The 60,948-nt window shown below is 33.5% G+C and overlaps 1 protein-coding gene across 4 annotated transcripts; it reads left to right on the top strand.

Annotated features, from left to right (window-relative positions):
• The first annotated feature begins 18,245 nt into the window (after positions 1-18,245).
• Positions 18,246-52,679, top strand: LOC124364004 (L-lactate dehydrogenase). Of its 4 annotated transcripts, XM_046819254.1 has the most exons (9): positions 18,246-18,419; positions 25,779-25,889; positions 33,603-33,734; positions 37,159-37,276; positions 39,421-39,594; positions 43,686-43,859; positions 45,661-45,778; positions 47,480-47,603; positions 50,614-52,679. In XM_046819254.1, exons 1-9 carry the CDS (start codon positions 18,369-18,371, stop codon positions 50,776-50,778), a joined length of 1,167 nt encoding a protein of 388 aa, XP_046675210.1. In that variant the 5' UTR covers positions 18,246-18,368; the 3' UTR covers positions 50,779-52,679. The 4 variants fall into 4 exon arrangements, with proteins under 4 accessions (XP_046675210.1, XP_046675211.1, XP_046675212.1 ...); XM_046819255.1 differs by lacking the exon at positions 25,779-25,889; XM_046819256.1 differs by lacking the exons at positions 18,246-18,419; positions 25,779-25,889 and adding an exon at positions 27,501-27,644.
• Positions 52,680-60,948: the final 8,269 nt, after the last annotated feature.

The following is a 60,948-nucleotide window of genomic DNA, read 5'->3' as shown; positions in this document are numbered from 1 at the left end:
AAAAAAAACTTAATCATTCTCGTATTGTAAAAAATATTATCATAAGGATACATTTTGAGTATAAATAAATGTATTCCTACAAATCTTATCTTTTGTTGTATCGAAATTCATTAAAACAAAACTAAAGCCAAGATTGCCTCCTCTGAAAATCATTACTGGATCCTTGCTAGTCTACCAATGGTTTCGGATTTGCACTGTTTCAACTTCATTATTACAATTAAATATACATATTTCGACGGTATGAGACAATAAACTCGTTCTACCAAATTCAACACGACTTCTTCCATTAAGAGCAGGCTCAAGTAAAATGACCTTGAGGTTTTCTCCTTAAGAACAGTGTTAAACCTCATACAGTTTTACGCTCTTATTTTTATCACAACATTATGGTAGATGTCTTATTAAAAAAAGGTTTAATACGCAACCAAAATTATTGAATTTTTTTTTGTAAAGCATACACTTTTACTCGTTTCGCTATAAATAGAGTTCAAGGTCAAATTTTTTTTGTGAGGAAGTAACAGTTTTAATTCGCTAAATTTCGTCTCGAAGGGAGGTTGGCAGACGTTCGAGCATTAGATTTTCTAGTGATCTTAAGTTTTACTAGTGTATAGGACATTATTGGTAATTATTTCAAATAATAATTTAAGTAATAAAAAAAAACTACTAATGAAAACTTGAACAAATCTTTGTGAAAAAAAAAAACAGTTAGCATGTAGCCTTATTAATTAATTCACGGAAGCTGAGATATCATAGTCCAGCTGTTGGTAATCGCATTTCTATAGCCAAGCAAAACTTATATAACGGTCTATTATTAGCTACTACTCTGATAGTTTTACAATCCACTGTAAGAGCGCAGCAATAGCTGATTAACAAGAAGGCTGCTTAGTTCTAACGAAGACTCATAGGTGCCAGCACGTTACTTATTACAGATTCAACACGGTATTTTCTCAAATATCAAACGTTATATTCGCAGTTTTTTGGGGTTTACTCTTCAAATTTAGTAAGAATCACATAAGCTGTCTTAGAGTGAGTGTAGACAATACAGCTAACGGTATAGTTAAGGTAACTTTATAACTCTCCGATCATATAAGAAGAATACAAATAACTGTTGAAAAGAATGGTGTACTCATACTAATGTAAAATCAGGGTCAGAATTTTCATATAAACACTGAGTCATAGAGTAATAAGAAAATAGCCTAAACAGCAGTTTAAAAATGACATTAATGTAGGTGACTATTATGACCCCCCCATCTTATTCAAACGAGAGGGTCCCGGACCCCCCCAACATTTTTATTACTTTTTTAGTATACGATTATTATTATTTATATAATTCAGTAATAATGACATGTACTGGTGAAAGATCGTTCTCAACAAAGGGATGGGTCAAGACCAAATGAGGCCTTACCTCTGTCCACTGCGGGCAAACATCAGCTGTCTAACTAAAAAAATCTCCCAAAAAACTTTTTCTGGCTACGTTTTTGACTGCAAGAATGTATTTATAAATCCTCCAGTGTGCTATCTTGCATGTGTGATAACAGAATCACTACAATTCACCTGAATCGTGTTGGTTCTGTTGGTTATCTAAGAATCAGTATGTTATATGAATTCTTAGAATTCCGAATGTTAAAATTTTAGAAATATTGCTTGCCAGATTACCGTATTATTGCTCATAGTGGTAGAGTGAAAAAAGTACAAAAACCCACTGTGTGTATAAAATTGCTCAATAGAAGTGAAAATTTCAAAACCCGATGATACACAGCTGATTATTGGTGCACGCACAAGGTGGCAAGTACTGGGGAATGGCAACATTTTAAATTTCATCTTTTACATCAGCAGTATTCCTGTAAAATATTTACAAAGCATTAAAATAATTATAATAAATCACGTTGTATTATTGATGAACTATGCCATTACCAGCTTGTGTGATTGAGGGCGACGGCAGGGGCGCGGCGTGCAATTACGTAGACTACATACCGTACAGGTTGTAGGTTGTGTGTGTTATATACACAGATATTGTGCTAAAGGAAATCCGCTGCCACCACCTTCCGCTCTACTACTCTCTGATCAGAAAGTATAGAACAGTACATCCGTTTTTGAACATATTGTACTACCCGTCTAAACCACGAACAAACTAGAACAGATGCAATGATTATATTTCTTGGCCACTTGTCTTGACATATTTAGACAAACAAAACTGAGTTGTATCAAAAATGTAGACTAGGCAGGATCAGCAGCTGGAAATGTTTGAAGGATGGCATTTCTCTCTCTGCTTGAGTCTCTGAAAATCAAATGTGCGATTATTCGAATCGCTTGTTTTTGGAATCTAAACACTTTTGTCAACTGGTCGTTTGCACAGGCACCCCATAGTAGGCTACCGTAGGAAAAGTGGGGGTAAATCGAGCCATAATACTTCGTCATCAGTACCTGAGTAGGGCAATATTTGTCTAGGTTCTTCAAAACATAAATGCCTCAGGATATGTTTGCACAAACATAGTCAACGAGATCACTCCATGTAAACCCTCGATCAAGGAATTTCGAATTGTAGATTTCTTCTAGTACGAGTCTGCCAACATGGCGGAGTCCGCAGGCCGAAGAGTAAAGTTGATGCCATTGGTATTTTATGTGTTCGTTTTGAGGTTATAGCTTTTGAAGTGTTGAACGCAATTAATTGTTGATTTCAACAAAAGATTGTTCCTCTAGGAGAAATTTGATTTTTCGCTGAAAAAGAGAGTCGTTTCATCAGCATACTGTACGATCCTTCCGAACAGAAGTTCATATTTGGACAACTTGAGTTATGTCGCTTAGAAATAGTCTAAGCCACAAATGTGACACGCCTCGGATGCCGTGTTTCCAATTTGTCAAGCAGATTGTTGTGGTCAACACAATCGAATGCCTTCGATAGGTCGAGAAACACATCTAAGGTGGCATTTCTATTTTCGAATCCCTCAAGAACCATGTCGACTAGATTCGCAACAGCGTTTATAGTCGATTTTCCTTTCTTGAACCCGAATTAGTCTTGAGAAAGTTGGTTGTTTTATTTAAAAACTACAACATTCTTAATAAAAACGCTTTTTCAACAATTTTGTTCAAAACTGGTATTTCCATGGTTAATTACGCAAAACTTTAGATTTAACAACGGATTATTGAGGAAATGTCATTTAATTAATTTATAGAAAACAACGAAGTACAAAATATCTTAATAACTTATATGTATGTTGTTAAATTATAGTTTGGCCCCTTATGTTTGGGTGTAAATAAATACATAAGTTACTGCGGGACTTGCTGATGGATGATGGTAGGGGAGGAGACCAACTGATGGCACAAGGACGCGCAATTAATAAATACGGGCATGCTGACAATATAAATGTTGCTAGAAAGATGCTGAAACGACCCACGCAAAAGAGTAACCCAAATACACGTTTTCGCTTCCAATATTAAATAACAACGCCGCACGAATTTATACAACTGACTTTTGAACAAGGCGTTATAAGACAATAAGACATCCCCAATATAAATTGAAACTCCATCCAGATAGCTTTTTTCATACAAATAACAAAAGTAAACATTACCTACACAACTTTGAATTTAGCACGCGTCACTATTGAAATTTTAGAAGGATCTAAAATTACTTGTAATGTTACATAAAACAAAAACACACAAAAAACTTATATCTATATCAGTAGCCTATACATACTAAGAAGCCACATCTCATGTTATGGTTTAACGTTATTTTACATTACTTTTAACACTGCAGTAAACTATTTGTTGAAAATTACGTCTTTGTACCCCTACTAAAACCTAACAAGCAGAAATTAAAAACAATTGTAAACGAGTACTACACCCTTCTAATTAGTTACAAATTTATTTTATCGTATACCAAACTTTCATAACATTGTTTTCTGTAACTTTAACACTTCAGACCAGCATCTACTGGTACGTACTCTGTTCTGTCCTCACATGTCTCGGTGGTATCTATAAATAGCTCAGTTTCTGCGTGAACGACCTAAGAAAGTTCCGCACGTTCGTAAACCAGGTTGAGTTATATTTATCTGCTGGAATTCACGTAAAAAGTCCCTTTTAAGAATCTCTTGAATAATTTACTGCCCCTCATAAGCGTAGTCACTAAAAATATACACTTTGATGGCATTATAAATATCAGAGTCTTTTATTTGACAAATAAAGCTGGTATAGTTCCTTGATTATAAATAACCATATGCATTGTTATTGTTTAGTTGACAGCAACAAATGTAGAAAAATTACGCCTCTTTCGATGATTAGAATTAAAAAAACAAAACACATTACAATGGGTATTTTTATTTAAAAGTAGTTGTAAAGTTAAGGATTTTTCATTCATAGATATTATTTTTCCAAACAGTGAAAGGGTATAAGTTTTTTTTAACTGTCCAGTTGAAATTTTGATCAATATATCTATAAAACGAATGAAGATAATTTAAATGTTCTTTCCTTTTCAGAGAAGCACCACCAAAGGGGAAGGATATTGTTTCTAAAGGTGGTAGGTAAATGTAGCAACGATCTCTTACAACGTTTACACATTTTTATGAACCTAAATATTAAGATCCACTGGACCAATTTTCAGAGAAGCACCACCAAAGGGGAAGGATATTGTTTCTAAAGGTGGTAGGTAAATGTAGCAAGAACTCAACGATTTCTTACAACGTTTACACATTTTTATTGAACCTAAATATTAAGATCCACTGGACCAATTTTCAGAGAAGCACCACCAAAGGGGAAGGATATTGTTTCTAAAGGTGGTAGGTAAATGTATCAACGATTTCTTACAACGTTTACACATTTTTTATGAACCTAAATATTAAGATCCACTGACCAATTTTCAGAGAAGCACCACCAAAGGGGAAGGATATTGTTTCTAAAGGTGGTAGGTAAATGTATCAACGATTTCTTACAACGTTTACACATCTTTATGAACCTAAATATTAAGATCCACTGGACCAATTTTCAGAGAAGCACCACCAAAGGGGAAGGATATTGTTTCTAAAGGTGGTAGGTAAATGTATCAACGATTTTCTTACAACGTTTACACATTTTATGAACCTAAATATTAAGATCCACTGGACCAATTTTTCAGAGAAACACCACCAAAGGGGAAGGATATTGTTTCTAAAGGTGGTAGGTAAATGTATCAACGATCTCTTACAACGTTTACACATTTTTATGAACCTAAATATTAAGATCCACTGGACCAATTTCAGAGAAGCACCAACCAAAGGGGAAGGATATTGTTTCTAAAGGTGGTAGGTAAATGTATCAACGATTTCTTACAACGTTTACACATTTTTATGAACCTAAATATTAAGATCCACTGGACCAAATTTTCAGAGAAGCACCACCAAAGGGGAAGGATATTGTTTCTAAAGGTGGTAGGTAAATGTAGCAACGATTTCTACAACGTTTACACATCTTTATGAACCTAAATATTAAAGATCCACTGGAACCAATTTTCAGAGAAGCACCACCAAAGGGGAAGGATATTGTTTCTAAAGGTGGAAAGGTGGTAGGTAAATGTAGCAACGATTTCTACAACGTTTACACATTTTTATGACCTAAATATTAAAGATCCACTGGACCAATTTTCAGAGAAGCACCACCAAAGGGGGAAGGATATTGTTTCTAAAGGTGGAAGGTGGTAGGTAAATGTAGCAAACGATTTCTACAACGTTTACACATTTTTATGAACCTAAATATTAAGATCCACTGGACCAATTTTCAGAGAAGCACCACCAAAGGGGAAGGATATTGTTTCTAAAGGTGGAAGGTGGGTAGGTAAATGTAGCAAACGATTTCTACAACGTTTACACATTTTTATGAACCTAAATATTAAGATCCATGGGGACCAATTTTCAGAGAAGCACCACCAAAGGGGAAGGATATTGTTTCTAAAGGTGGAAGGTGGTAGGTAAATGTAGCAACGATTTTCTACAACGTTTACACATCTTTATGAACCTAAATATTAAGATCCACTGGACCAATTTTACAAGTTAACCCCCCACTGGAAATATTTTGCTGCGCAATCCTACCAAAAAGTATCAAATTTAAATGGCATATAATGAAATAATGAAGAAAAGTAATGTTTTCCATAATATATAACCTACATATATACTCCAGTAGACAGCTGAATACTAAGTGTCAGTCAGTGTCACGAGGTCAAAGCGGTTACCGTACATCAATACTTGCAACTCACGTGGTATTGTGACACGAGGTATATAGCTGGTCCGAGTGGATGCAATTGTCTCTGCATGGCGAGCGTAGAAACTGGTCATTTTTTATTTACCTTAGAATTTATATCTGAAAAATACAGCAGAAAAAGTGTATGGCATTAAAATGTTTGTTTCCAGCTGTTCTTTTACTTGCCAAACAAATGCCATATTAATTAACCAGCTTAACTCGCCAGTTCCTGAGATATAGTAGCATTGATAGATAGTCCGGCATTTTGCATTTACGTACATGATATATCTTTACGATTTCAAAGCATTAGATCTAGTTTAAAACTGTGAAAGTATGTACTATTAGTTTAAAGCTTTGATTGAGTAACACTCTAACGAAGATTTTTCATTACAATGCTAATCAATTCGTTGTCACTTGAAAAACATTGTAGTTGTGCGCTATCTTGCGTCAAATGAAATGTACAGTGATAAACAAATAGGCTACATTACAGGTATGGTATTAAATATGTTATGTTCATTAATCTATAATAATAAGAAAAAACTGTTTAGTAGTCTATGGTAGAGTAGAATAGAATAGAACGAATAGAATAATACTTTTATTTATATATATTCTATGATATTATGGATATCATATTTCGTAAATTATTTCGTTAATATGTTACATACCACTTACAAGAACTTTAATCTCTTAAATGGTGAAATTCATCCAAAGTCTATACTAGTCGGTCCGCAAACCAGTTTTTAGTTGTTCTTCAGAGTATTGCTAGTCAGTATCCATAGATGCTGCTAATATTAGTCGGGATTCTTTTCAAATACTGTCAATCGGCGTTGTGGATTGCAAAATTAGGATCCATGTCTTGTATGGTATCTATGGATGTGTTATTTATTTGTAGACTTTTGTTATCTGCATTTGAGATTAATCTCTTTAAAAAAAGTGTCATGATCCTTTACTCTATGATGGGCATTATCGACATGTTTCTATTTGTTATCTAAAATTGGCTGCACAGAACTAGCTTCAGCACATAAACTTTTTGTCATACAATCATTATTTGGTTACCAACTTTATTCTCGATTAGTATAGAAGAACTTGTAATCTATGTGGTTGGAGTTCTAAAAAAGTGTGTTGTAAATATTGCTCCTAGGATAACGCGGGCTTTAATGACTATCATCTAGGTTTTACCGGTTCACACGTTGAAACTTTGTACCAACAGTTAACCCCTTGTAATATTCGGCCTCGCTGTGGAGAGCCATGTTTAGTCAAAAGATGTTTAACCGAAATAGTTTCGGTTTGTTTCCATGCAGCGCGAAACAAGAAAATATATTACTATGACTAAAAAAATAGTAAAATCAATTATGTTCCTCAAATAATTTTTTAAATTTAATTATATGATTTTTGTAGCTTCCTTAATAATATTAAGTTATTTTAAATCGAAAAGAAGTATCATTCTTTCGTGATTTATTATTCGCTGAAGGTCTGCAGCAGTTTGCACGGTGTAGTAATCTGCACAACATCGTGACGTCAGACACATCGCGATTCCTCGCACCGGAAACATCAATGTTTAGCGGATGATGTAATGTTGTTGCCGTTTGTTTGTTCATCAGTCGTCTCCACGAAAAATACGAAGCAGGAAAGAGAAATTAAGTGGTACAATTACAGCAAGCTCTTTGTTTGAAGTTTGTTTTTTGACGATGGGAGGATTTTGACGACGAAGGAAAACAGGTTCGCCATGCATTAGTTTAGTCATTTACCTGAAGAAGAGATCAGATTGCAGATCTCGAAACGTCAGTGATTCATGTTACAACGATTTATTACACGCAGAAGGACTGCAGCAGTCAGCGGACTTACAAGCAATCTGCACAACATCGTGACGTCAGACACATCGCGACGTCTCTCATCGGAAACAGCAATGTTTAGCGCCTGATGTAATGTTGCTGCCGTTTGTCATGAATCGTCTCACGAAAAAGACGAAGCAGAAAAGAGAAATTAAGAGGTACAATTAGCAAGATCTTTGTTTGAAGTTTGTTTTTGACGATGGGACGATTGTGAAGGAAACAGGTTCGCCATGCATTAGTTAGAAAAAGAGAGTCGTTTCATCAGCATACTGTACGATCCTTCCGAACAGAAGTTCAATATTTGGACAACTTGAGTTATGTCGCTTAGAAATAGTCTAAGCCACAAATGTGACACGCCTCGGATGCCGTGTTTTCCAATTTGTCAAGCAGATTGTTGTGGTCAACACAATCGAATGCCTTCGATAGGTCGAGAAACACATCTAAGGTGGCATTTCTATTTTCGAATCCCTCAAGAACCATGTCGACTAGATTCGCAACAGCGTTTATAGTCGATTTTCCTTTCTTGAACCCGAATTAGTCGTGAGAAAGTTGGTTGTTTTATTTAAAAACTACAACATTCTTAATAAAAACGCTTTTTCAACAATTTTGTTCAAAACTGGTATTTCCATGGTTAATTACGCAAACTTTAGATTTAACAACGGATTATTGAGGAAAATGTCATTTAATTAATTTACAGAAAACAACGAAGTACAAAATATCTTATATGTATGTTGTTAAATTATAGTTTGGCCCCTTATGTTTGGGTGTAAATAAATACATAAGTTACTGCGGGACTTGCTGATGGATGATGGTAGGGGAGGAGACCAACTGATGGCACAAGGACGCGCAATTAATAAATACGGGCATGCTGACAATATAAATGTTGCTAGAAAGATGCTGAAACGACCCACGCAAAAGAGTAACCCAAATACACGTTTTCGCTTCCAATATTAAATAACAACGCCGCACGAATTTATACAACTGACTTTTGAACAAGGCGTTATAAGACAATAAGACATCCCCAATATAAATTGAAACTCCATCCAGATAGCTTTTTTTCATACAAATAACAATAGTAAAACATTACCTACCACAACTTTGAATTTAGCACGCGTCACTATTGACATTAGAAGGAGCTAAATTACTTGTAATGTTACATAAAACAAAAACACACAAAAAAACTTATATCTATATCAGTATACATACTAAGAAGCCACATCTCATGTTATGGTTTAACGTTATTTTACATTACTTTTAACACTGCAGTAAACTATTTGTTGAAAATTACGTCTTTGTACCCCTACTAAAACCTAACAAGCAGAAATTAAAAACAATTGTAAACGAGTACTACACCCTTCTAATTAGTTACAAATTTATTTTATCGTATACCAAACTTTCATAACATTGTTTTCTGTAACTTTAACACTTCAGACCAGCATCTACTGGTACGTACTCTGTTCTGTCCTCACATGTCTCGGTGGTATCTATAAATAGCTCAGTTTCTGCGTGAACGACCTAAGAAAGTTCCGCACGTTCGTAAACCAGGTTGAGTTATATTTATCAGCTGGAATTCACGTAAAAAGTCCCTTTTAAGAATCTCTTGAATAATTTACTGCCCCTCATAAGCGTAGTCACTAAAAAATATACACTTTGATGGCATTATAAATATCAGAGTCTTTTATTTGACAATAAAGCTGGTATAGTTCCTTGATTATAAATAACCATATGCATTGTTATTCTTTATTCTTTAGTTGACAGCAACAAATGTAGAAAAATTACGCCTCTTTCGATGATTAGAATTAAAAAACAAAACACATTACAATGGGTATTTTATTTAAAAGTAGTTGTAAAGTTAAGGATTTTTCATTCATAGATATTATTTTTCCAAACAGTGAAAGGGTGTAAGTTTTTTTTAACTGTCCAGTTGAAATTTTGATCAATATATCTATAAAACGAATGAAGATGATTTAAATGTTCTTTCCTTTTCAGAAGAAGCACACCAAAGGGGAAGGATATTGTTTCTAAGGTGGGAGGTAAATGTAGCAACACGATCTCTTACAACGGTTTACACATTTTTATTGAACCTAAATTATTAAGATCCACTGGACCAATTTTCAGAGAAGCACCACCAAAGGGGAAGGATATTGTTTCTAAAGGTGGTAGGTAGGTAATGTAGCAACGATCTCTTACAAACGTTTACACATTTTTATGAACCTAAATATTAAGATCCACTGGACCAATTTTCAGAGAAGCACCACCAAAGGGGAAGGATATTGTTTCTAAAGGTGGTAGGTAAATGTTATCAACGATTTCTTACAACGTTTACACATTTTTATGAACCTAAATATTAAGATCCACTGGACCAATTTTCAGAGAAGCACCACCAAAGGGGAAGGATATTGTTTCTAAAGGTGGTAGGTAAATGTATCAACGATTTCTTACAACGTTTACACATTTTTATGAACCTAAATATTAAGATCCACTGGACCAATTTTCAGAGAAGCACCACCAAAGGGGAAGGATATTGTTTCTAAAGGTGGTAGGTAAATGTATCAACGATTTCTTACAACGTTTACACATTTTTATGAACCTAAATATTAAGATCCACTGGACCAATTTTCAGAGAAGCACCACCAAAGGGGAAGGATATTGTTTCTAAAGGTGGTAGGTAAATGTATCAACGATTTCTTACAACGTTTACACATTTTTATGAACCTAAATATTAAGATCCACTGGACCAATTTTCAGAGAAGCACCACCAAAGGGGAAGGATATTGTTTCTAAAGGTGGTAGGTAAATGTATCAACGATCTCTTACAACGTTTACACATTTTTATGAACCTAAATATTAAGATCCACTGGACCAATTTTCAGAGAAGCACCACCAAAGGGGAAGGATATTGTTTCTAAAGGTGGTAGGTAAATGTATCAACGATTTCTTACAACGTTTACACATTTTTATGAACCTAAATATTAAGATCCACTGGACCAATTTTCAGAGAAGCACCACCAAAGGGGAAGGATATTGTTTCTAAAGGTGGTAGGTAAATGTATCAACGATTTCTTACAACGTTTACACATTTTTATGAACCTAAATATTAAGATCCACTGGACCAATTTTCAGAGAAGCACCACCAAAGGGGAAGGATATTGTTTCTAAAGGTGGTAGGTAAATGTATCAACGATTTCTTACAACGTTTACACATTTTTATGAACCTAAATATTAAGATCCACTGGACCAATTTTCAGAGAAGCACCACCAAAGGGGAAGGATATTGTTTCTAAAGGTGGAAGGTGGTAGGTAAATGTATCAACGATTTCTTACAACGTTTACACATTTTTATGAACCTAAATATTAAGATCCACTGGACCAATTTTCAGAGAAGCACCACCAAAGGGGAAGGATATTGTTTCTAAAGGTGGTAGGTAAATGTATCAACGATTTCTTACAACGTTTACACATTTTTATGAACCTAAATATTAAGATCCACTGGACCAATTTTACAAGTTAACCCCCCACTGGAAATATTTTGCTGCGCAATCATACCAAAAAAGTATCAAATTTAAATGGCATATAATGAAATAATGAAGAAAAGTAATGTTTTCCATAATATATAACCTACATACTGTATATACTCCAGTAGACAGCTGAATACTAAGTGTCAGTCAGTGTCACGAGGTCAAAGCGGTTACCGTACATCAATACTTGCAACTCACGTGGTATTGTGACACGAGGTATAAAGCTGGTCCGAGTGGATGCAATTGTCTCTGCATGGCGAGCGTAGAAACTGGTCATTTTTATTTACCTTAGAATTTATATCTGAAAAATACAGCAGAAAAGTGTATGGCATTAAAATGTTTGTTTCCAGCTGTTGTTTTACTTGCCAAACAAATGCCATTATAATTAACCAGCTTAACTCGCCAGTTCCAGAGATATAGTAGCATTGATAGATAGTCCGGCATTTTGCATTTACGTACATGATATCTTTACGATTTCAAAGAATTAGATCTAGTTTAAAACTGTGAAAGTATGTGATATTAGTTTAAAGCTTTGATTGAGTAACACTCTAACGAAGATATTTCATACAATGCTAATCAATTCGTTGTCACTTGAAACATTGTAGTTGTGCGCTATCTTGCGTCAAATGAAATGTACAGTGATAACAAATAGGCTACATTACAGGTATGTATTAAATATGTTATGTTCATTAATCTATAATAATAAGAAAAAACTGTTTAGTAGTCTATGGTAGAGTAGAATAGAATAGAACGAATAGAATAATACTTTTATTTATATATTCTATGATATTATGATATCATATTTCGTTAATTATTTCGTTAATATGTTACATACCACTTACAAGAACTTTAATCTCTTAAATGGTGAAATTCATCCAAAGTCTATACTAGTCGGTCCGCAAACCAGTTTTTAGTTGTTCTTCAGAGTATTGCTAGTCAGTATCCATAGATGCTGCTAATATAGTCGGGATTCTTTTCAAATACTGTCAATCGGCGTTGTGGATTGCAAATTAGGATCCATGTCTTGTATGGTATCTATGGATGTGTTATTTATTTGTAGACTTTTGTTATCTGCATTTGAGATTAAATCTCTTTAAAAAAAGTGTCATGATCCTTTACTCTATGATGGCATATCGACATGTTTCTATTTGTTATCTAAAATTGGCTGCACAGAACTAGCTTCAGCACATAAACTTTTTGTCATACAATCATTATTTGGTTACCAACTTTATTCTCGATTAGTATAGAAGAACTTATAATCTATGTGGTTGGAGTTCTAAAAAAGTGTGTTGTAAATATTGCTCCTAGGATAACGCGGGCTTTAATGACTATCATCTAGGTTTTACCGGTTCACACGTTGAAACTTTGTACCAACAGTTAACCCCTTGTAATATTCGGCCTCGCTGTGGAGAGCCATGTTTAGTCAAAAGATGTTTAACCGAAATAGTTTCGGTTTGTTTCCATGCAGCGCGAACAAGAAAATATATACTATGACTAAAGAAATAGTAAAATCAATTATGTTCCTCAAATAATTTTTTAAATTTAATTATATGATTTTTGTAGCTTCCTTAATAATATTAAGTTATTTAAATCGAAAAGAACGATTCATCTTTCGTGATTTATTATTCGCAGAAGGTCTGCAGCAGTTTGCACGGTGTAGTAATCTGCACAACATCGTGACGTCAGACACATCGCGATTCCTCGCACCGGAAACATCAATGTTTAGCGGATGATGTAATGTTGTTGCCGTTTGTTTGTTCATCAGTCGTCTCCACGAAAAATACGAAGCAGGAAAGAGAAATTAAGTGGTACAATTACAGCAAGCTCTTTGTTTGAAGTTTGTTTTTTGACGATGGGAGGATTTTGACGACGAAGGAAACAGGTTCGCCATGCATTAGTTTAGTCATTTACCTGAAGAAGAGATCAGATTGCAGATCTCGAAACGTCAGTGATTCATGTTACACGATTTATTACACGCAGAAGGACTGCAGCAGTCAGCGGACTTACAAGCAATCTGCACAACATCGTGACGTCAGACACATCGCGACGTCTCTCATCGGAAACAGCAATGTTTAGCGCCTGATGTAATGTTGCTGCCGTTTGTCATGAATCGTCTCCACGAAAAAGACGAAGCAGAAAAGAGAAATTAAGAGGTACAATTAGCAAGATCTTTGTTTGAAGTTTGTTTTTGACGATGGGACGATTGTGAAGGAAACAGGTTCGCCATGCATTAGTTTAGTCATTTACCTGAAGAAGAGATCAGATTGTAGATCTCGAAACGTAGTGTTTCTGATTGTGTTGTATCACTGAACGATGGCAAATGTTCGGGAAAATCCTGTTTCCTATACAAGCTATTTTACTATTAACATATCTTATAAATCACGTATCTATCCTATTTCAATCAAGTTATGTAACGATACAGAAACGGGTTTGGTTCTAGCCCACAGATACTGAACACAGTTTTATGAAGGACCATAAAGGACGAATTCTATTTGGGGCCAAAACATAAACGTGCAGTCCGTCCGTCCGCGTATCTTCCTTCTGCGATAACTTTTTCTTTACTTTCTACCGGGTCCTTTCTATACCCCGTTGTATCGGTGTAAATGTAGTAAAATCGTCTATGAATTATTTTTTTTGGTGTGATTGTTGATAAAATAAAAAATACTAAACCACGAAAATTAATCAATATTTCAATTTCTACTTCCTCCCTTGCGAGACATGTCAGATCCTACCACAATCAAGATGGATTTTTAAGAAAAGTTCAACTATCGACAAAGGTAAGAAAATGTTGTTTTGAAGTGGTGGCGCTTCCTAGTTTCATTGAAATTATCATCGCGCAGAAATAGAGAGCACAAATCCACGTTAATGAATTAAATAAACATACGAGTGGGACTCTAAAACAATTGTGCGGCAGGAGGGGATGTATGAATGATTATCTGATTAACGTTATCCGGAAAGTTATCAATGATGATTTCTTCGTTCGACGTAAAAAGTACGTTCTCTATCTTTCAAAGACGTGGCCAGTTACTTATAAAATGTCGTTAAGCATTTCACTTAGCAGATCGGATTGGTCATTAAGTAGATTTATAATTATATAAAAAAGTACAATATCATCAATTCATCACTAGTGTTTACGTGGAGAGTACAAGTAGCCTATATTGTAGCTCCTCTACTCAATATGCTTGTATACATTTCCAAACTTCAACAAGCGTCAGTGTTTTCCTTTGCATTGCTATTATTTATTTAATACATTTGCAATCCGGTAAAGAAGGTCGTATCCAACAATTAGTTATCACACCAGTTTGATTGAGTGTGCTTCTTCTCTTCTCTCCCTCGATGATTAACGCAAAATATAGGCCTACAGACACGCCCTGGTAAAAAAGTACAACAGACTCACATTGCCACTCCTATGACGCAAGGATGTGCAAGAATGACTCACTTGTCTGTGCTGGCGGGTGTGCGTGCGGGAGACCAGGTGTGCCTCCTGGTAGCATGTGGACCAGAACCAGAACAGCTGCACGGTATACGAGTAGCCCCGCACGTCGCGTCACATTGTCTCTCTAGTCTCTATACCGCTCTTTGAGCTACAGCTGTCCCGTGCTCTGCTGTACTCATGATTGTCTGGATGTCTCCTGCAAGCGAGGATATATCCACTGAACTAATAATGCATTCTCATAAGTTGCATGACGTATTACAAATACTTTCGTATTAACACCTCCAGTCCAACATGCACAAGATAAATTATACACATAGCACCACTGTTGAAAGGTTATAATTTGTTTACAGTATGTGAATAAAACACATCATTCATCAAAACAATTTTTCGTTGACAATATTGTATTCAAAATATTCCATTTACTTGAATTCTGAGGAATTTTTTTTTATTAATTAGAACATATCACTCCCTGAAGTCATATAATTCATATACATACTGTAAACAATCATATTTTTACCTTCAGACTTTTTTATTTGGGTCTCATACCAAAATATCCTATCAATTCTACATTAATCTCCTATAATTCCAAGGAATCTAAAGGGTTGTGACTTGGAAAGCTAAAACAATGTGCTTACGAAAAATTGATTGCACACCCTATACGCAATGTTTACTATTCATGGTAGGGGAGGAGATCCTTGAACTTATTTAGAAAAAAAAAGAACATTTAGTTATCAACTTCAAAAGTAGGAGTAAAAAAATTCCAATCTCTCGGTATAGCAATTGCGTGACCATGGTCGTTTTATATTCATGATGGTTGAAATTTCAATCCATTGCTTTATTGTGTTAGAGAGGAATAATTAAAATTAAGATTATTTGATTTGTTTATTTTGGATTTTCAGTTAGATTTTAGGGACTGACACAATAAAAAGTCTTTTTTCTATCTGTCACTGGTATATTCAAACCATTTAACGTATTTAAAGTGTATTTCGCTTCAATACTCCGCGCAACAAAACAGCACGAAAATACCTCACATTGTTTAGAATTTTACATGATTACGCAATAATATAATGTTCTATACGATACTGATGATTAAATCTATAAATAAGCCAGACAAAACCATTTTACTATTTTCAGTAAGTATGATGAAAGTTCATGTACCTGTTGTAAAGAATATCTTCTAAGAATGGGTGCGGATCCCTAATAATAGACTCTTATTACAATCATCGTTGAGGCTGGGAGATTAGAGTCTCAGAGTTAGGGCCTGCAAAGAAAGCAAAACGCTATAAATTAAACTTGTCATCATGGCGTAGCCTAAGTGGACCTTATCAACTCTTTTTCAGTTCTATGCCATTTCTGACAGTTATACCAGTTTCCAAAAAGTTCAGCTGACCACTGACAATGGTATCTTGGTATTATCGCTGATGCTGAGATTCTTCTAGCGTGTTTCTGAACCTAGCTTGGAGATCTGAAATTTCAGGAACGATTTGAATTTTGAGTTTTTGAACTAAGGTGGTGATAATTAGAATCAAATTTTGTTAGGACTAATTGTTAGAGCTGTAGCCTCAAAAAGTGTTTGATGAAATTATATACAATAATAAACCTCTGAACACTTTTGATAATTTTTTTTATTTCGTAAGATGTACATTTCAAATTCTATGAATTCATCTTCAGGTACATGAACATAGATGAATTCATAGAATTTGAAATGTACATCGTACGAAATAAAAAAGTTATCAAAAGTGTTCTTAGGTTTATTATATTATATAATGACTAAATTATTGGTTTGTATGGAACCTTGTATAAAGGTTACCAAGTTCATCATTCATGTATTGCCAGTGGATGAAAGCATTAGAAATTGGCTTTCTGTGATCCATTATTCGTCTAAGATAGGATTAATTCAGATTCCACGTAACGCTGCTTTAGTTATACTTGAGCTATTAGTGAATAATATTTGCTGGGGAACAGTTAGTCTAAGCTAATAACAAGGATACATACACATTCATATGTGTATATGTGATATGTATGCAGCTTGTCTTCATAAGAGGTTACTATTGTATTTAAAAAATTGCAAGATAAGAGCAATTTTTGCTCGAAGAGGTCAAAGGGGGATCTACCCCTCACTGGATTCACTCATGTACTCCTTTGTCACCGTTACATTTATTCGAACGCATTTGTATTTGGGTGTTGGCACCTACCTGAGAATTGATAATTGTTTAGACAGTTGTACAATGACGTACTGAAAATAAGTGAATGAAAGACATCTCACATCTGCTTGTACTAAATAGTCCCCCACCTTCCGTCATATACATACGGTATTGTCAAATAACGGTCACAGAATAATGAGTTTGTAGTAGACGTGTTTAATAAATAATATTATATTAAATACGCCACAATCTTTGACAATTATGAAACAATCATATTAACTTACAGGAGCTAAATAACGTTTTTATCATACTGCACAAATTACAAATGTTTTGACAATTTGAAAATTGATTATTTTTCGATGACAAAGATCTGAAAACCAGCCGGCGCGGCGCACAATTTGAGTTTTTTAAACGCACTAGTCTCAATCTTTGTTATTGTTTTAGTAGAAGTAAATTCAAAACATAAAACAGCTGTTTTAGACAGGCAAACTAGACAGTTTTACAACGTTCAGATATTATGTAATAAAAATTAAAAGTTTTAATTGTGTTTCTCGGATGACGAAAACCGTTGTCCACCACTAGGAGCAAAAGTATCTTTAGGCGCTATATTTCTTACCTTGGCTTTGACCCGTTCGTAAAACACGATTGTGCATTATAAACTACCAATTTTGCTTCTAGTGATGAAAACTACTATTAAAAATGTTTACGCTGAACAATTTGACTGTATAATTTTTTAAAATTTCTCTATAATGTACCTTGTTAATAAACATTTATGTATCTAGCTTATTATTTTCATTGATACGAAGTATCATTTCCTCGATGCTGAAATTATTCTTAACTTAGGAAACTACGAGAAGTTGCTCCTAATTTCTGATACTTGTTAAATAGCTTGATGAGCTTTGTATTAATGCGTTTTTTAATCCGGTTAAAATAGACGGTGAATTGATAAAAGAGATAATCTTATCACATAAGTATATATTGAGTCTAAATCAAGAACATTATCTAATCTATCGATCGTTTCCGCGATAAAAGGTGTCTTGGGACTTGGGGAGCGGTTGTTTGTTGTGGAGGGGGAACCTGATGAAACTCGCCGCGAAATGGTGTAGCTCTAGCAGGCTGTGGCTGCGGCAGAGGTTATATAGCACGGTCGTGGCAGTGGCTTTAGTCTGTACTCTGTAGCAGTGGCAGTGGCTGAATACTCGTGCAAGTGACATCGCGACAGCTTTACCGGCTCATCATGAGTGCTGACAACGGTGTGACCAACGGAAACGGAAGTTCTGATAATGATGTGAGTTTTTCGATTTATAATATAGTTCACGATACTGATGTGCCGCTACAAATTAAAATTAATTAAAGCTTTCAAAGATGTTTATAGAACTTGAAATCCTTAGGCTACTCCAAAAAACAATAAGTAAAATCAATATTTTCAAAAGGTAACTCTTCATATTTACACTTTAAAAGTTATATTTCCTAAACTCTATGTTAAAATTTTAACCTTTCTAAGTTTTTGGACTTTACAAAGAAATTCGAGTTTATGTTATGTTAGTTTATATTGTGCTTGACATTCCAGGATTCATGTCAAGTATTAATAGTTTAATTTTATCTGTTTATAAAAAAAGTAAAAAAAATATGTCGAATGAGGCGCGAGTGGAGGAAAATATATATTTTATATATGCTAACACAGGGTATTTAATTAATATAATACTGTGGCTAACGTTTTTGTAAACTAATCTCCAACATCAGATATAAGTTTAACGCCATTTACGACCAAGCCGAGTTGAAAATATTGAAAATATTTTCCGTAATCAGTATTTTGTCATGGATATAGTTTTTTAATTCGAAAGATTTAAACTTACAGGACCCGTGTTTTCCACATTTTCTTTGGGATCATTATATACATCTAAGTTACATCTTTGTAAGTCACTTCGAGTTGACCGAATAATGTTCTGCTATTTGTGAATATGCAACATTGTATTGCATTATGAAACTTGGTAAGTATATCTTTTTTTCTTCTAAACTCTGCGCACAATAATTGCAACACTTATATATGCAACATTATAAACAATACGTTTTGGTACTTCGTGCACTAGGAAATGATTCTTCTATCAGCGTCGGTTAATGATGTTATACTGAAATAAATCCAAACACCGTCTGCTTGAAATTATTTAGACAGGCTTTTTTAAAGGTTGACATGTGAAATTTCGAAAACCCCTCTAAATCATTCAATGGCTGTAGCCCCAACACTGCACTTGCTCGTTCAATAGATCAATGGAATCGACCTGTGTGTGTATTCACCGTGCAAGGACACCTCATTGTTACAAATTCCCTTTGAAATCAACACAGTCACCTGTATATCGAAGAGTACAAAGTGTGAGTTTACTGATGTTATCAAACGTCGAGATCTAACTAATGCATGGTGTAACGAAGATAGGATTCCACCTTTGTATTGGTGCGAATAATGAGAAAAGGCAGTAAGTTGCATACATGGAAAAATGAAATTTATATGATAATGAAATGTTACACAGATGCATAAAATACATTTCACTGTTTATACTACAATTTAAAATTTATGAATATACCAAAACCTTTCTATTTACAATCGATTAATTTCAGTGCAATATTATCTCTATAAGTTCGTAGATGTGTTTTACTTTATTGCTCATTTGTTGCGTCAATAAACCATTACATACTCATTTACTAAAACCTCATGCACTAAATTTGAATGAATATTGTACCTGTACATTAACTTTATGTTTTGTCAAATGATATACTATATTTATTTTCTCCTAATCCAAAGTAGTTTTAAGAGGTTAAAGACGGATTTTTATGGGTAACATTTTTTTAATAATTACCCATCAAATAGTACATGAATTCTATTTTATATATATAAAAAAAAAAAAAAAAAAAAAAAAAAAAAAAAAAAAAAAAAAAACAGAATGAAGCTAAACCAAGGTTTTGAAGCTTAATATTTTCAAACCTTTTCAAGGAAATAACGTGTACTCATTATTTTTATTGAATTAAATTAGTTACAATGTAATTTAAAATAAAGTTAATAAAGAGTTCCCTAATACTAAAACATTTGCCAGACAGTAACTTCCTCATAAACGAAATAATGTTATACAACTTCTTAGAAACAGAATTAAACTGAAAGATATTGGAAATTAGACTTTAAATATGTATCCTCCTCTTTACAGATGAACACCTTGGTACTCTTTACCTTCATCACACAATCATTTGTCTTTCCTCGAGTAAAAACCCCGTATCTGCATGACGCATTCTGACAGGAAATTGGCGGCCTGAGTGGTTTTCCTGTACATTATTGAGTGAGATAAATCATATCTAATCCCGCTTTTAAACTTGTAAAGTACCTTTTGTTGACTGCAATGTTATTTCGAAATGTGATATTTAGTCATGTTTATTTTTACTCAAAGTGCAAAATATACAATACTGTCATAGAAACACCTAAAACATTGCATTATAAACGGAATGAACTCATACAACGGAGTACCGAAGGACTGCAGAACGTAACCAGTCGTTACCTATCTGATTGTTAAGGCAATGTTGTTGCACTTTGACCATTTGATCAATCGCAGTTCCAAAGGAACATATGTACGAATTTTGAAATCACTAGGACCTTCCGAATATCAAGGGTTATCGCACAGACGGACGGACAGACAACACTATTTTAAAAAGGACGTATCGGGTTCATAATAAAACTCTTAGTATGTATAAATTATGGGCCAGAACCGAATCCTTTTCTGTAAACGATCAATTACATAACTCGATTGAAATAGGATAGACATGTTTTTATGAAATATTTAAATAGTAATTATCTTCCTGTAATTGTACCACTTCGTTGCTTGTTTCTGCCTCTTCTTTTTCGTGGAGACGATTCATGAACAAACAAACGGCAGCAACATTACATCAGCCGCTAAACATTGATGTTTCCGGTGCGAGACGTCGCGATGTGCCTGACGTCACGATGTTGTGCAGACTGCTTGTAAGGTGCGAACAAACTAACTAGTTGTGTGAGTCATCAACAATGAAACATTTATTAATAGGCATATCTTTATTAGAATGTAAACTAATAAATGTAATCGTTAGAAAAAATAAAACTATGCCACTAATACATATGCATATGAGATTAATAAATGCCTTATGTTAACGAAGCCAGCTATTAACACAGACAAACGATGTATATAGGTAGGTGTGTTTCTCTGTGCTATCAGTTTACTGAAATTATGGCCAAAACTATTTGTATAATTGAAAAGTGAATTCTAAATTCAGTAACTAAACATTTTTACGATTTCAAAGCACTTGGAAAACGATCAAACAAGAATTTGCTGGGTGGGTGTAAATGTTGGACAGTCAGCACGGGTGTGTGGTGTGAGAGACCGCACGTAAGCACAAGCGGCGGGCCACGAGTCTGTTTCTCAGGACCCTCTCTCCCCTCCCCCCCCCCCCCCCCCCCACACACACACACACACACACACACACACACACACACACACACACACACACACACACACACACACACACACATTTATTTAGAGGCAGATTTCGAAAGTTAATGCCATATTTAAGCTATCTTAGTAGCATTTATGTAACTATATTCTTTAAAAACCCATATTCATATCTGTAGACAGTAGTTGACTTTTACTTAGATGTTATGTATCATCTAAGTAAGTAAACAATCAAAATCATAAACATAATAACATCAATCTGATGTTATTATAAGTCTATAATAACATATCAATCTAAAATAATCCAATTTTCGCGATTCTGCTTCTATAAATGTCATATATTTGTCGATTTTTTGTCTTCTTTAAATACTCTTGTACTTCAAACTTCACTTTAAGGCGAAATTAAAATTCATAAAAAGAATTTCTTTGTATTCTGTACAAATATTTCGTATATTAAGAATGTATCTGGCAAGAAGTTAATTATTTACTTATGATAGTTTTTTTGTTGACAATTCTAAGAGGAATTGTAGACATCTCAAGAAGTATTTTGGATGCCTAGTAATCGAAGATTAGAAAAACGGCAAAAGTTATCGATATAAAAATAAAAACCGAAGGGAATTTTATGGTTTTTTCTATTTTTTTGGATTTATTTTCCGTTAGGCCTATTACACGAATACAAACAGTCCAAATCCAATATTTCATTCATTATAAGAACTGGCGAGGTGGCAATTAAAAAGCATCGTAAATATTTTAGGGTTCCATATCGAACGCCTTCAGTGATGTATTTAAAAATTTGCAGGCGTTTACAATATAATAAGTAATCTAAGAAAATATTTGTTATAATTTTCTGGCTGTTGTTAAACCGTAATCGTTACAATAAATACTAGTTCCACATAAAATGGCATGGTTAACGACCACATGTGAGGGTCAGGACGTTAGTATTTGGAGTAACTCTATGTGTCGAAAGCTAGACCTGAATGAGGGCGTGGTTGGTATTTTGTAATGATTTCCCGGTCAGTGGACAACAAATGTTTGGATCCGGAACGTGTCACCGTAGAAGGAATTTTTAGAGAACTGAAAAAATGCTTTCCAATTTCTGCACCATAACACCAAACAATATTCCTGAACCATGCTTAGATGTGTTTTATTTGTGTAGATTGAAAGTGGCTAATTTGATAAATAGAACGAACGTCAGTGTAAGTACGAGAAGAAGTACATGTGGACTAGTTCGCCCCTCCAGAGCAATCCTTGACGTCAGTTGACTAGTTAAAATTCCTTAGTTAATTCGCTGAACTGTCAAGAACTATCTATGCCACATGTCGGCTTAGTGTGGGGTACATCTCAACTACTCGTATATTCAAGTGACCATAAATGTGACCATCTGTGTTTACAGATTATTTTTGACGATGAACGATTTGTGAAGGAGACAGGAATTTGCATGACTCATGTCATTGTTTATTGATAAATGTAAATCAACACTATGTTTCGAGGTTAAATCTAGACATAGTTAAGTGTTAGCTAATCACCTAAAGAAGTGATCACATTGCTGACCAGGAATCGCAGTGTTGCTGAACTTTTGTTTTATTGATGGATGGCAAATGTCCGGAAAAATTATATCTCTTTCTCACAACCTATGTATATGTGACATTAATAATCAGATAATCCTTGATACAAAATGGACGTTTTGAAAACCTTAACGACAATATTTATACAAATTCAGTTGCTACATGTACTCGTATTTTAATATTTCTCATTGGTCTCTGTAAGTTCCATACATACCCGGTATTATTATGAATGTTTAATATTGATTATGATTTTTTAAATCACTACTGACAGTTGTGAAAAATGGAGCTACTTATAAATTTAACATATCCCGTCGTCCTCCTCCGTAAAATTCTGGATATAGTCTCGGTTCTCTAACTGAGAGATCACGGGTTCAAATGCTGGGGAGGTCCAATCATGTAATGATATGAATGCAGTGTCCTTTAATCCGGCATAGCTGAACGCTGAGGCTTAAAACACAGTAAAAACAAACATATCCCATCAGATTTTTGTTTTTAAAAATTTATTATAATCCGGCAAACAGTTATGCTACTCAAATAATCAATGCAGATGTTTATTAAGAACGTGTCTCTTCTTTTTCGAGGAAAAGACCAGATGTTTGTCAGATGGTATCACGTTGAATTGTTGACCATCAAAAGTAGTTTCATGTTCTTTGTCAACTTCAAAGAATACTAAATATACTACAATGCAGCTGCGATAAAACTGTAGTGATGCGACGCAACGTTGGCAGCACTGGTTACGGCCATTTGCTCTAAACAAAACATCGGTCGTGATTGATGGGGACGTTGGTACAATTTATTGAGGGAACTCTAATCCTGTCTGGTATAATACAAAGTAGGACGCCACACCATGTGCCGCGGGACAGTGTTCACTGAGGTTGCATTCATACTGTATTGTATAATACAAAGTAGGGGTACGCCACACCATGTGCCGCGGGACAGTGTTCACTGAGGTTGCATTCATACTGTATTGTATAATACAAAGTAGGGGTACGCCACACCATGTGCCGCGGGACAGTGTTCACTGAGGTTGCATTCATACTGTATTGTATAATACAAAGTAGGGGTACACCACACCATGTGCCGCGGGATAGGGTTCGCTTAGGTTGCATTCACACTCTCTTGTATAATACAAAGTAGGGGTACGCCACGCCATAAGCCGCGGGTCAGGGTTCGCTGAGGTTGCATTCACACTGTCTTGTATAATACAAAGTAGGGGTACGCCACGCCATAAGCCGCGGGACAGAGTTCGCTGAGGTTGCATTCACACTGTCTTGTATAATACAAAGTAGGGGTACGCCACGCCATAAGCCGCGGGACAGGGTTCGCTGAGGTTGCATTCACACTGTCTTGTATAATATAAAGTAGGGGTACGCCACGCCATTAGCCGCGGGACAGGGTTCGCTGAGGTTGCATTCACACTGTCTTGTATAATATAAAGTAGGGGTACGCCACGCCATAAGCCGCGGGACAGAGTTCGCTTAGGTTGCATTCACACTGTCTTGTATAATACAAAGTAGGGGTACGCCACGCCATAAGCCGCGGGACAGGGTTCGCTGAGGTTGCATTCACACTGTCTTGTATAATACAAAGTAGAAGTATGCCGCACCATGTGCTGCGGGACAGAGTTAGCTGAGGTTGCATTGCATTCACACTGTCTTGTATAATACAAAGTAGGGGTACGCCACGCCATAAGCCGCGGGACATAAACAGCAAAATCCTATGGAGTAACAAGCACCATCAATGACAATGACAAAAAGACAGACAGATATGGAAAGTTTCCAGCCCATCGAGCTTCGCTAACTCTAAGCCAATAAATTGAGTTACTCATACACACTACTAGGTATGATCCGTTCTAAGATCTGTTTCAATAGAACGGTTTGTCCTATTAATTATAAACGTACATGAAGAGGTTTTCAATATTTAAAGTAATATTCGTATTTTAAATAGTTTTATGCGGGTTCGTTCTAATCCCATGAACTTTTCAATAAAATTAACGTAAAGAAAACTAAGAAAAATGAACTAGTAACATTTCCATCGACCACCAAGGGAAGAAAACCTTTGATTTCTTGGGTAGAAAGTGATTATTCCTTTGCTAAGTCTGTCAGTTTTTTTATTTTGTTTACAAATAGCATTTTATGCATATAGTTTGCTTGAATATTTTTTGCATTATACACCAAAAGCATTTTATACGTTTTAGTCAATATATCTTATAATCTAATAATGGCCCCCCATTCACCACAGGCCATGTCAACCAAAAGGGAGAAATCACAATATATTAAGTGACCGCTACAGTTTTTAAGTCCAAACAGCTCTTGTACTAACACAATACAATTATGTCTCAAATAAACTTAATTTGAAACATCAAACCTCCCCTACTCAAATATCCTTATCATGTACGGTATTTTCAAATCAAGATATAAAAATGTTTATTTTTTGGTCTAAAATAGATGAGATTTTTATGACGAATGCACTTTTGAAGCAATTTTAAATACAATAAGGGCTAAGAAATGTATAAAAAATTATATCGTAAAATATATTTAAATATAATCAGGGACGATCTAATATGAGTCGTCAATTAATAGACTAACACCTGTATAATGTTAATGTACTATTGTGCAGGCCATTACAGAAATCCAGAGTACTCATAAAAGACAATGGCGACGACCTCATATTGTGATGGTTAACCCTGCACTCACGGTTATACTCATTCTGTTGTGCATACTGCGGAAGGTAAGTCAACCTGAGGGTGCACGGCTCAGGCCAACTGCATGACTCTTGAGGGAAATACAACATGGGACCATTTTCATTTCACAAGCCACAAGATTTTTCATCAGTTATTCCTCCACGTGTTAATAATACTAAAATGTTGGTACATTTCTTGGAAATTTTCAAAAGAAAACAATAGAAGTCTTCACGAATCTGCTGAGCATGACTTCTAAATCAAAAAAGTACTAAACGCCCAAATGTGTATTCATTATCTTTTCAAACAGGACACATATGTCTACATAATGAAGGTCATATTAATAAGAATTTGGTTCTGTTACCATAAATTCGTTTTTTGAGTTCGCTTTTGATGGACCATTTAGGTGCTAAAGTCTGCTAACAGAGAATTTTCTGTTAACAGCCTATCACTTCTTGTTCTACAGTAATATCAGATTTAGTGCCCTGTGGGGTCTTGCTCTAGGTTGTAAAAAGATTTTACTTTAAAAAAACTTTACGTATAATTGCAAACAAGGGACGACAACAACACTGCCGACCACTCTTCATTTACTTTGGTATAAGTCTGTTGACTGTCTTCAATCAATACGTCCTTGACAGTGTCATAAGTATTTTTATGAATATAGCACAAGAGAAGAGTTACATGGTTACAGCCTGAGGAATGGGGGGAAGCTGAACCAAGAACGTTATACAGGATAGCTTCTGTTCCCAGGTCGTCAAGCTTTATAACGGTCTTCCCGGGAGTGTGAGGTCTTTGGACGGCTTAACTGAGTTTTATGCTTTAAGGATGGAAGGATTCTCGGATTCACCGTCTAAAAATACAATTTAGTTAGTTTTTAGTTTTTATTAATGTAACGTTTCCTAGCCACAAAATGTGGTCAAAGAAGAAGAGGGAGATTATAAGGTTTGCAACGTTTAAAACTTCAACTGGCCTCCAATGTGTTCTATGTTATAAAACTTTATTTTTTCATATCTTTCTTACCGTTTTATCAGGGCTTTAATATGAAATATTACTTGGCCTATGCTAACACTAACGATTTTCCTCCGATCTCTTATAGGCTGAAACCATGAAATGCTGAATGCTGTTTAATGATATCAAGCAATTTCGGGAGTTTTGGACAGCCGTTGTATATACTTCACACAAACAAGCCGGTTTTATGGATCTGTGAACACAACAACAACTTATTGCAGTTGTTACTCATTATAATAAATTATACGCGCTTCGTGGATGGGTTTGTAATCCAGTTGTACCAAATTAAAAGATTTAATGTAGTCAGACGAATCGTTTACAACATCAAAATGGTTATCTAAACGGTTATGACTCAATGCACGATAGTACAAAGATAAAATCTGAATTAGAATAGTGCACGTGTCATTTGAAACACCTTTTGTCTTTGATATCATGTCATCATAAGAAGTTTTGAGATATATTCATATTATTCATATATATTCATTTTTAGATTCATAAGATATTTTAATATGACTACACAACGTTCCCTTCTATTAGATTACCTTATAACTTGTCTGAAGAGTCAAAATAGCAATCGTACGTATGCTGTCAGTTTCTCTTTCCTCCAACTATGCCAGAAAGGTCAAGCTATCTACATTTTTCATCCTAAAGTTGATTTACTGGTTATTCCTTTTATCAGCTGATACATAATATTTATATTAATAATTATTAGGAAGCGGAATCTATTTTAAAATTTTTGTGTTATAATGTCGAAAATGTATGAATCTTTCAGCCCCGCTTCTGAAAAGAAGCTTCAGGTATTTAATATTCTATGATATAGAGTTAATTTATAAGTTATCCACTCAAAACGAGGTCGTAGGTTGTTTTGTTCGATATAACCTAAATGCTTTCGATACTTAGTCAACGGAATTCAGTTAGAGATGTACAAATTCATCTTTTATATTTTATTTTGAAACGGAGTCGTAATTGCATGCACAGGGCCGAGGAGCCATTCCAATATTTTTTTCTTGTGTTCAAACGAATTAAGTTCAGACCTTCTTCTAAAATAATGGTGCACTAAAGTATTTTTCAGAAGACAACCGTCACCCTATTCAAAATTAGAGCGCCGACTGTGATAACTCAGTGGTTAGCGTGTTGACCTGTTATCCAATGGCCCTAGGTTTGAATCCCACAATAGGCAATACACTTTTAGACGCTGATAATAATCAAATTAGTCTTAAGTAATGTTATAACAGTTCCGGGTTCGCCCACAAAAAACTATAGAAGGGTAATACTTATGAGTACTCTGCAAATTTATTTGTCCGTCCAAGCAACCTGTGTGAAATCCAAGGCAAGAGCCTGATACTGTTAAACTGTTCAGTCTTTGGTTATAGAACCAAATAACTATAATTTGGTCAACTTAAACAGTGAAAACTTGAGATCCCTACATCATCAGTTATTTGGTTTCATTTAAATACCTTATTATGAATCTGCAGTTTAATTTAATGTTAAAGAGTAAATAATATACTATCGGAGACTATACTTTTCAAACGGTTTCACGGTTTGTTACTAAAATCTATGGAAGGTGAATATTTTCTGCTTTAATCCTTTGCAAGTTGGGTAACAATTTATGGAATTCGCTTCATTTGACATTGTCAATGGTTTTGTATAAAACTTGATGCTCTTGTTATTTATAAATTATATCAGAGGTGAGACTTTTCTCTTTAGACCTAGTTTAGAAATTAAATTATCATCAGTTTTCAAAATAGCGTTTTTTCATATAAAACGTCGATGGTACGTTTCCCTGAAACTAACAGGAGAAAATGAAGGAAACATAAATAGGCTACAGGACCAAAGGTTATTGAACATTGTTAAAAAAAATATTACATGTATTGGGACGTGAAACATGTACTCTTTTACAATTCAAGGTAGGATATTGACTACTGTTTTACCAACTATTTCAGGTTTTGCAGAACCTCAATAACCCTATATAAACGGGTAGCTGTGACGTTGCGCAGTAAAAGCGAATATGATCGTTCGGCAATTATTACTTTAAGCGAAAAATACGATTCTACGATTCAAATTATTTAACTGTATACGACAAATTTGGTTATAATCTTAAAGATGTTTATGAAAAAATTAGCCCAGTATAAGTTGGTATTGAAAAGAATATTACAACTACAGTTATTCACTGCAAGTTTATAATATAGTACATAACACCAATTAATAGACATTTGCCGTGCATTTTCGTTATTTTCTTTTGGTCGAAATGATGCCTGATTATATGCAATGTCGAATAGGCGATATTGAACTGTCTTTACAGTATTTTTAAACTTGCATCCATAGTGACTCCTACTGTCCATACTTTAACTTTAGCATCATTGTTTTAAATTGACTGTCATTTTCAAGCCAGAGAATAGTTTTTTTGTTCTCAGTCGTGCGTTAGGTTTCAATAAAGCCCCTGCTAAATTACAAATCTGTAATCATTTATGAGTTAAGGTTTATAAACATAATTTGTAGAAGAAGGACATCTTTGGCTTCAAGTTAAAAGCAGCTTTCGCATTGTTACCTAGTAGATCCTGTGTACTAATTATCCTGAAATTTAAATTATCTTAGCTGTACAAATGTGTCAATTTCGGAATAACTTGTAATCACTGAGTTGTTTTACTTATAAATTGCTATAGAAATGTATTAATGGAAAATTAAGTTAAGACAACTATAATAGATGTAGAATTCATGTGAAGGATATATTTGCAAAAAGTTGTCAGAATCACAATTTTGTAAATTATATGAAACAGCACCAGTCTATTTTTACTGTGTGCTAGATCCGAGAAGAATCTCGCTAAAATAACTCGGTTTAGCCTTTTAAACTTTATGACCAAGCCGCAATTGTCACAATAATTCTGATGAGAATTTTATCGCTGCTGTAAAGTCAGGCGGGTTCAATGACAGAAGGAAACGCGAAGGAGGGTACACGGGGGAGGAGTGGAGGGGAAAGTGACCGCCGAAGAAAAGTGGGTCATTGTTTTAATACGAGCACGCGCAAAAGCTCGCTTCTACAAACAGCTGTTATATGAGATAAGCGCTCAATCGCGATAAGAAGCCATTTGTCGAGCAATAAACACATTCTGTATGAACAATTTCAGAATCTGTTCAAATCCACATTTTTGCGTCCAAACTGATTCAACAGGACGTGCATTTGGTCACGTCGCGTCATACTTCCCTCCTCCCACTCCCACTCACTGTACTCTGTGCGCTCGCGCCGGTCTGTACAGTGAACAGTACTCAAGGTGACTCTACTGTACTGGAGTGTTGGGTGGGTGTGTGGGGTGCTGGGAGAGGAGAGGTCACGTGGTCTATGTTCCATCTGTCCGCCTTGTCTATCTTCGTCCGTCATTCTGTCTGTCTGTGCAGTGTGCATCTCATTCATCGTTAAATTAGACCAGTAACTAACATTCAAGCTCACAATTCGTGTTGTGCATCGTGTGTACTAGTAAGTTTAAGCCGGCTGAAATTCTGTAAGTCTCAATACTCCTCTAGATTTTTAATTCAGGTAATGTTTTCAGTTTTCTATTAGATAGTGATGTTACATTGACATACATTAAAAAAGTATATTCTCTCAAAGGAAACTTTTGTGACAAAATTTAAGTACCTACCTTTATCTTTGTTATCGTTATCATCATTTACGCCCAATTCATTATTTTGTTTGCACTCACGATATAACTAATTATGAATAAAAGATTTCATATCTTCTCCTTTGCCATTCAAAGCAATATCTTTAAGTGGTGATTACAATTAATTAGTTTACAATATTCACTGTCATACTATATAAGGTTTGTTTGTTAATTCCTTATTTGCATGGGGTCTGGTTCTTAATCTAATTTAGATGGATTTTTTAAGATTTTAATTTTTAACATTTTCAAAACCAATGAGAGTTTTTAATAATAGAAACAGTGGTGACTTTTAAATTGTTTTCACACCTTACTGTATAGATATTACATTTTATTGAAAGAATTCAGTTCACACAATTGTTACATTATTGTTTTGGCATATTGATGATTATTTCAGCATTATTTTAAGATCAGTTTTAAAACATTCTTATTTTTTATATACATTTTCACTTTCAGTTTAATTAGGTGATAAACTTGTAATGATGAAAACACTACCAGTTATAGTAATTACTTATATCTATAATTTGCTTTGCTTGGAGAGTAAGCTTATATGGTGATTAATCTAAAACATTGATTTAATTGCCAACAGGCTATAATAGTTGTCAAACTGATTGAAATTATTCCAAGTTTTGTGGTACGATAGTATTATGAAAAACCAAAAATGTGTTTCTAGGGTTACATTGTTTCAGCACTAGCTCACTGGATGCAGTCATGTAACTGTTATTAAAATTGATCACTTTGAAGTTAGATTGGTGCCTGTATATTAGATGTATAGTAAATTAGGGATAGTCCAGTTGGTTTTAAGAATATTAACAAAAATTAAATTAATCACAACAACCAACACTTTATTTTTGTTAATGTTGTTAATGTCTTAACATGTATGGTTGAAAATAGTTTGTTTACTTATATTTTATTGTAATAAAAGAAAGTTATATGAGGTACATTATTTGTGTTTTCCAACTTTCTACCAATTACATTTTATAATTCTTGTGTATGCATATATGTTCATAGCAAGTGGAATATAATTTTTGTATGATTAATCATAATAAAATATTTCATAGCTTCTCCTTTTAAGCTTAATTATTTCTAACTAGTTACACGTGGCTTTGCACGCAATTTTCTGTTGGAAAACTGGACAATATATCTATGTATTCTTTTTCTATGACATAATAAACAGTCTAGAGATAATCGATAGTCACTCAAAGCTATTCCAATCTCCTGATCCAACTTAGATTTAAGTTTAAAGAACAGAGGTTTGGGATCCTGAAGTCATAAAGTGAAACAGTTGTTATAAGATTAGTATTTCCCTCCCACATTCCATGATAATTTATTGAAGTTCTTCGATGGCTTCAGTAACAATAAGAGTTAGCCTTTTTATCCCAATGACGAAAGTGTATCGTACAACTAAAAAGTTGCTGCGGTCAATACGGGTCTGTTCTGGTCGTTTAAATTCACCCCCGGTGTTTTGGCATAATAAGTCGCCCGCCATTATCTTTTTATTTTCATTAGCAATGTAAACAGATGTTTCAGAAAGTTTGTCGAATTATAGCTGTCAACAGCTGTTTAGTGCCAGTTTAATTTGAATTATGAAACATTATTACGTTTCGTTCTTATCATAAAATTCGAATGTAAACAAACTAATTTTTAAATTTGAATTCAACTTTATTTGGTGAAATGAATGTGTTATGGGTGGTAAAAAGCACTCTAAATGTTAGTTCAGACCAAAAGCTTACCTGTTCCAAATTTCATCACAATCCGTATAGCAGTTTCAGCGTGATTCGAGGGCAAACCTCCAAACATCCAAACATTCAAACTTTTGCATTTATAATACTAGTGGGATTTAAAACATAACAATTGGGAAAGATGTATGGAGCAAAACACATTCCAGAGGTTGTTAAATTTTAAAAACTATTTGCTTAAGATTTATTAGAAATCTCGGTATTATCTGGGCTATTATGCTGTCTGCAATATTTACTAGCTACAAATAAATGTTACTAAAGAATTTATTTGTAGTTTTAAGTAATTTACATCCATTATCATCCTTCGATCCTCTTTTAACTTGAACAGAGTGACTTAAGGGATATTCATGAGAAGACACTTTCTCTTGTTTGAATACCTTGTATAATACTTACTTTGTATAATACAGTAGATATCCCGTTGTGTAAACAAGGGCTTCAGGTTTAGGACAGGGCTTACTGGTTGACATAGGCCTTGGCAACACAGTGTTGCATGCAACTATTATTATTAGTTTGTTACTTTGCTGAGCCCCAACAAACTAACCTTTCATATTATTCTTTCCCTGTTGTCAAACATCTGCAGATAAACTTTATTGCTTGTTGGAAGGGTTCCCTCTGCAAGAGATTTGCTGACACTTTTTATTGATCTCCTGATCTCTAAACTGTAAAATCTTAAATGACAGAGAAGGACAATATACACCACAATCCATACATAAAATCATCTGCATCTTTTCTTGAACTCAGCATTTACTAACTCTTCTTTTCATTATGCCATGTTACCCAATGTTTTGAATTGGTAGACTAGTTTAAAATAATTATTGTTTCCAACAATGACTTTTTTTACAAGTCATTATGAAAGTTGTGCACTTTTTTCATAAATATAACAAGTCAGTAATAACAATAGTTTATAATTAGAAACAATTATTTTGTCCTAAAACATCTTTAAAATACAACATTCAACAAAATCGTTACATATGTCATTTACCATAGATATTCCCCTTATCTTAATATGTTTTCAAATGGCTTTATGATTTATCCCAAGAAATTGAAAACAGTTTGCATCACTGGTTACAGTAACAAATTCAGTGATTATCAAGACTACTATATTTTCTGTAGTTTTAACTTATAATAAACAAAATGTTTACAGTTATATACTTTTTCAATGCAATTATAGCATTGTGTCCTTAAAATGTTGAATTCATACATATCCATTTGCATACGAGCATTCATTGAAAGAATTCATTAGCGATATCTGAACATTTTGGTGATATATGCTTCAGAACTATTGAGTTGTGATGAACAAATTGTGTGATGGTATATCAAAAGGTAGGTTAGTAGTTCAGTTGTTAAAGTTGAGTATTGTTTACAGGACGCCATGTCGGCAATGGTAGACCAGCTGATGACCAAGGTCACTGAGCCCTCCAAGAGTTCAGGCAACAAGATCACAGTAGTGGGGGTTGGCCAAGTGGGCATGGCTTGTGCCTTCAGTATTCTCACCCAGGTATGTACCCCGATTTTATTGAAGTTTGTATAGTTTTAGGGTTTTCATTTGTATATTTTAAATATATCCTAACATGTTCATGATGGCCAAAATAATTGTGCTTTTTAAAACAACAAAATAGTTTTGGCCAAAAATGAAAAATGCCAGTACATTTTTTCAATAACTATGTTTTGGAGTGATTACCCCTTTGAGTGCCAAGCACTTTTGAGGGGAAGTGCTATTAGTGCCAAGCATTTATGACAGGTCACCTCTCTCAGTGCCATGCACCCTTTTATATTTGTGTAGTTTTCAGCTAAATAGTTTATAACTTAAAAAAATAGATAACAATATGATTTTTCTTTTATTGTGTAGGGGAAAGTAGGTACAACTTGCGATAATTATTTAAACGATTAAAATTTAAACATATTTTAAGTAAAAAAAATAATCCAAACAAAAATTAAATTTGTAATATTTTAAAAATTTAGAATAAAAAATTGTGATTTTATGATCTTAATTTATTTATTTGAAATTTCTTTATTGTTCCTTATGTTCATTGGAACAAGCATACAAAATTTCAAAAATTAAGTACGGGTTTGCCTGAATGAAACACTTGGTGAATATTGAATCCATTAACTATTTATAAATCTTGCAAATGAATATAATATAAAAACAAAACTCACTAACTGTCTCTAATTTATTCTGCCACAATCCCCTATTAACTAAATTAGTCTATCTAGTTACACACAATTCTTTATTCAACACTGACACAGTCAATAATCATTTACACAAATCCATCTGTCCTCACTTCACTGCCCAAAGTTCTTATCTGAAACTCCACTTCACTCGTTGCGTCACTTCAGCTCCTTATAAGACCATGGGCACTTCCAGAACATTCAAGGGGAGAAGTCCAGACCCACTAGAGGAGTGGAAAAGTTTCACAGCACCAATCAACCGATAAGATAAGGAGGGGCAGCACAGCTAGATAAAAAAAAATTGATCCAACCCACTGACCATTCCCCTTCCAATGCTATTAATCTCTATCCCTGCTATTCATCTTATTATCCCTTTGTATCAGGTTGACCCATTTGTCTAGAAAATTCTCCCACACATAACATTATTTTATAACTGAGTTTTGGATTTTTGTATATTTGGTATTTGTGTAGTGTTTCACAAAATAATTCACAACTTTTCCAAAATAAACATAATGAGATAATTTTTGTTTTATTGTGTTAGGGTAAAAGTAGGATATGAGTTATAATATTTATTTGGATGATACAATCTGTTGAAATATTTAATCTAAAAAATTATACAACAAATTTAAATTTAGAATTTTTACTGTTCATAAAGAAAACTTGTGTTATCTTATACATGAGTATGCAACTTTATCATTTTTACACATGTAAGTAGGAACAATCAATTATGACTTACCAAGCTTAAAAAAAGTAAGTATATATAATACTAAGTATAAATTTTCTTATAAAATAGTGCAGAATATTGAAAATCTGCACTTGCATAAAAGTTGTCTCACATATTTGGAAAATACTTGTAGCTGTTAACAGATATAACAAATCAAATCCAGATAGGTAATCTATGTTTATTTGATTTATTGTGTATGAAATGAGACAGAGTACAATGCCATATCTCTACATTTAGTTACAGAATAATAAGTATTCGAAAAGCCCATCTAGTTAACCCTCAGCACTTTTCAGAAATATCTGTGGCCCACAATTGGCCCAATTCCATCAACTCTTGGTACTCAAAGAGTTAATAGTGTTTATGTTTATATTTTCAGTGTCTAAAATACAGCGGGATAATATTCAGAGAGTATTAGAAAACCATTGTTGCGTGATCCACCGGGGCATAACACGGTGGACGTGTTAAATAACTTAAGCCACTCTTGAACTTCTGTAATATTATATAAATCTTATAAGACATAATATATATTTGTAAATAAGGATTTTAAGATAAAAAATGATATTTTCACAGTATTAAACCTTTCACTGTCACATATTTTTCTTTTGGATTGTTTCCGAAAATGCCCAGTAATTTGAGTGCAGGTATCAAATAATGCCATAGTTATGTTTTTTGGCCAATTTTTATAATTTTTGTTTGTGCAAAAATGTAAATATTCACATTTTAGATGGATTCAAACACTTCTTAAAATATGAAAGAAAATAAATGCTTATCCTTAAATTTTTATTAGAAATTTTTAGAGTTAACACTAAAAAAAGTACTGTACAGAATACAGCCAAATACACAAAAAAAACTTTAATTACAAAATAATATATTTAACGTTTTTTATCAAATTATATCAAAAAATGAAAATATAACAGTTATTATCAATTAGCAACTAGCTATATAATTTGTATTTGTGCTGTATACAACATTTTTTACAGAAAGGTATATTTAATGTAAAATTTGTGTAAAATACAAATAATTTGAAAAATAAAATTTTACGTTTTTAGTTATATTATTTTTGATATGTGTAGGAAACCAGACATTGGCATTGTAGGCGTATTTTAAGAGAACTGGTAATCCGGATAACAGTACATGTTCTCAAAATTTCCCAGTTATTCAGACATTGGCAATAAAAAATTGTTTGAGTTTATATGATATTTTATATTTTTTTGGTACAATTTACAGTTTTTGGGATGTAACTATTGTAGAAGCCCAAAGATAAGACTACAGAACAATTTAATTTAATATTCAGTTACAAACCTACCATATAACTCAAGACTATACATAGGTAGTTAAAAAAATAAACAAGTCACCAGCTAGAGTGTGTAGGTGGCTGTCAGAAGTCTTGTACTGGTATATGAAATCAAATGAAAATTAAAATTCTTAACAGTCACAATCATTATAATTATGGAACAAATAAACATGTTTATTTTAGGTAATATTTATTCTATAAAGTGTAATTTGTGTAATTGAAGTGTAAATAGGCGTTATTTTGTTTAGAGCTAGATGCAGTATTAGTAATTTATTCACTATACAGTAATGATAACAGTGAATATTTCCCCAATTGAGTAATGCTGATACTGGGGAGAGAGGGCAGTAGGAAGGATCATGGAAGAATTAACTGAAAACATGGTCTCAAATATTTCAATACTTAGCTGTAATAGCCAGCCATTCATTGCTTCTCTTTTTGAAATCCAATAAGGATGGAAATTGAAAAAGTAATAGACTTCTGTATAGTTTAAATAGAGATGCAGGAATGTGCATAAATCTGCCCTTTTGAAAGAAAAGATTAGATAGTAATTTGTAAACCAGTTTTGTACAATGTATGCACTTTGTGTTTATTCATAGCTACTAAACTCAAATACATTTTGCTACGCATTATTAATCATTGAACAAATGTAGACTGCATGCTGCGAGAACCTATGGACATTGTCCAATTCTACATTTAATGCACTTTGGTCTTACTTATGCTCTGTTTTGTAAACAGTATGTAACTGATGAGATCGCTCTGGTAGACTGTGTGGAAGACAAGCTGAGGGGAGAAATGATGGACCTACAACACGGTGCATGCTTTATGAGGAGCCCAAAAATCTATTCTGGAACAGGTACGTTCGATTCTATTCCTTATATATAATAATTTAATAGATATTTCCAATCCAACAAATTGGTAATGGGTTACAAAATTAATTTTTTTTTAGTAATGTAGTTAATATTGCTGGTACTGAGAGAAATATTGGAATATTATGTGTAGGATATTCTTAAGATATTATCATTATTATATTATTTAGTTAGCTATACTTCTTTGTTTTCATTCTTTTTTAATTATTTGAGAGTGGTTGATGGCATCTACTTCTTCACTTTGCTATTTTGTGGCAAGAGACGACTTAGTGTTGCATAAAATGTAAAGCAATAAGTTACTTGATTATTTGACCTAAATCAACCCTGATGAATGTACCAAAAGTTAACCAAAAGAGTGTAATGAGTTTTGATGTATGTAGAGTAATGTGTTCTGTTGTGTAAAGAGAATTTGTGTGTTGGAGAAGTACGGCAATTGTTGCTGAGAACTTTACTGAATGCTTTTACTGACCGTACTTGACTTCTAGTGGAGTTCGGGTGTATAGACATTGTTACTGTGCCAATAATTAGTTCTGCTTGGTGATGGCATTTATCGGCAATATTTAGAGCTATTTATATGTAACAGTTTGGCATGCTTTACTCCTCTGTGGAGTTAAGTTATGCACCAAGTATGCACTTGGGTGCTGCCATAATGACACACAGAATATTCTGTGCACAATAAAAAGGTTAAAATGTTACTAATAACAATATTTTAAGCTCATAATATTTACATTAGAGTTTCTTGGTAAAACCAAAACAAATTTTGTGTTTTTAGGAAGTTTAGGAATAATTTAGGAAAAGTTTATAAACAGATTTTGGGTTTTACAAAAATTGTTTTTCATAATTAATTTGAAATGAAGGAATAGTTGTAGATAGATCCAATGAGTCATATTATGGCATTGCATAATATAAATATGCATACAATGCAGTTTGGTATCCCTAGGAAGTGAGTTCTTGTGTTGTATGGTTTGCAACCACAAAAACTGATAAAATAAATTTGTTACTGAAGCTCTGAACAGAAGTTTAGAGTTGACGCAAATAATGCAAGGAAGGTCATATGCCAGACATCATGTGATATAACAGGCTTCACTGAAGTTTCATGCAAAATCTAAAGTCTATTGCTCACCTTATTCTCAAGATGCCCTGTAGACAGAGAATTTCTCTGAAAAGAAATTTTTACTGCCTCAGCTAGATAGAAGAGAAATTATGCCAGTCTACTGAGCTAAATTCATAGATAGGCTTCAATGAGGCTCAGCTAAATCTCATAGAGTGACATGCATCATTATCAAGCTCGATGTTGTTTATATTAAAATGAACCTTCATGTAAAATTTTAAGTCTGTATGTCAATTAGTTCTTGGGATATCATGTGGACACACAATCAGGCAGAAATAACATGTTTTCAGCCCCTCGCATGATAAGCTTTGCTCTGCCAATCATCTTTTCATGATAAAAAACTACTTAGTGTGGAATCTTGTATTTCAGAGAGAGAAATCCTTGATAAATTTGAGTTTCAAGTCAAGGCTGCTTACATTAATGATCACTAGGGCTTTCTGAGGTTACCACATGAGTCGAATAAGGGGTATCTGTTAGTGTAATAAAAACTACTTTGTAGCTTGTGTAAGAACAATTAAACTGTTTAAAGTTAAATTAATTTAATAAAAAAAGATATATTGTATTAATGTTAATATAATAAGGTGTATTTTTACCTTTGATTGTAAGAGATAAAAATTGATTTTAGCCTCATATATCTTGAAAAATTGCTGTACTGATTCTTATCCAGTGAAGGAGGGAGTCACTTATTAGAGTGTCACTAAAGTGAAAGTCACCAAGTCTAGACAGGGCTGATTGCCTTGGAGTATATTTATATTTTAAGCAAATCGGGATAATTATTTGGAAATCCTTGCTTCATATGGAAAAAAGTTTTCCAATGAGTTTCCCCAAACTCCAAACTATCAGACTACAGTAAATCTATCAGGGTTATCTAAATTGATATTATATTTTATGTTATATTACTTTTTGTAATTCTCAAATTAGGTAACATTATTATAGGTATTATCTAGTCTATGCTAAAATTTCTGCTAGATGTTATGACTGAGTAACTTGAGGACAAAAATAAACAAAATTGCTGTACAGACTATGGCATCACGGCAAACTCCAAGATATGTATCGTGTCAGCCGGAGTGAGACAGAAGGAGGGGGAGAGCCGACTCAACCTAGTCCAACGGAACTTGGATATTTTCAAGCACATCATTCCTCAGCTGGTCAAGCACAGTCCGGATACCATTCTGTTGATTGTCAGCAACCCAGGTGAGTAAACTGTAGTTTGTCTTGTCTTTTAAACTTGTAATAAATGAATTCTGTATAACTATCTAATTCCAAAATTATATACTCTGACTATTGGTATTGATTAGGCGATTGAAGTGGTATGTAATTGTAAGTTATAGATTAGTCTATTACCATAATGTAGTGTGGTAATAGAGATTGTCATCTGAATTATGGAATAGGATTTTATTTAACAGTGAAATTTAACAAGGGTTTTCAACTAAAATATGTAATACAATTAATTGGAGATTACTTAGTAATTGATGGAAGATTTTTGATGCACTAAATCCCATTCTAGTTGGTGTATGTTTGTTCAGCCTTTATATGAATGTAGAGGGAACAACTTATTTAGAAGCTCACTAAATTAAGAAGATTGATGTAATGTTACAATTTTTAATTGCCTTCTATCTTAGGCAAGGGGCATCAATCTTTTGATGTTTGCTTCTGAGAAATGGAATTGTTGGCATTGATTTTAAGGCAAGTAGTTAATACCAAAGAAGGTGATGGTGGGAAACGGTGGTGGATCTTGACTAGATTTCAAAAGTTCCTTTTAAGTCGCAACAGCAGTAAAGAATTTTGCACTCCTTGTTCACAGTTAAGTGACTGTAGGAGAGTTGATATAATTGGAATATGTTTGTGCGTCAATTTGGTGATTGCTATGGCTATCCAAAGAAGTGGTTACTAGGCATGGTTTTATCTATCCAGAGATGTGGCTATTGTGGCTATGACTATTCTAAGATGGACTAGACACCCCTTGTCTGGTTTTCACCATCTCTAGTTTGATGTTTGTCGGGCTGCGTAGCTTGTATTAGTCATACCTGGTTGTTACAGGAGTTTCTCATTCCAAGTTACTTAAGAAAGGCTTTTGAATGCCCTTACTTGATATGGTCGAGAACATATTAAGTACCTTTAGTAGAAATCGTACTTACATGGTCTGTCACAACTCAGGATTATGTCCACTTTCGTATCAACTGTCTTTCACAAGAATTGAAACTGCAAGGTGAAGACATCATTTTTATATCCAGGCTGTGTGACACAATGTAACGCAGACTTCCTTATAAGTACAGGGTCTGTATAATAAGTAACCGGACTGAGCATGCCCCGCTCCGTCAAAGCGTCTGCTAACCGGTATCTGGTGCTGTAGTGGTGGTGGGGGGTCTAGTGAAAGGGAACCGGGCTGCAGCAATTGCCTCCAAGCGCTTGGAGAGTTAGTATCGAGCGAGAGCGGAGTGCATGTTCAGTTACCCCGTCGGAGTGAAAATGCAGAGTACGATCGAGCAACGTTTTAGCATTAAATTTTGTGTCAAACTCAAGAAAACGGCCACGGAAACTCTTCAAATGATTCAAGAGGCTTACGGTGAGGCCGTCCGGAGATTGCCGATTCGTGGATTCTCCATCACGACAATGCACCGTCGCACACCTGCCTGCTCGTCACCGAACAGTTGGCAAAACAGTCGAGGGCAACGTTGCCACAGCCTCCTTACAGCCCGGATATGGCACCACCGGACTTCTTTCTGTTCCCCAAGATCAAGAGACACCTTAAGGGGACACGGTTCGGGACTCTGGAAAACGTTCAACGTGCTACGATGAGGGCTCTAGACAACATCGAGGTTGCCGACTTCCAGGGAGCGTTCAGGGATTGGAAAATACGGTATCAGCGTGTTATCGACTCCAATGGGGACTACTTTGAAGATTTCTAAAGAAAAATTGTACATATTTTGCCAATAAAAAATTTCCTAAAGTCAGTCCGGTTACTTATTATACAGACCCCGTATTACAAAGCTGCTGAACAATGCATGATTTTCATATTTAGCATCATGATGTATATGGTATATTGGCAGCGATGTTAACTTGACTCTAGAATAAGAATTTTATGATTCTGATGATTCCTAAAGTGGTAAACTCCATATATTACATAAAAGAGGCAATGACCTACATATATAAAATCAAAAATCAAACTTGCTCAATAATCTCCGTAAGCAATCTAAATTATTTCCTATCAATTCTGATCCTCATCCAGTATACGTTTTGGGCTGTGGCCTTCATAGTACTCACAGCAGGTAGTAATAGTAATTTCCAGGAAATAGAATGAACTGGTATCCCAGTTTTGTGGTCATTTGGTATCCACTAATTTAATATTCTTCTTGTGAATCCTCCTTTTTTATTTCAATGCTATAACACAATATATGTTAGAGATTTGTAAAATCTATTACACAAAATTTGTATTTTCTATTTATTTTGTAAAAGATTTTGAAACATTTTTGATTGCTGTAAAACTAAAAATGAGTGCTTGTAATGCATTAATTTATAACTTTCTACCTAGACAACTATCTCTGCCCTGTAAATACATTAGTAGAAGTAAAAGGCTTCAGAGAGTTTTATGTAGTAGCAACCCTGTGTTAACTTGTTTTCTAAAAAAAAACTTGCAATAGGTAGTTAATTTTTTCTAGTAAGTAAACAACTTTAATCCACATAACAATTTCTAAACAAATATATGTAAATTTTCTAAAAATGTCTAAGAATTATTTTCATAGTAATATTTATTAATTTCTTCCTTCTGGAATGATATCAATTTCAAAGTTTTGTCTGTCAAATAGTATTTCTAATAGTACTCACATATCATATTTTCAATACAAGATGTTAAAAATAGTGATGCTGTTTACTAGTGTGTTTTTATAGTTGTAACCTTGACACATGCTGCAGACCTTTGACACAAGAATCATGATAAATTTATAGCCAATACAAACTTTAATATACTTGCCATTGTTAAATAGACAGAGAAAATATAATACCTAAGAATAAATATTTCTAGTAATATGAAAGTTTCTTTTACATATATTTAACTGTTTGTTCAGGCTGTTTGCTGTTTCAGTTTAGAAATGTATTTATTTCATTACTTTTTATTTAACAATAATTTACAGTGAAATTAGATGTATTCTTTAAATTATAAATTTGCACAACATAGGTTAACTGAGTCTTGTTGTACTTCTTAGGCGAACTTAGTCCAATATTGTTAACAGTCTTGTGTTTACATTTCAGTACATTCACATTGTATTTATGGTCTCTAAATGCCACATATTTTTTTCTCCATGGAATAACTTTAAAATCGTATTTATTGAAAAATATGTTTTTCTGTCCTAAAGAGGAACTGACTTACTTGACTGATGAACATTCGTCAGATGATGTTGTCATTGTCATGTCTGCTGGTTGTGTTTGTAAACAAATATATAATGTAGTGTGTAATAATAATAAAATTAATCTTTTACTTTATCAGATAAGATTAATGTGATTTTGCTTTAATATAGAGAGTAAATTAGTATAAATCTGTTTTATAAATTAGTATAAAAATACGGTGTTTACTAATTTGGTGATGAAAAAGTGTTATAATGTTTAGTGAAATATTATATAAACTTATTGAGGATACCTAAAACAATTTTTTTATCGGTTAGGATTAAATACTTATTTAATTATTTTCTTGCCTTATAACAATATTATCACTGCCCTAAAATAAAAAAAAAAAAAAAACATTTCAAATTGGTTACCTATTTGTTTTTTATTACACTAAAAAGGTAAAATAACTTCAACATGATTTTTTTGACCACGTTATTTCAAACAACACGTTATTTGATATATAACACTTACCATCTGCTAATATGTAGGTCACTCAAAATATATATTTATGAAGCATGCAAAATAGGTATATAGTAAACACTCAGATAATTACCTTTGGTGTTGAGCACCAATAAAACCAGCTGTTCCTTGGATAAAATGATTTTTGGATTTCATGGACAGTCCCCAAAATTGCTGATAGTAAGTACAACACGGCCACACATAGTGATAAAAATGTCATCTGTTTGATTTTATTCAGTTAATATTACAATAGAAGAACATACAGTATTCACAAAATAACAAAACCATGCAGAATTTATGATTCTGCTTGAATAAATTAACATAGGTGAATCCAGCTTCATGCAATCTATTACAAATAATAAATATAATAAAAATTCAAATAAATATATATTAATAATTAGAAGACCAGACACAATTGTTAAGGTATGGTAATTATTTGTTCACAGTTGACGTCCTGAGCTATGTAGCATGGAAATTGAGTGGGTTGCCAAAAAATAGAGTCATTGGATCTGGAACTAACCTAGACACATCTCGCTTACGTTTCCTTGTCTCCCAAAAACTCAACTTGTCCGTGGAGAGTGTTCATGGTTACATCATTGGAGAGCATGGAGATACGAGTGGTAAGTGTTAGTTTTACTGAATACTTTTAAAGCCACCTAAATGTTGTGTGTGTCTCTTTAGTAACATGTACCCTTTTAAAGGTGCGTATTTTACACTTGTGTGATGAAGGAAGTTGCAATGGAAACTGGTTTTCATTGGCCTAGCATTATGTAGTCAAAACTCTGGATTATCTGTTGTTCAAACAGCAATAGAGTAATGTTTGCTTACCTGTGGGTATTGGAGTATTAGTTAGTTATATTTGCTCTGGAGCAGCCAATAAAGTGACTACGTTTTATTCAATTGTTATATCACTGTAAATGAAAAACTATTACACCATTTCCAATTATATTTTCCAAAGTGATTAAAGGAACCAGTTACTGATTTCTTGCAGATAGAAGCCTTTTAGTTCATAGTATTCTGAATAACATGGAACAAGACATAAAGTGACGTCACAACTCACACATGTAGCGGTATTTACATCTTGTTTTTTCTCTCCAATTATGCTCCCCCACCTCAGACAACTGTGATTAGCATGGCAAGATAGCGTGGTGCAAGAATACTCTACAGTAGAGATAATGGCAAGTGCTCTGTTTGCGAGTATATTCATATCCAGCTGTTAAAAGGTTAAACTGATTTATGAAACAATGTACTCAAAAGTGGATTTAAGGTATTCTGAACTCAAGTCCTCAATTAAAAAAACCCAACTACTTCCATAAAAAATTAAATGCAGAAAATGAAATTGATAACTCAAGTCTTATTTTGAAATATTGAGTATTATAGTCTTTTGATCTGTTGGATCTCTAGTTATACATTACTGGATATTTTAACCCTAGATCTGGTGTGGCCAATACATGCATAAAAAAAGAGAAATTCTTTCTCTTTCTATTGCACTAAACAATTGTTTTCTACCGTAAATACGCTTTGTTATAAAACTCTTATTGTTAACCCTTACAATCAATATTTCTATACTGTGTGCCCACTCACTTTTTGATAAGCAAACAAGAAGTCTGTGATTAGAAATTAATTTATCGAGCAATTGTTGTAAAATATCATCAAATAGCTACTGAGATACTGAATAGATAGATAAATGTCAAAGTTGTCAGCAATGTAGAGTTTGTATTTCCGTCAACACGAAAGTGAAGGAAAGGGCCATTATTTGTGAAGCCAAGCTGTGCCATTTTCTCATTCAGTATTGGTTGTAGCCGTGTTCTAACCCGGTTTGTAAATTAATTATTTATTTTGCATAAAAATATGGTACGGTAGTGTTTACAAAATGTAATGAATTGTGTTATTTAGGTTTTACCTGATAAAACTTTTTGGTTTTCACTTTTTTGTGATAATCATTTACAATTTCTAACATTGCTGCTATAATCTACAATTGACAAAAAATATAATAATGCTTTATTTGGTAAGGCATATATTTGTTGCACAATAAAAAATGCTTGCAAAGAGCCGAAAATAGGATGACCAATTTGAATTCTTACTAAGGCAAGTACTGACTAGATGCATTATATTCATCAATATTATATTTTAGTTCATTCTGAGATATGCTCTGTATGAATATGATCATCTTTTGCAGACATATGCTTTTAGGTTTTAAGTATCTTTTATTCTAAGACTAATTATTACCATTGTTTGAAGTTGCTATTATAAGTTATAAATATGTCTTTACATCTTCCACTAACTAAGATAAAATTGAGTGAAATCAAAAAGATTCTACTGTATTTAACGGTCCCACAGGGCAAGGAGACATTTTTATTATTCAAGAAATAGTAAATATGCATATACAAATATGTCTAATTATTATATATTCTGTTCTAGTACCAGTTTGGTCTGGAGTGAATGTTGCTGGTGTCAGATTGCGGGATGTAAATGATGACATCGGCAGGAAAAATGACACTGAGAGCTTCAACCTTATACACAAGCAAGTAGTTGATAGGTAAGATGGATGGGTGTTGAAGTACTGGGTGGGGCTTTTGTTGGTATATGTTGTTATATGGATGAAAACTTTTTCCTTACTTCATTGTGGTTTATTAAAGTGGAGTGACGTTCTCTTTTTGGTGTTACACATGTACATTGTGTTTAATCATGATTCAAACTTTCATATAATCCATACCAGTTATATATTTTATCTGTACTGAGTTGATAAAGTTATTTTGTAACTGATAAAAAATATAAAATAAAGTTGGTTGAAGGTTTTTGTAAAATTTGAGTTTTTGTTTAGTTTTATGTCTAAAAAGTTTTCAGCCAAATTTGTCATATGTTAACAAGTTATTAAATCCCTGACAAGTACGTTATATCCTTCTTCTGATATCCTTCTTCTCGTTATTTTCTAAATGACAATAATTTATTTATAGTTATTTTCATATAGACATTGTATTTTATATCTATATGAAATTGAAGTGTCATTTTATACTGTAGGCAATGGATTATTTTGAAAATATATTTTTATAGGTTTCTGTTAATAAATTTTGTAAAACACAAAAAGAAAAAATCATTTATTAACTTTATTCTTGTTATGGTATAATACAATAGGTGTATCTGTTACAGACCAACTTTAAAGACCATGGTGTGCTTTAAAAATGCATGAAACAACTATGGTGTACATGAAAAATATTTTTGTGGTTGTTGCATTGCTTTATTTTGAAGCAAGAATTATATTGTGGTTATTGTATTCAATTGACAACATATGTCTTTACACTTAATTTTGTACACATTTCAAAGTAACATCTTACAATTTTGCATGCATACTACAAATTCTTTACTTATCGACTGCTCAATTGTGTTAGGATGATGACATGTACAATACAATTACAATGTCATAATGGCATCTTCAAGTTATATTTTAACAATCTTGTCATAAAACTTCATTGTAACAATTAAAGAACACTGGATAAAATTAACATTAAGCACATATGTACAGTTAAAAAAAGTGCACTCGTACTTGAAAGATGCCAATCTGTTCCATCGGAGATGCAAGGGAAGTTGGGCTAGTCGTGGGTGATCAATCACCGTTATGTTGTCTGTGTACTTTGCTGTGCATTAGGAGTACTTCTGACATCTTTACTCTCATCATTGTTATACACAGGGAGTTGACCGGGCTATTTATTTTATCCTTTGAAAAGTTTGTTTGGTTCTTGTTTTTTCTGCCTTATAAATTTAATAATTGTCCAGTAAAATCATTTCAAAGTCTTTCTGGAGAGTTATAAAATTTACAAGGCAGAAAGAAAGAACTTGACTAACAGAGACAACAGATAAAGTGAATCATCAGTCTTAACTAGCTTGTTGTCACGTACATATTTGTAAGAATAGTAAATATGTAGTCAATTTTATTTGTATTTCACTTGGAGTGTGTTTTGATTTTAAGGTTTTTTACTAGTTGTTAAGAAGTTGGAAGATCTGAAGATGTGTCCATGAAATGTGTCATGAATCTAACACACTTGAATAGTCAAAGGATATAATAAGGCTCAGAATTTCCATAAATATAAATATATATATATATATATATATATATATATATAAATATGTATATAATATCCATCTAATATGTTAAAATTATTAACTTGAATAGATTGAAGTATATATCTTCATTATTAATTTCATTCTTATTGCTTTTATTAATAATATGTTGTGATTTCAGTGCGTATGAAATCATCCGACTGAAGGGCTATACCTCATGGGCCATTGGTCTCTGTGTTGCTAAACTGTGCCAGTCAATACTGCACAACGCACACTCCGTGCATGCTGTTTCCAATGCTGCAAAGGTAATCTCTTATTATTGTTAGAATAATCTCCTCTAAATGAGGAGAATATCTAAAAGTAAAAAGCTTCATAAAAGAGGTAATAGGGGAGCTATAATTCTGTAAGGATTTTTAGAACACACTTGGCACAAAATTTATGGTACCCAAGCTTTAAGTGATTGTGAAACAGCGGTTTTATGAATTTTTTCATTGATTTCTACTAACAAGTCTTCAGTACCCAGACTAGGTCAAACAGTGCTATTCTGGTTATGAAGAAGGATACAGGCATGTTTTAAATCAATACACTCTCTGTGCTTTCACTCATTCCCATTCCCTTTCCCATAAACATCACAAAGTTGGTGATAGATTTCTATCAGTTTATAGTTGTTTGCCAACAAAAACCTATCACTGAATGCACTTAAGATGAGGTTGGGATTTTCTGCACTCATATTAAGAAAGAAAAGCCACATTGCAGCTCAAGTCATAGTAAGAAAAGTGGGAAATATACAGACTGCACGCTACTACAGGTCAATGTGTACTAAGTGCAAAACAATCTTTTTACCCCAGGTGGGGCTTGGCCACTGCCAAGGTAATCCAAAACGTCTAGACACCAGTTACCTATGAAATGTAACTACCACATTTATGTTTTTAACTCTAATGTATTGTTGAAGTGTTGAAAAATAACAATTTACACAAACTTTCACTTAAGGAACCAAGCAAAGATTGTGGTCATCTTTAATAACCACATTTTAAAACTGAATACAAATATTTATTGTTTGACTTATGAACTTACTTATTATTTTGACTTTTTTGTAATATTAAATACTGTAGTTTTTGTATGTAAAAAATAGACTACAAAACAAAAATTTTCATTCTTTTTTCAGTTCTAAATTTTGTGAAAGATTTGTTATTTATGAGACATGTTAAAAAAAGTAAGTACCGTTTTTATATATAAAACGTGAAGTAAACTTCTTGTAGCAATTTTACTTTTATATGAAAGCACAAACTTTTATCTACTTTTCTACATAACTGCAATCAATATTTAAGCAGTTATAATATATAAAAACAACCTTTTTGTACTGTCATCATAGAAGATTGCCACCTGATTTATCAGTGACTGCAATGTAATAATTTCAGTGTGATTGTCGTTTTGTGGCACCGATCTTTAAGGTTCTTCTTCCATTGAAAAAATGGTAGTCACTGGGTACTATATCTGGAATGTTCGGGGTTTATCAAATTGTTCCTAGCAAATTGCTGTGATGAGATCTTTAGTTCGTTTTGCTGCATGTGGTCAGACATTGTCATACAGTAACATATGTTTCTTTAAACCTAGTTTAAAATTCAATAAACATTTCATAGAGAACTCTTCTTGAAACTTGAGAAAACTCCTCTGATAAAAAATAAATTATGAAATATCTGTTCATTTTCACTTTATTGTTCACTTTCTGCACAAGATTGTTGGTGATCATTGAGGGTCATCCACAATGTTTCTCATCAGGAACAATCTTTCGTCTATCTTTTAAAGCTGTTACCCATTTCATCACTTATAATGTTATTGTCCTTAAACTTACATCCTTAAACTTATCCTCTGGCCGAGGATTTCAACTGCTTTCAAGTCTGTAGCACCAAGAAAATAAATAATAGTATACATTCACTGTAAACAGTAAATACATTCACTGTCGGCGGAACTCTCAAGTGATGAGGGCATTTGAAATATGCATTTACAGATGTAAAAATGATTGATTTTTGTACTAATTGCATCTGTGGCTTGCTATTAGTTGTAGGTAGACAGTGTGCAAATCCGACTGTAACGCTTCTGCGACAAAAAAATGTCAAAACTATACTTAAAAATCATGCCTTGTATAACAAAGAAATAACAATACACAAAATATTCTTTAAAATATCAATGTTTCTTTTATTTAACTTCAGTCTTCCTTTATTAATAATGTAAAAAACAAATAAGGAATTAATAGGATTCCAGAAAGAAAAAAGTATTTTTTGAGTGAACAAGTGAAACATGTTTTACCTAAAGATTAAATAGACCTGATAGAGAAATATAATATCCTACGTAGAAACATAGTGAGTAGACAAATAGGAAGTAAGAAACAGTAATGGGACAAGAGCCAATTTGCTTTTTATAAGAACATAACCTAGTTTATTTTAATCAATTGAGGACTTCTGCCTGAGAAAGCAATTGATTGCCACCCTTACTAGCTCTGGTGGCAGTAAAATTGCAGGTTAACAAAAGGTTTAAAAATATTAAATAATAACTATTTAATGGTTCTATTCTTTTTTTTTAGTTTAATAATACAGTTAACAGAAGCAGTTATGCATATAAATAATAATTACATATGCAACAGCCTTAGAGGGACTAATAAATAAAGAAAATAAAGTCATCATTTTCACAATCTTTCAGTCCCGTTATCTTATGTTGGTTGACACTGATGTTTTGATGTCTGACACAATATTGGTCAGTGTGGCGAGCTAAACAATTAATTATCATCTGTAAAAAACTTTTAACAATCTTTCACTATCCTTACATTTGTATCCCCCGCCAAATCTAGGACAGAGAAAATCCTGTGCTAGAATAACGAAAAATTAGACTGTGTTCTTATCCAAAACAAATAGCTACTTACCTACCCAGCTATATTGATGTAGGTCATGTATGTATGAACAAGAGAGAATGATTCAAAAGTTGATAATGATAGAAATTAATGATAATAAATGTCCCTTCAGTCCTCATCTGACCAAAATGCCATCAAGGACACACCCAATATCTTCTAACAGCAGGGAGTCTAAGGTGGAGGCAGTACTCCTGCAATGATTATACGAAGCCTTTGGTATTTCTTGACTGTAGTAAGGTCTATATAGCTTTTCGTGCAATATTATATTCTAACAAGATTACACTGAGATAACACCTACAACCTCAAAACTTAGTGAAGCTTGTTAAGTGACACTTGGTCTGGCATATTCCCACATTGTTCTGTTAATATGATGCCTCGGATAAGCTAATTAAATATTTTGTATCTTCCAGGGATTCCACGGTATTGACCAGGATGTGTTTCTTTCACTTCCCTGTGTTCTTGGAGAGAACGGAGTGTCACATGTTATCAAGCAGCCTCTGAGAGAGGAAGAACTTCAGCAGCTAAAGAAGTCTGCGAAGACAATGGCTGATGTCATTAAAGGCCTCAAGTTTTAGATTTTATTGCTTTAGTCATTGTTGTTTCTTATGTGATACCGGTATCAAGTTTTATACTGTTTACATGTCACTGTGTCTTTTCTTTGTAAAGTATGCTAGTAGTAATAACCCTTCCACTACCATGTCCAACAGTAACAGGATAGAACTGTTATCCTCCCATTGTGAGGTAGTGTGATGTTTGGTAGTGGAAGTGTTAAAGTTGTTGTCTTTTATGTTTTTTATATTTATTTTGTTGTATTATCATATGAGCACATTTTCTTCTATAGACATACAGTAAACTCTTGATTATCTACAAAATTGCTCAGTGCAGATTAGTAAATTTTGTAATAAGTTGCAAAATTGTTAATAATCAGTAGTTGAAAAATATTCCATAGTAGCTTTGTATATTGGTTGACAGTTTCTTATTCTATTATTTTGTATAATTTTAAAAATTTGCTATTTAGAAAACTTATTAGCACTTTAAGTGCCGAGTTTTCAACGATGCTATCACTCTGTACTGTCAGGTCTATTGTGTGCAGAGCTGCTGTATAGTAAGTATAAATGTAGCATGTTTCTCGTCCACTGGGATCAACTTCAGTAACATCTTAATTTACCAAAATGCTGCCAGAATCTCCTGATTCGTCATGTCAGGTGATGGTTAGTAAATTGAGTCCACATTCCGATCGCCAACATTCTCAGAAAAGTTACACACCGCTGAATGCATAACTCACAACAATGCATCTGGACAAATTTAAAATTGATAAAAATTTTTTATCATTATTACAAATAATTCCTCTGTACTGACTGAACAACAATCAAAATATAAAATTTAAATAATTACAGTCGCAACTTCAAAAACGTCCAGGTAAAACTTCACCACGTGCTTTCGTGATAGTTCTTTAGTAGACCATCAAAGTGTAGTAGTAGTTAAACTGTGGATTTGTAGTAGTTCCAATAAACCCTAATAGAGACCAATGTGGTTCATCTTACAGCTGCCAGACATTATCTTACATCTGATAACATGGTCATGGTAGTTTAACGCTAAGTGGGATCGCCTGCAAAGTGGGATCGCCCGTGTTAACATGGGTTTGGCAGTTAAGGGGATAAATCGCTTATACAATTCTGAGATGTTTTTATGTTTTTACTAATTTTAATGGTGGATACTATGAATAATCTGCAAAGCAGATGAACCACCTGTGGGTAATCGAGAGTTTAGGTAATTAATTATAAAAAGAAAATGAAAATTCTGGTTTTGAAAACATCTTCAAATCAGATTGTAATGTTACGTTGGTAAATACTGTCAAGCATCGTTCATTTACAATAAAAGAATTTAATCTCTTGAACTACAATTTAATTTAGTGGGAAAGAATGATACATTTCTCTTGTTTCAATAATGTATTTTCTTTGTTTTATTCCTTGAACATTTAAGTAAAATATATTATTAAAGACTTTACTGAGTCAGTTTTTCTTCTTCTTTCTTTTTCTTCAAAAAACTGATTGAAATGATTATTTTCACTCAAAATGCTTCATATAAAATTACTGTTACAAAACCATTATTTTTTAAAACAGAATATTTGTAGATTGTAAACACTTTTTTAAGGAAAATGTTTAAAAAATTGTTTAATATATTTTTATATTATAAAAATCACATTTCTGAAAACACTTACTATTTGAAACAAAATAATGATAGTACTAAGATTTACAATGGGCTTCAGAAACAAAATAATGATAGTACTAAGATTTACAGTGGGCTTTATATGGAATACTATTCAATATTTGCAAGGACTATTTAATCACGAAGCATTGATCGTTCTAGTTAAGTTTAATCTTAGGTAGATATTAATGTTTGTTAATTATAATTTTAAGTCTGTATTGTGTGTTGATTGATTTATTGTCAATATAATAAATTACAATAAAACTATCGTTTAATATATTTGATTCCTTTTACTGTTAACTGTTGTCATTAACTGACTAGTACACAAAAGATAAAGTAATTGTCGTGTCAGTGACAAACATATAATTAGGAATGTGATAGTATGGCAGTAATGTATGCACATGGAGAAAGTAGGTAGCTTGACTAATGTACAGCTAGAGTGTAGATGCCGACAGCATGTTTAGTTTCATATAGTACATGACCTGGAAGTATCAATTCATAGAGAAGTCATGGACACTTTGGGGAAAGAATCTCCATCATTATAATGCTAAGATCAGCTGTATTAAAATTATAATAGGCATTACTCTCTAGGTACATCAGTGATAGATAATATTGTTTTTGATTTATATTTTGTTCCATGAAGGTACATTGCCAACTTCAATCAATCTTTCGAGATCCCTTGAAAGTTATGATGAAAATGGTTTATTTAGGTTCCAAATTTCCTTAATATTGAACATCAGTTAACATTTGTCCCACAAAATCTTCATATAAATGTAAGTAAAAACGTAAGTAAAGTAAGTAAAGTACCTACGAGGTTTATCAGAAAAGTATCCGATCTCTCTTTAAAGAACCGATTGTTATGTAACTGACTCTGTGTGCCCCCTGTCAGTGATTCTCATCACTCAGTTTCGTATGCATTTTGTATGTGCAATGACTGTCACTTAACATAAGGAGCAAAGAGTTTTCATTAAGTTGCTAGAAGCGTAGCCATTCTCCTTCAGAGACAATCTTTATTCTCTCAGGTAAATGAGTGGTTTAGGAGATTCAAAGATTGCTGCATTTCAGTGGAGAGTGACCCTCGATTTGGTAGGCCTGAAATGGACAGAAATCTTGCAAACATAGAACATGTTTGTGTGGCAATCAACAAAAACCACTGATTGATTGTACGGAAGTTATAAGATCTGTATTAGTTGACACCTACAAGATAATATGATTAATATTCATACAAAACTTGGCTGAGAATGAATTCTTAGGATTTCAGGAAGTGGCATAATATTTAAGATGGTGCAATCAGTTCATGTTAATACTTTTAGATTTTACAATTAAACACTTTCAAATATTATCTATGAAGGAAGAAAATGGAAAAACAATTTGGTGAATACTGCACAAGGAATTGGAAGCATTTAAAACAGGAGTTTAGGGCAATTTTTTTAATCAGGCTGGAAAATGGCTGAAGATAAAAATAAAAATTTTTAACAATATTTATATATAACTTAAGGAAATGAGACAAGTCTTAATGATTTATAAGTTTAGAAAATTAAAGTTGTATAATGAAATATAAGAATTTAAGAAAATTACATATATGTTAATGAAATTTGTTAGTCATGTTTCATATTAATACTTTACAAATGCCATATCATTATATTTAGCCATTTTTTACGAGCTGTACAAGATACTCCCAAATACTACTTTAAGTGTCTAAATTATTTTAAATAAATTTATACCTAAAGTAGTTTTTCGTGACGTTATAAAAATAGTAAATTTCATTAGTTTCATATGTGACCTATTGTGGGGCAAGATTGCATTTACAGAGTTTAAAATGCTATAAAGCCTGCAATAATACTTTTGAGACAAGTATTGAATGATTCATTTCATCACAATGCAAAAAAGGACAAAACATTTTTAAAAGATTATCTGGATTTTCAAGTTTAGTAGTTATCCTTCCTTACGGAAACATTACACAATTTTATAATTAATTTTGGTGTTAAATCAGCTGTTTGAACATATGACTGTCAAAACAAATAACAGAATCTTAAATGTTTACACAGGGAAAGTATTGGTTCAGAGAGGAATAATCATCTGACAGCTATGAGGGAAACTGTGACTTTTGCGGATCTCAGCTGTATTGGAAAGTATCCCATTACCATTCACAATGATGGAAAATACTTTTGATATTTTTTCTGTTCTCAGGAAAAGTATGTTAAAATGCTGTGCACATGTATCTTTGAACGGAAAGGTATTCAATATATCTGTAATATTGAAATCTTGTGTTTGCCCAGACACAAATGTTTTACATTCATATAGGAAGTTGTGTGGCAAACTATTGTGGAACAAGTAGGGGATGGAAGTGAATAGGACTTTAGAAGTTTTCAGTAGGTCTCAGAAATTGTATGTTACCTAAAATTCTTGGGGAAGGAGACCCTAAAAGCTTTGCATCTGTAAATGAAAAAAAAATATTTATGAAGAAGAGAAGTAGAGGTAAGAAAATTAGAATATATAGGTCATGTAGAAAAAAGAATGAGCACCAGTGTGATAATATGAAACCTCAAAAGAAAGAGTTACAAGGTGGGAAAATGTTGGGTGGGAAACACAGACTAACTGGGTTAACAATAAACTACAAAAATTGTTTAGTATGCTTGCTATTCAATGAAATTGACATATTGTAGTGGCCATGAGGGAAACTACCTGGGAAATATTTTTCCATGTTTTATCAATAAAGAAAATGATTCACGCCTGCATCAAGTTTGCCTGGAAGGTGAGAGCACTTGGTGCAAATGCTCTACACAACTAAGAGTTTTGTGGCTAAAGAATCCTATGACTATAGCAAGCACATAACACATAAAAACTACTTTAGGATGTTGTATTGAAAAATCCCTGTGTAGCATTTTAACACTAGAGGTTACCTACAAGCAGAAAAATTATGACTGTCATACGAGTTCTGAGATAAATGGAATCTAGTTAACATTGAGTTAGACGTTTAAAGTAGTCTTAAGTTAAAAACCATAGCTGTTTCTAAGTACACATCTCTGAAATAGCATGAATATCTGTGTGAAATTCCATGATATTTTTCAATATTTTATGAGCTTTAAATATTAATGATGTGGATACCAAAAATCAGGAATATTGATATTAACAAATGTTTAATCTCTGCTTGCATTATTGTTAACTTTGCTTGGTACAATGAAAAGTTTTCTATGGACATTTAATAACATCCACCTTTCAAGATTGATGGGGTCAAGGGAGGAAGAAGTACATGTAAAATGTTTTATAATATGGCAAGTAGAAATATGGTATGTTATTGATGGTGAAATCTTAACCCTAAAAGTGGCAGTATAAAGCTCAGTGGTTGGTAGACCATAGACCATTTTATATTTTCATGCAGAGCTCCACGTAGTCTTTCACAAATGCATATCATCACAACAAAGCCTAATTTAATATTTTTAGGTAAAAGTATAACTGTGAGTAGAACAGTAGATGCCTGATTAAAAGTAGCTAGCTAATGACAGAAAAGTAGTTTCGTAAGTACCATGTTGCCATATAGATAATAATTTACATGAATTCCACATAACTTAATAAATTTAATAAAATCTAATAAAGGTATAAGCCATTTTTGGTATGTGGTATGTATACCATTTTTAACAATCTACTCAAAAAGTATTCTGGATGCTAAGATCAGTACTAATTTCATGTTCCTAGGTTTGGGTTTTACCACAATTGTCCAATTTGCCTTAGCTAACTTAGCTAATGAATTCAGATGATAAATTGAATAATGATTTAAGTGAAAAGTGACTTTGAAATTAAGACACACCTTAATGTATTAATATGTGACTTTTCTTTTAATTCTTTTTTGGTAACGTTGACAATGTTTCACAATAGAGTACATGCAAAATGTATTGTGAAACTAGAATAGAGGACAATAAACAGTAAACCTCTATTCACAGCCAGCTTTTATCCTGTGGTCTGTGACATTACCTCAGGCGAACAGTACAGCGGTTTAATCTATGCTGAGCTGACCAATGGGGCTTACCTAGCTCTCATAGTCTGGACATGAATGGTCTTCCTGCGACTATACAGTGCTTTGTTATTTTAGTCCACGGCATTGTCACAGTTCAAGTATGTTACCTATTTATATGCACACATTTCAAAATACAAAATCCTTCATTATTCTTTGTAGAGTATCTTTGTTTACTTAAAAATTAATACATTGTTCTGGATATTTATACTGAAATTGAAAAGTATCAAATCAATAATTATTTGGCAAAGTTATAAATTCATAGTTTGTCATTGTTAAGTGTAAATAAAATTAATTTTCTGTGATCATTAAAAAACGTGTTTTCATAAAAAAATTGACTACACACATTTTTGATGGAATTTAGCACTTTTCTTCAACATTTAAGTATAACACTATATTTGGATTAAATTACTTGACAAATTAAAGTAATTAAAAAATATATGTTGTGTTGTTTCTGAAATAATTCATAGATATTAAAACTTCTCAGGTGCCTCACCATCCCATGTATATTTGTCAGTAGATATTATCCTCATTAATGCTGACAATTTTAGCAGAAGTTTAGAGATAGAGAGAATTGATATGATTCTGTATCCAGGTTATGTGATAAATGCAGCTTTTCAAGATAAAGCTCGTAGAAACTTCTGTGGCCATGAATATGGCATGACACTGGTGTTCAGAGCTTTAAACTTGAAGTAAAAATCCAATTATCCTGCAAACTGGAAAGCATAAATCTCACTTGCATATGAGATTTCTGGAAGCTTATCTTGAAAACAAAAATAGTTTCAAAATGAACGTTTAGAGTTTGCTATTAAAATTGTGATTTTGCTTTAGTGTGAATAAAAGTCAGATTTTAAATAAGTTAGCTTACATTTTTAGAAGTTTATAGTGCTAGTAGTAGAGGAGTCAACTACTGATGGAAATGAAATATACCTCAGCGAGTGGGGGTTTGGAAATGAGTGAAAGTTAATATTCTAGAGATTTTTAAGACTGTTGTGGACTGAAGTTTTAATTACATTATTAAATTTAATTAGCTTATTTAATTTCTTGGTAGCATAATAGCTCAAGAAATCAGTTCTGTCAACCAACCACGCTACATAAGTCAAGTCAGTACTGGCTGCTTATTGAAAAGAAAAATGGTTTTTTTCAGATGGTTAGGTTGGTCATGTTTGGATGCTGATGCATGTCACCTTCTCTATTGCCAGTCTGTAGTAACATAAAATATTAATTTGTTTAGAAAAGCAACAAACAAAATTTGGATTAAAGCAATATGTATAGTCAGTCCTTCTGAGGGTTAAGTGAGATCATAGGTGTATCTAGTATGACCTAATGGGGGGTGGGAGTTACCACTACAAATTATCCATACCACCCAGTAAGCCCCCCCACCGGAATATATTAAATACTAATAATATTAAAAACTGTAAGTTTAAGCCGTCTGAGAGTATTATTATTATTCTTATTTTATGCTCTACAAATTTACAATTTTGGAGACCCCCCCTGATAACACAACAGAATTAAAAGAAAATGTTCTGTATTATTAAAGAGAATAACAGAGGCTCAGGGAAAGGGCTAGATCTTACAAAGTACACTTCTTTCATATAATTTAAGTTTTCTAATATGGACTTCTAGAATACATATATATTACTTTAAAGTATGGGTGTGTGTTTGTATTACTTAAATAAACTGTACTTTACATTTAAATGTTTAAAATTTAAAACACTGTCATCCCTAATAAAAAATATTGGGATATAAATGTACATGTATTTTTATAGAGGATTATGTTTACTGTATTTAGCCCTTACAGACCCTACCAACACAATCTAGGTGGTGGAATTTTGTACTCTGTAATCCTAACCCACACAAGTGTGAGGGTTGAGTTTAATATTTTTATATATGTAGACTACCGTATTGATTTTACACATTTCAGACTTGTATAAATCTGTTTAGTACTCTATGGAAGAAGCAAGGAAATGTTTTTTTGTTCTTTTCTTTCATCCCTGTAGCTGCCATACTGTTTTTAACAACAGGTGTCAATGTGAAATGGTGTCTCGCTGGTCGACTCATGGTAAGTTGATTTTTCTGTTACTTTAATGTTTTGAAACAATGCTCATCACACGATTATTGAATAAGGACCTATTCTCATGATTAAATCATAAATAATTTTGTTTCAAAAGTCTCAGTCCAATGCCTAGGCTTGAGAAATTTCAACCACACAATTGTGTTGGTTAGGACTGAACAGGTATTTCTGGTGAAATTGACATTTTAACTTTAAATTAAAGCATTTAGTTAATTTCTGGTTGTGATAAGTAAATCTTATCATTTTAAGCTTTATTAGCTCATTTAATCCATACCACTAACTGGATCCTGAACAAATAATGTCTATTTTAGTACAAAACTACTATTAAGTGTTGTAGTTAGTGTGCTTGTTTAATTTTTAATTTTGAAACATTATCTGTCATTAGGCCTAACTTAATTTTAACCCCATCTTTAGCCTAATCTTAGGTATTTTTCAGATCAAGATGACCTGATTTTGGACTACCTTCTTGGAACGGGAGATGATTCAGAAATTGAAGATTTGTCTGGTGACGAAGAAGGTAACGCATCAGTTACAAATACATTAAGTACGCATCGGAATGTGACAGACGTTATATTACTTAAAGCAGAATTAGCCGAAGACAGGGAGGATGCGGATCAAGACCAAGGCCATAGAGAGGATGAATCTATTGGTGAAAACAATCCAGGTGCTTCTGATGAAGATGGTGGCAATATCATCGTTGAAAGTGATTCCGAAGGCCCGTTGATATGGACACAGGTGGAGGGGACTTTTTGGGTGATCCAACCCCAGGTACTTCTTCAACAAAATCAAAAGGTAGGCCCACCAATTTTCCATGTTCCAAAAAAAGAAAAACGCCATTCTCTAAAAGTAAGAGGTTGAGCTCCACCAAAAAAAGTAAACCTAATAGGAAACAAACTAAACCCAACTGGAAAGAAGGTAAATTTGTAAACCCCACAAACAAATAAATCTGTAGAAATAAATACACCCTTGGAAGTTCCTAATAACAAAACGCCTTGCGAATGTACTGGTCGGCAGATTATAGTATCATCGAGGCTATACAAAAAGCAATGACAAGAGACAGATTTTTTATCTTGAAAAATTGCTTACATGTAGTAGATGTCAATAGTCCACCTGAGAACCGTGACCGTCTATGGAAAGTACAACCTGTACTAGATGCAGTAAAGAGTGGGTGTGACAAAATTGAACTACATCCTGGCAACTATTCCATTGATGAACAGATGGTGCTCTTTTAGGAAAGACCACTTTGCGTCAGTATGTTCCAAACAAACCTAGGCCTGTAGGATTGAAAGTGTTTGTTCTCACTACTTCAGAGGGCATCATGCTTGATTTTTTCCTGTATCAGGGATCACAGACAAATCTAACCTTTAAGGGAGAGCTAGGATTAGGACCTTCAGTTGTCATGCGTCTGAAAGATAGCGTCCCTCCTCATAGTGTATTGTATTTTGACAGGTATTTCACCTCAATTAGCTTGATGCAAAAGCTAATCGAAGATCAATACTATGCCACTGGAACAATGATGTCAAACCGACTCCAAGAAATCAAGTTCAATCAATTAAAAATGGGTCGAGGATCATGTGAGGAGCGGCTTTCCTCAGACAATAAGTTAACAGTAGTAAAGTTGATGGATAACCAATCAGTAATTATGATCTCTAGTGTGTGTGGCACTGAACCTGTATCTCGTGTTCGGAGATGGTCAAAACAAAACAAAAAGTGTGTTTAACAAGTTTAAAAATGTCGAGTGTCCAGCAGCCATTGTCACATATAACAAGAACATGGGTGGAGTAGACACCCTCAACCAGCTCATTGAAGTGTACCGCACATGGTTCAAAACTAAAAAGTGAACTTTGAAAGTCATCCTACATTTCTTGGATGTTGTCATTGTAAACAGTTGGCTGCACTATCGTAGTCACTGCCGCCAAAAGAAAACACCGAAAAGAAATATCATGGACTTGCTCAAATACAGGTTAGCAAATTTCCGAAGCCCTCATATCTAGCCCAACTGGAGTAGAGGAAATCGAAGGTGAAGTTGAAGCAATAGCTCCCAAGCCTCAAAACTGGAGAGCTCCACTTCCTGGCCAAGACAAACGGTACGACGGGTTGAAACATTGGCCTGTAGTTGATGACCTGCCAAATGCCAGAGGCTGCCGTTTGGAAACCTGTTCATCTAGGACAAGAGTCCGATGTGAGAAATGTAATGTCTACCTTTGCTTGTCTAAAGATAAACAATGCTTTAAGATGTTTCATGCCTGAAAAGACATATTTTAGTGAATAACGTGCTTACCGAATATAGACAATGATGTATTTAAACATGGTGTTTTTGTTTATACCTTGCCTATATTAAAATTATAATCCTGATATACTTAATCCACCTCATATTTTGGAACATTTTTATAGAATTATTTAATTGAATTTAACAATAATTAATCTGTTGGTCAAACCTAACCTACAAAA

This window comes from Homalodisca vitripennis, chromosome 1 (genome assembly GCF_021130785.1).
Source record: "Homalodisca vitripennis isolate AUS2020 chromosome 1, UT_GWSS_2.1, whole genome shotgun sequence".
Classification (NCBI taxonomy): Eukaryota; Metazoa; Arthropoda; class Insecta; order Hemiptera; family Cicadellidae; genus Homalodisca; species Homalodisca vitripennis.
The sequence above is the reverse complement of the archived record's forward strand: the minus strand, read 5'-3'. Positions and strand labels throughout refer to the sequence as shown.

Bases quoted from the DNA above. Each gene is read 5' to 3' on its own strand.
- LOC124364004 (XM_046819254.1), top strand. From the start codon at position 18,369: ATGAGTGCTGACAACGGTGTGACCAACGGAAACGGAAGTTCTGATAAT. The intron at 33,735-37,158 runs GTATGTACCCCG...TTTTGTAAACAG, and splicing joins CCTTCAGTATTCTCACCCAG to TATGTAACTGATGAGATCGC. The intron at 37,277-39,420 runs GTACGTTCGATT...ATTGCTGTACAG, and splicing joins AAAAATCTATTCTGGAACAG to ACTATGGCATCACGGCAAAC.